This window comes from Melanerpes formicivorus, unplaced genomic scaffold, assembly GCF_026170545.1.
Source record: "Melanerpes formicivorus ecotype bairdi unplaced genomic scaffold, bMelFor1.0.p_v2 SCAF_54, whole genome shotgun sequence".
Taxonomy (NCBI): Eukaryota; Metazoa; Chordata; class Aves; order Piciformes; family Picidae; genus Melanerpes; species Melanerpes formicivorus.
In genome coordinates, this window is record NW_027142406.1 from 4,863,987 (window position 1) to 4,934,382 (window position 70,396).

A 70,396-nucleotide genomic window follows, 5' to 3' on the forward strand; every position below is an offset into this window, starting at 1 on the left:
TTCCTCATGAGGAGAGCCTGAGGGAGCTGAGGGCTCTGCAGCTTGGAGAGGAGGAGACTGAGAGGTGACCTCATTGCTGGTGATAAAGCTGTGCAGGGTGAGTGCCCAGAGGCTGGAGCCAGGCTCTGCTGGGGGATGCCCAATGCCAGAACAAGGGGCAGTGGTGGAAGCTGAGGCAGAGGAAGTGCCATGGAAAGAGGAGGAAGGATTTTTTCCCTGTGAGGGTGACAGAGCACTGGAAGAGGCTGCCCAGGGGGGTTGCGGAGTCTCCCTCTCTGGAGATATTCAGGACCCACCTGGATGTGTTGCTGTGTGATCTGCTCTAGGTGCTCCTGCTCTGGCAGGGGGGGTAGACGGGATGAGCTTTCAAGGTCCCTTCCAGCCCCTAACATTCTGTGATTCTGTGATTGTTTTCTTCCTGACTTTCAGATTCAGCTCTTGTTGGCTTTAATTCTTTTGTTTTTGATAGTAGAGAAAAGCCTGGCCTCACATTACATGAAGCAACACCAGCAGCATGATTGCTCTGATGAACAACGCAGGTGTCCTAAGGCGAGCTCAGGGAGGACGGAAACCTCCCGTGGAGCAGAGGGGCAAAAGCTCGGCTGATCTTGATTTTCAGTACGAGTACAGACCGTGAAAGCGGCGCCTCACGATCCTTCGGGCTTTTGGGGTGTCAAGCAGGAGGTGTCAGAAAGTTACCACAGGGCTAACTGGCTTGCGGCGGCCAAGCGTTCACAGCGACACCGCTTTTTGATCTTTCGATGTCGGCTCTTCCTATCATTGCGAAGCAGAATTCACCAAGCGTTGGGCTGTTCGCCCACGAATAGGCAACGTGAGCTGGGTTTAGCCCGTCGTGAGGCAGGTTCGTTTTACCCCACTGATGATGTGCTGTTGCGATAGTAATCCTGCTCAGTACGAGAGGAGCCGCAGGGTCAGACCCCTGGTGCGGGCGCTCGGCTGAGGCGCCGCTGGCGCGAGGCTACCACCTGCGGGCGCGTGACTGAACGCCTCAGAGCCAGAGTCCCGCCTAACGCAGCCACACCGCGGTGGGCTCGCGACAGCCGGCCGGCCCGCCCCGCGCGGGGAGGGGCAGGGCCTGGTGGGGAGCGCCGCGCGGGGCCGGAGACCGGAGGGGCGGGCAGATGGGACGCTGCTTCTCCCCCGTTTGGTGCCGCATGATCATGGGGCACCCGGAGCTACATCACTCGTAGACGGCCTGATTCTGGGTCAGGGTTTCACACGTAGCAGAGCAGCTCCCTCGCTGCGATCTATTGAGAATCAGCCCTCGACACAAGCTTTTAAGGCTGGGTGTTAGGAAGAAGTTCTTCCCAGCAAGAGAGATTGGCCATTGGGATGTGCTGCCCAGGGAGGTGGTGGAGTCACCATCACTGGAGGTGTTCAGGAAGAGCCTGGATGAGGCACTTAGTGCCGTGGTTTAGTTGATTAGATGGTGTTGGGTGATAGGTTGGCTCAGGGATCTCAAAGGTCTTTTCCAACCTGGTTAATTCTATTGTAAGATAGTCAGATGGATCTTAATAAAATGAAATGAAATGAAATGAAATGAAATTAATAAAATAAAATAAAATAAAATAAAATAAAATAAAATAAAATAAAATAAAACCCAGAGTCCTTTCTGAAATTCTCCTTGAACACTGACAAAAACCCCTTGCACCTCAAGATGTGGTTCTATTTTGGCTGCGTGTTACTGAAGAAACAAAGCTCCATACATATCCAAGATGATCTTGAAGAAAGCAATGACCCTGATGGAATGCAGTAGCTGCCACAGCTGTATTTCAGCATACAGTGGGACAATAAAATGATACATCATGGGAAGGTTTAAATCTCATGCTGTCTGGTGAAATTACTTCTTTTTTTCTGCTTCTTGGAGAGATTCAACTTGTCTTTTAAACACAGCATCAAGCCAGAGAATTCATTCATTCATTCACAGGCCTGTGAGAGTTTCAACAGAATGGAAAGAAGATTAGTAACAGGAATGAGGTTTAAGTAGCAGCTACAAATGCCTTAGGTTTGTCTAGAGCAACCATCTTGTCTAAAGCACCCTGTCAGGCTGTGCAGCCATCCAAGCAGATCTGGGTAGGCTGAGATCTGGGTGCAGGCAAACCTCATGTTCATTAAGGACAAATGCAGGGTCCTGCATCTGGGGAGGAATAACAGCAGGCACCAGGACAGGTTAGGGGCTGCCCTGCTGGAAAGCAGCTCCATGGAGAAAGGCCTTGGAGTGCTGCTGGACAGCAGGTTCTGTATGGGGCAGCAATGTGCCCTTGTGGCTAAGAGAGCCAATGGGACCCCAAGGTTCAGCAAGAGAAGTGTAGCCGGCAGGGCTAGGGAGGTTCTTCTTCCCCTCTGCTCTGCCCTGCTGAGACCACAGCTGCAATCCTGTGCCCAGTTTTGGGCTCCCCAGTTCAAGGTTGACAGAGACCTGCTGGAGAGAGTCTAAGGGAGAGCCAGGAGGATGCTTAGAGGACTTGAGCATCTCCCCTGTGAAGAGCGACTGAGAGCACTGGGATTGTTGAGTCTGGAGAAGAGAAGGCTGAGAGGGATCTGATCAATGCCTATCAATAGCTGAGGGCTGGGGGTCAAGTGGAGGGGGCCAAGCTCTTTTGGGTGATGCACAGCAATAAGCCAAGGAGCAATGGAGACAAACTTGAACACGGAAGGTTTCAGCTCAACATGAGGAGAAACTTCTTTACCATGAGGGTGGCAGAGCCCTGGAGCAGGCTGCCCAGAGAGGTTGTGGAGTCTCCTTCTCTGGAGACTTTCCAACCCCACCTGCCTGCATTCCTGTGTGGACTACCCTGGGTGACGCTGCTCTGGCAGGGGGTTTGGACTGGATGATCTCTGGAGGTCCCTTCCAACCTCTAATGTTCTGTGATACTATGACACTGTGATGCCTTATTTCAGATATCCAGTATTTAGAGCTTTTTCTAAAGCATATAGATCTTAACAGTCAGACTCACTTCAAACCAAGCCTCCCTCCTGCAATAACACCATATTGTCCTAACTAAAATTGTAGAGGAATGTCAACTATTTTCTTCAAATGGGATACAGAGGGGGGAAATAAAAGTACTCTGTGTCTGTGATGTACATGTATTCTATGCACTCTTGCATTACACATCTGTGTGTAGAGGTATACTGGAAGGCTCCACTCTACCACACTCCCTGTGTGAATGCAGTGAACTCATCTGGTCTCTCTCTTCTGTGATTTCCTATTTGGAAATGTGAATAACATTCCCATCCCACCGCATGGGATACTATGAGAGACTCTCTTGTGACCTTCCAGTATTGGAATGGGGCCTACAAGAAAGCTGGGGAGGGACTTTTTAGGGTGTCAGGGAGTGACAGGACTGGGGGGAATGGATCCAAGCTAGAAGAGGGGAGATTTAGATTAGATGTTAGGAAGAAGTTCTTCCCCATGAGAGTGGTGAGAGACTGACACAGGTTGCCCAGGGAGGTGGTAGAAGCCTCATCATAGTATCATAGTATCAGTCAGGGTTGGAAGGGACCACCCTGGAGGTTTTGAAGGCCAGGCTGGATGTGTCTGTGAGCAATCTGCTGTAGTGTGAGGTGTCCCTGGCCATGGCAGGGGGGTTGGAACTGGCTGATCCTTGAGGTCCCTTCCAACCCTAACAATTCTGTGATTCTGAGAGAAGCAGCAATAAACCACTTGGGGGGCACCTTGGTATTCTTTGGCATAGGGTCAGCTATCCATTCCTGCCCAGCCAGATCAAATTAATATGCAGATACTAACTCTGTGCAGTATCATTTCAGAATGTGATCCTCCCCAATTACAGCAAGAAAGGATTTGGTTTGGTTAGTAACAGGGTAGCAAGATTAAACCATAATGTTGTATGTCACTGATAGCAGCTCCAAAGATTTTCATAACATTTCTCAGAGAGAACAAGATGCATGTGTTTTCAGGTGAAACGTTAAAAGGAACAAAAAGAAGTCTCTGTGAGCAGAGGAATGCAAGCAGATGGAAAAACTGTTATGCAAATGCATGATTCATAGTTTTTCTAAGGAAATAATTTGACCAGAAAAAAATCTAAACCTGGAGCTTGGCCACAACACAGATGCATGCCAGAGGCCTGATCCTGACTTACTTCATTGGAATGTTGCTTAAAATTGCACAATGAATCTCATTATTTAGAGGTTTGTAAGGTCCCCATTCAGCTGCCTTGGCCACTTGACTGAAGTTATGGTGCCATCTACTGTAGCCCAGACAGAACAGAACATTTCCCTGTCCTGAGCTTGGTTTTCAGCTATTTTCCACTGTAGCTGGTCCAGAGGAGGGCCATGAAAATGATCCAGGGGTTGGAGGCCATGAAAATGATCCAGGGGTTGGAGACCATGAAAATGATCAGGGGGTTGGAGGCCATGAAAATGATCAGGGGTTGGAGGCCATGAAAATGATCCAGGGGTTGGAGGCCATGAAAATGATCTGGGGGTTGGAGGCCATGAAAATGATCAGGGGGTTGGAGGCCATGAAAATGATCCAGGGGTTGGAGGCCATGAAAATGATCCAGGGGTTGGAGACCAAGAATATGGTCAAGGGGTTGGAGGCCATGAAAATGATCTGGGGGTTGGAGGCCATGAAAATGATCAGGGGGTTGGAGGCCATGAAAATGATCCAGGGGTTGGAGGCCATGAAAATGATCAGGGGTTGGAGCACCTCTGCTGCAAGAATAGGCTGAGGGAGCTGGGGGTGCTCAGCCTGGAGAAGAGGAGGCTGTGGGGAGACCTAATTAGCAGCCTGTCAGTACCTGAAGGGGGCTACAGGAAGGATGGAGAGACACTGTTTGCAAAGGCCTGCAGGGACAGGATGAGGGACAATGGCTTCAAACTAGAGCAGAGCAGATTCAGATTGGATATCAGGAAGACGTTCTGCACCATGAGGGTGGTGGAACACTGAAACAGGTTGCCTAGGGAGGAGGCTGGGGGCTCCATCCCTGGAGATATTCAAGGTGAGGCTGGACAGGGCTCTGGGTAGCCTGATCTAGGTGAGGATGTCCCTGCTGACTGCAGGGAGGTCAGACTGGATGACCTTTGGAGGTCCCTTCCATCCTGGACATAGAATCAGATTCAATGAAAGGATGGGATGGTATTGGAAAGTTTAAATGGAAATGCTATTTGACACTACATACAACAGTACAAGGCCTAGCAAAACATATGAAGTACACAAAATCCATAGTCTGGGTTTAAGCTTCACTCAAATCTCCCTTTAAACCAGGCCAACAAACCCAAACCTTTATGCCAAAGCTTCACTCACATCTCCCTTTAAACCAGGACAACAAACCCAAACCTTCATGCCCCCTCCCTGCCAAGCCTCTCTACCCTCCATACCACACCACTGTGATGCAGAGCAAAGTTCAGCTTGGCAACTCCAGGCCTCAATTAAGTAGCTCTAGGCCTAACTGGCAGCATTGCCAAGGCTGCCACCAAGCCTCACTCCCCCACCAAGAGAGACAAGAGCCTGGGCATCCTTCCTGTGAGGAGAAAAGGGCAAAAAAAATGATTTTGCAGCCAGATTTATAGGGATGCAGGACTTATGGGTATGAAACACATCTTCAAGCTCACCTCAGCTCTGGGGGTTCTGCACTTTATGGTTCTTAAAGGCACCCCCAGTCTCAAACTGCCACACAGACCAAAAGTAATTATGTCCAGAAGTGTCCAGAGAAGGGCAACAAGGCTGGGGAGAGGCCTGGAGCACAGCCCTGTGAGGAGAGGCTGAGGGAGCTGGGCTTGCTTAGCCTGGAGAAGAGGAGGCTCAGGGGAGACCTTCTTGCCCTCTACAACTACCTGAAGGGAGGTTGTAGCCAGGTGGGGGTTGGTCTCTTCTCCCAGGCAGTCTCAAGCTGTGCCAGGGGAAGTTTAGGCTGGAGGTGAGGAGAAAGTTCTTCACAGAGAGAGTAATTTGCCACTGGAATGTGCTGCCCAGGGAGGTGGTGGAGTCACCATCCCTGGAGGTGTTCAAAAAAGGATTGGATGTGGCACTTGGAGCCATGGTTTAGTAGTCATGAGGTGTTGGGTGACAGGTTGGAGTTGATGATCTTTGAGGTCTTTTCCAACCTTATTGATTCTATGATTCTATTCTATGTTCCAGAGACCCTCTACACTGATGGAAATGTGTAGCTACAGCACATACCACTTTGAAGAAAAAGGAGCTGTTTCTCTATCAGGCTTTGGTTTTCTAAATGCAAGAAAACCTGATCCAGTTGGGGATGTCCCTGCTGACTGTGGAGAGGATGGACTGGATGCCCTTGGAGGTCCCTTCCATCCTGGACCATTCTCTGCTTCTATGAGCTCTTCACTCTGAAGGGTGAGTGTCTGCAGTCAATGATTTCTGTTCATACTCCAGACAACACCCCCTGGTTTACTGCACCTGCAGCCAAACAGCATTTCATACTGTCCTCAAAATGTCTGCATCAGCTCCTGACTAGGGTCAGGAGGATTCACACCCAAACTGCACCTGATGGCATCACTGAATACCACATTGGATACATGACTATACTGATGTGTGTCATAGATGGATGGGCTTGGTTCTTTTTTGCTCCTTACTTCATCAAACCAGTTTGCCCTTTCTGCTGATGCCTCAGACCACTTTGCAGCTGACAGTTGCAGTGCAAAGCCATTGGAGATTTGCTGCTGGTTAATTCCCTCCTCCCAGTGAGCTCCATTGTATGCCCTTCTCCTGTTTTTTTGCTTGTATTGTGAATGATTCCCCTGCTGGAATTTCTATTGAGCAAGGGAAAACAAACCTTCAAGACACACATGATATTGTAGTTCACTGAGAGGTCATCTTATATAAAGACTGGTGTGAGTCAGCTGTGCCCCAGATTGGGCTTCCTAAGGATTAAATTCTCTATCAGCCAGTTGAGTTTGACACTGGGCATGTTAGTAAGTTGCTGTGGAAACATTTTACTGCTTGGTTCCAGTATCTGAAGGGGGGTACAACAAAGCTGGGGAGGGACTTCTCAGAGTGTCAGGGAGTGATAGGACTGGGGGGATGGAGCAAAACTAGAAATGGGTAGATTCAGATTGGATGTTAGGAAGAAGTTGTTCCCCATGAGGGTGGTGAGAGACTGGCACAGGTTGCCCAGGGAGGTGGTGGAAGCCTCATGCCTGGAGGTGTTTGCAGCCAGGCTGGATGTGGCTGTGAGCAACCTGCTGTAGTGTGAGGTGTCCCTGCCCATGGCAGGGGGGTTGGAACTGGATGATCTTTGAGGTCCCATCCAACCCTGACAATTCTATGATTCTCTGAAGTCCTTTGTTCAACACATTTATAGCACACAGAGCTGACCAAAAATGGTTATTTTTTCACTGAGCATGGCTCCCCACCTTTAAGAGACTAAAAGGCAGGCTGAGGTGCTAAGCAAGGTTTCACAGCTGTTTGGAACTGGCATAAACCAGAACTGCCACTGAAGGAGGTCACCCTGCCCTTCCCTGTCCCTTGCATGTGCAGGCCACACCACCCCCATCTGCTCACACAAAGGCTCATGTGGCCTCATGTCAGCTTTATGGTGTTTACCAAGGTAATTTCAAGCCAGCCCACTGTTCTGATTCAGTTTGCCACAGTCCACACAGATTATGACTTTGTTGGTAACTACGAGAGTGCCAAGTGAAGCAGAGGGACTTACAGCTACTCTTTTTTACAGCTGGTGACCTCTGGGGTTTGGCTTCTTCTCCACAAAACACCTCATCTCTGAGAAGATTAGATTGGATGTTAGGAACAAGTTCTTTACTATCATGGTGGTGGAACACTGGAACAGGTTGCCCAGGCAGGTGGTTGAGGCCCCTTCCCTGGAGATATTCAAGGGGAGGCTGGACAGGGCTCTGGGCAACCTGATCTAGTTGGGGATGTCCCTGCTGACTGCAGAGGGGGTTGGACTGCATGACCTTTGGAGGTCCCTTCTGTCCCAGACTATTCTATGATCCTGTGATCCTATGATCTTCAGCCTTCAACAGATCACACATTGTGCTGTTGTAGGCCCAGGGCATAGTTAATCTTCTGTGGGGGTTTGGGGTTGGTTTGTTGGGTTTTTTTTTTCAGTTCAAAGAGTCTGAAAGAATGGGATGGCCTTGGTGCAGCTCACCAGGAGAGGTATTGCATGGCATGAAGCAGTGAATACATGTCCCATGCTCTATGATAACACAGGTAGTGTGAATGTTGCTAAGGATAGAGTGCATTGGGAGGACTGTGCAGGACAGAACGGGCAAAGTCACATCCATCTTGCCCAGTCAGATTGAACTGTATTGTGAACTTGCCCAGGGAGGAGAAGGAGGTGTTAGAGAAGAGCAACTCCCCTCCTTCTGGTGGCAATGCACACTTTGAGTGCCTGGCAGACACTTGTCTTGGAAGGACACTGTGAATCTCATAGCAATGATGTGTAATAAACCTATCCTAACGAAAGGGAATGGCATTTCAAGGAGTTCCAATCTGATGAGTTAGTTTTGGCATACAATAAAACATGGGTGAGCACTGCTGGGCTGTTGCTCAGAGAAGAAATGGGTAAGGGCTCTGGTCTGCTGCCCAGGACAGAGCAGCTGAGACAACCAGAGACCAGACCCAGTCCACAAAAGCTGTTGCAGGTCATCTCTAACTTCTGCAGGGGACAGCAATGTGCCCTTGTGGCCAAGAGAGCCAATGGGATCTTGGGGTGCAGCATGAAAAGTGTGGCCAGCAGGGCCAGGGAGGTTTTACTCACCCTCTGCCCTGCTGAGACCACACCTGCAATCCTGTCAAGTGGAGAGGGCCAAGCTCTTTTGGGTGGTGCACAGCAATAAGCCAAGGAGCAATGGAGACAAACTTGAACAGAGAAGGTTTCAGCTCAACATGAGGAGAAACTTCTTTCCAGTAAGGGTGCCAGAGCCCTGGAGCAGGCTGCCCAGAGAGGTTGTGGAGTCTCCTCTGGAGCCTTTCCAGCCCCACGAGGATGCATTCCTGTGTGGACTCCCCTGGGTGATGCTGCTCTGGCAGAGGGGTTGGACTGGATGATCTCTGGAGGTCCCTTCCAACCTCTAATGATCTGTGTGAAATGCTAGGATGGTAATAGTGAATCTGTACACACTCAACCTTGGGGCAGACAATACCATTTGGAGTGTGTGCCAGCAGACAGCAATGTTAATGCTCCTGCTGAAAGACATTAAAAGAAAAGGCAGAGATTATCTTCAGAGCCATTCATTTTTAGTTGCCATGGAAACAGCCATTAGAGCCATCTTATATCTGGCTGACAAACAGCAAGTTTTCTGATCCTGCTTTTCTGCTTTCTCTTCCTTTTCTTTCTTTCCTTTTTTTTTTTTTCCCTTTCATGCCTCATTTTTATTTCAATGCACAGTGCCTGGCAAAAACACAACTAGTACCTGAAACACAAATCTATTATTGTTCTCCATGCAATTAGAAACCTAGAATCAGAGAATCGTTAGGGTTGGAAGGGACCTCAAGGATCAGCCAGTTCCAACCCCCCTGTCATGGGCAGGGACACCTCACACTACAGCAGGTTGCCCACAGCGGCTGGAGAGCAGCCAGGCAGAGAGGGACGTGGGGGTACTGGTTGACAGCAGATGAACACGAGCCTGCAGTGTGCCCAGGTGGCCAAGAAGGCCAATGGCATCCTGGCCTGCATCAGGAACAGTGTGGCCAGCAGGAGCAGGGAGGTCATTGTGCCCTGTGCTCAGCACTGGTTAGGCCACACCTTGAGTCCTGTGTCCAGTTCTGGGCTCCTCAATTTACAAAGGATATTGAGACACTTGGAACATGTCCAGAGAAGAGCAACAAAGCTGGGGAGGGGTCTGGAGCACAGCCCTGTGAGGAGAGGCTGAGGGAGCTGGGGTTGCTTAGCCTGGAGAAGAGGAGGCTCAGGGGAGACCTTCTTGCTCCCTACAACTCCCTGAAGGGAGGTTGTAGCCAGGTGGGGGTTGGTCTCTTCTCCCAGGCAAGCAGCACCAGAACAAGAGGACACAGTCTCAGGCTGCACCAGGAGAGGTTTAGGCTGGAGGTGAGGAAGAAATTCTTCCCAGCAAGAGAGATTGGCCACTGGAATGTGCTGCCCAGGGAGGTGGTGGAGTCACCATCACTGAAGGTGGTTAAAAAGAGACTGGATGAGGCACTTGGTGCCATGGTTTAGCTGATGAGATGGTGTTGGGTGATAGGTTGGACTCAATGATCTTGAAGGTCTTTTCCAACCTGGTGAATTCTGTATTCTGTACCAACTCCAACTACTCCTGCTGTGTTTGGTACTCTAGATTCCACATTCTCCCCAGTTCAGCAGATGGAAATTTGAGCCCAAATGTCTCCTTTGACAAAAATAAACATCACTGTGTACCCACAAAATGTACAGAGAGAGAGGCTGTGACTATATTATCACATTGGCAAACTGCATCATGAAGTATTGGGAAAAGGAAAAACAATTATGAGTACTCTGTGGCTATTCTGTAACACAAAGTTAAACTGGGCTAAAAGTAATTCAGAATGAAAGCTTACACACCAGAAGTTCATTATTACACATGCAAATTATTTATTCCTAGAACACCCTTAAAATTCCTAAAGAGATTGCCTCACTGAGCATAAGGAATGCTTTTGTGCCACTATGCTGTCAGCAGCAAAACCATGTGCTGTGCACACACAGGAAGTTTAACTTCATGGAGTTCAATAAGGACAAGTGTAGGATCCTGCACCTGGAGAGGACTGACAGCAGGCACCAGGACAGGTTTGGGGCTGCCCTGCTGGAAAGCAGCTCCATGGAGAAAGGCCTTGGAGTGTTGCTGGACAGTTAAGTTCTGCAGGGGACAGCAATGTGCCTTTGTGGCCAAGAGAGCAAATGGGATCCCAGGGTGCAGCAAGAAAAGTGTGGCCAGCAGGGCTGGAGAGGTTCTGCTCCCACTCTGCTCTGCCCTGCTGAGACCACTCCTGCAATCCTGTGTCCAGTTCTGGGCTCCCCAGTTCAAGAGAGACAGAGACCTGCTGGAGAGAGGCCAAGGGAGAGGCAGGAGGATGCTTAGGGGACTTGAGCATCTCCCCTGTGAAGAGAGACTGAGAGCCCTGGGGCTGTTGAGTCTGGAGAAGAGAAGGCTGAGAGGGATCTGATCAATGTCTATCAATAGCTGAGGGCTGGGTGTCAAATGGAGGGGGCCAAGCTCTTTTGGGTGGTGCACAGCAATAAGCCAAGGAGCAATGGAGACAAACTTGAACAGGGAAGGCTCAAGAGCCCTGGAGCAGGCTGCCCAGAGAGGTTGTGGAGTCTCCTCTGGACACATTCAAAGCCCACCTGGATGCATTCCTGTGTGGACTACCCTGGGTGATCCTGCTTTTGTCAGCAGGTTTGGACTTGATGACCTCTAGAGGTCCCTTCCAACCTCTAATACACTGTGATACTGTGATGAAAATCACTGAAGCACTCCTTGAGAATGGCCTTGAAAACAACAGTCTTGCTGTATTACTTGGACAGTAAGTCTGCTTGTGTCAGCTCAGCAGAGCACACAGCTTTTATCTATTTGTATTCTGCTTATTTGCTTCCCTTTGCTGCCTTTAAATCTGAATCTGAATCTCTGCCCTGCAACTGCTGTGCACATATAATTGTGATTTATGGCATAGGCCATGGTTGATGGCTTCTCCTCTGGGTCACTCCATGGGACATACAGTGTGATTGCAATTATCTTCAAGAGCAACCCCCTGGGCTTATCTGTCCAGCCCCATCCCTCAGGCACTCTCAGGATGTTGGAAGGAAAATCTCTGAACAATTGTTCCTCTCTGCAGGCAGAAGGGCCCCCAGGAGAGCTGTAGATGAGACAGTGATCCCTGTTCAATGTTGCACTTCCGCAAAGCTGCAGCCCCTTCCCCTGCAGCTGCTCCTGTAGGCCAGGCACAGCCACAACTCAGAATCTTGGTGGTACCAAATGGGACACCTAACCCTTCTGCAGCAGTCCCAGCAGTGGGGTAGAGACTTGCCACAACACACAAAACACCATCCCAGCAGCAGGAGTGATGAGCTCCTGCAGGCCACTGGCATAGCCATATCTCTGAGCATCACTAACCCCTCACACAGACATCACTCCACAGAGCTGTGCAGAGGTGGACAAGGAGCAGTGTGAGACAGGATGACACACTGCTTGAATGGGACACACTGCTTGAATGGGACACACTGCTTTCCAGTTCCTGAATAGTTATAACACAGTACTGACAGATACTCTCTGGAACCAAACCTGAATGTTGTGGAGGAGGCTTCTCTTGTCTGAAAGCATGCCCCTAAATAGCTGAGCTTCAAAGAGACAAAGGCTGCAGAACAGTTGTCCCAGCCTGGGCTCCATGTGCTAGAGCAGGTGCAGTACAGGAATGGTAGTGATTTCTTTGTTTGTTTGTTTCAAATTCAAAGTGATTCCTGATCTCAAAAGTGAATAGAAATTTAAAAGGGGGAAGTAAAAGAACAAGATCCTATGTAATTACGTTATCCCAGACCTTAAACTCTTCAAACAAACATCTTAAAGTGATCTTGATAGAGCTATTCCTAGGTTTCCTTATATATATATATATATATATATAATATAGAATCATAGAAAAAGAAAGATATGTTTAATGCACTTATAGTTAGGATCAGAGAGTCACAGAATCACAGAAACATTCAGGTTGGAAAAGAGCCTCAGGGTCACCAGGGCCAACCCAGAACCCTACTCTGCAAGGCTCACCCCTAAACCACAGCCCCAAGCACCGCAGCCAAACCACCTGCAAACACAGCCAGGCTGGGGGACTCCACCACCTCCCTGGGCAGCACATTCCAATCCTTGACCACTCTTGCCCTGAAAAAAGGTGTCCTAATGTCCAGTCTGAACCTCCCCAGGGGCAGCTTGAGGCCATTCTCCCACAAAGAAATTGAAACACTTTCTGTGAGGGGAACAAGACATATGCTTGTGGACTAAACAGCAGGTGATCAAATGCTTTCCCTTTACTAGGGGTAAAGCTTTGCTTGACCTTCTTGTCGCAAACAGAGAAGGGCTGGTGGGAGATGTGGTGGTTGGAAGCTGTCTGGGATCCAGTGACCAGCACCAACCTCTCCACAACCTCCTTTGCAGGTAGCTGTAGAGAGCCAGGAGGTCTCCCCTCAGCCTCCTCTCTTTCCCACTAACCATCCCCAGCTCCTTCAGTTGCTCTTCATCAGATTTCTTCTCCTGGCCCTTCCCAGCTTCCTTGCCCTCCTCTGCCCTGGCTCCAGCACCTCCACATCTCTCTTGTCCTGAGGTGTCCAGAAGTGAACACAATATTCAAGCTGTGGCCTCACCAGAGCTGGGTACAAGTAGCTTTTCTGACAGCAGTGAGGTCTCCCCTCAGCCTCCTCTGTTTCAAACTAAACAGCCCCAGCCCCAGGATGTTTCAATACATTTAGAAGAGGAGATTAACTCCAAAAAGTAGACTAGTGATATCTTAAGGGTAGAAATGAATTGGAGGTGAGAGGTTTCTAAACAGAGAAAGTGAAGCTGTGATTTAAAGCTGAAAATTACATGTCATACTTCTGGAGGAAACTTGAGCATTCTGATTAACAGCACATACAGAAGTGGACTTGAAGAGCCTGACTGAATTTGTTATCACCTCCTGCACTATACTCTCCTCTAATACACTTTTTTTCCCTTGAAGGTTGGGATATCTGTGCTATTTGCAAATTACCTTCTGATCCCCTGCAGTTCTCAACCTGCCTCTGAACCACAGAAGGAAGAGCTGAATCAAAAGGGGAAAAAAAGGAAAAGGAACACTGTGTTCACATGCACAAATCCAGAATAATTGAATACCTACAAGAAGCCAACTCTGAGCAAGAGATGAGTAATATTAGCCATTCTTCTACAATAGCCCTGTCAGGAGGAGTATTTGTAGGCGCCCTTCAGAAGCAGTTCCACTTACTCAGAATCACAGAATTGTCAGGGTTGGAAGGGACCTCAAGGATCATCTAGTTCCAACCCCCCTGCTATGGGCAGGGACACTTTCTACTAGACCAGACTGCCCAGAGCCACATCCAGCCTGGCTGCAAACACCTCCAGGGATGAGGCTTCCACCACCTCCCTGGGCAACCTGTGTCAGTCTCTCACCACCCTCATGGGGAAGAACAACTTCCTAACATCCAATCTAAATCTCCCCTCCCCTAGTTTTGCTCCATTCCCCCCAGTCCTATCACTCCCTGACACCCTAAAAAGTCCCTCCCTAGTCTTCTTCTAGCCCCCTTCAGATACTGGAAGGCCACAATGAGGTCACCTGGGAGCCTTCTCTTCTCCAGACTGAACAGCCCCAACTCCTTCAGTCTGTCCTCACAGCAGAGCAGCTCCAGCCCTCTGACCATCCTTTCTCTGGACACATTCCAATCTGTACTGTGAAGTAATATTCCCCCTTTCCCAGGATGAGCTGTTGCTCCCTTTGTTTGGGAATGGGGCTTGACACCCCCCCCCCCCCCTTTACTTGTCAGCCTGCAGTTATGTTAGACTTAACAAATTTTGGCCTTTGAAAGCAGCACAGTCAAGGATTTGTGCTGATTTGCACCTTGTGTGGAACACAACATTATTTTTCTCAGTGCTTTTATAAACTGAGGCATTTCAGTGGAAAAAGACAATTTAGGGTATGCAGGCTTTGACCACTTAGATTACTCTGCTGGTTAGAAAAACAATACAAGAATGTGCACAGTGGCTCCAGGCAGCTTCTGTGACTAAAGAAACAAGACGTTTTCAATGCTGTTGAAATAACACAGCCATAACATAAGTTTATACAACACCACACACATGGCAGATCTCTGCTAAACTGAGGTCTAACTCTGTGTATTATCCCAATTCTGAATAGGAACCAGCAATGTGCCCAGGTGGCCAAGAAAGCCAATGGCATCCTGGCCTGGATCAGCAATGCTGTGTCCAGCAGGAGCAGGGAGGGGATTGTCCCCTGGCACTCAGCTCTGGGGAGGCCACAGCTTGAATACTGTGTTCACTTTTGACACCTCAGGACAAGAGAGATGTGGAGGTGCTGGAGCCAGGGCAGAGGAGGGCAAGGAAGCTGGGAAGGGCCTGGAGAAGAGATCTGATGAAGAGCAACTGAAGGAGCTGGGGATGGGTAGTGTGAAAGAGAGGAGGCTGAGGGGAGACCTCCTGGCTCTCTACAGCTACCTGAAAGGAGGTTGTGGAGAGGTTGGTGCTGGTCTCTTCTCACAGGTAATTAGTGACAGAACAAGAGGGAATGGCCTCAAGCTGCCACTGGGGAGGTTTAGGCTGGACAGTAGGAAAGCTTTTTTCAGGGCAAGAGTGGTCAGGCATTGGAATGTGCTGCCCAGGGAGGTGGTGGAGTCCCCAAGCCTGGCTGTGTTTGCAGGTGGTTTGGCTGTGGTGCTTGGGGCTGTGGTTTAGGGGTGAGCCTTGTAGAGTAGGGTTCTGGGTTGGCCTTGGTGATCCTGAGGCTCTTTTCCAAGCTGAATGTTTCTGTGATTCTGTGAATTCACACTGCATTGTTTCTTACCCTGTATCCCATTTTTCACTCTGTTGCCTACAGCACTACCCCATGAATGGTTTACTCTGATATGAAAATTAAGTCACAGAATCACAGAATACCTCCAATTGGAAGAGACATCAAAGCTCATCCAGTCCAACCCTCAACCCAGCACTGAAGGGTCAACACTAAACCATGTTCCTAAGCACCAGCTCTACACACTGCTTAAATGCCTCCAGGGATGGCGACTCCACCACAGCCCCGGGCAGCCCATTCCAAGGTTTGAGAACCTTCTCTGTGAAGAAATGAATACCTATACCATTCTCAGCCTCAATTCCTCACAGCAATTGCTAGCCTAAATAATATTTTTTACCAGAAAGATATTATTTTGCTGTGTTCCTGTAAGCAAAACCAGTTACTTTTAAAGAGCCTTACAGAACCACAGAGTGTTAGGGGTTGGAAGAGACCTCAAAATCTCATCCAGTCCAACCCCCCTGCCAGAGCAGGAGCACCTAGAGCAGGTCACACAGGAACACATCCAGGTGGGTCTTGAATATCTCCAGAGAGGGAGACTCCACAACCTCCCTGGGCAGCCTGCTCCAGTGTTCTGTCACCCTCACAGGGAAATAATTCTTCCTCATGTTTCCATGGAACTTCCTCTGCCTCAGCTTCCACCACTGCCCCTTGTGCTGGCATTGGGCATCACCCAGCAGAGCCTGGCTCCAGCCTCTGGGCACTCACCCTACACATCTTTATCAACATGAATGAGGTCACCTCAGAGTCTCCTCTTCTCCAAGCTAAAGAGTCCCAGCAGACTCCTCCTCTCATGAGCCTGCAGTGTGCCCAGGTGGCCAGGAGGGCCAATGGCATCCTGGCCTGCATTAAGAACAGCGTGGCCAGCAGGAGCAGGGAGGTCATTCTGCCCCTGTACACTGCAGTGGTTAGGCCACACCTTGAGTCCTGTGTCCAGTTCTGGGCTCCTCAGTTTAGGAAGGAGGTTAACTTCCTGGAAGGAGTCCAGAGAAGGGCAACGAAGTTAGTGAGGGGCTTGGAACACAGCCCTGTGAGGAGAGGCTGAGGGAGCTGGGGCTGCTTAGCCTGGAGAGGAGGAGACTCAGGGGTGACCTTATTGCTCTCTACAACTACCTGAAGGTGGGTTGTAAACAGGCAGAGGTTGTTCTCTTCTCCCAGGCAGCCAGCACCAGAACAAGAGGACACAGTCTCAGGCTGCGCCAGGGGAAGTTCAGGCTGGAGGTCAGGAGGAAGTTTTACACAGAGAGCGTGATTGCCCATTGGAATGGGCTGCCCGGGGAGGTGGTGGAGTCACCATCACTGGAGGTGTTCAGGAGGAGACTTGATGGGGTGCTTGGTGCCATGGGTTAGTTGATTAGGTGGTGTTGGATGATAGGTTGGACACGATGATCTTGAAGGTCTCTTCCAACCTGGTTTATTCTATTCTATTCTATTCTCTCTGTCTTGCTGCAGTAACATCCTAGTACAAAAGGCTCCAAGAGACCTTGTAGAGGAAACCATGGTAATCTCTTGTGGCCTAACACAACATGTGTCATAAGGCTCTTGGAGCACCAGCTGCTGCTTTTACATTCAAAATGAGGATTATAGTTGAATTTGCATTGTTAGGGCAGAAGAGATCAAAGGAACAGCAAATAGGCTCTTGTGGACACACAGAAAACAGAGACTTAACATACAGACCACTTTCTTACATAGAACTCCCAGTGCCCCTTTTTCCTCCTGCTTCTGGTATCAAGGGAGCTCCAGGTGTTGCTGTGAGATTAAAGAATATCCCATGGTGTGACACTGGTGTCACCAGCTCATCTGCCACCACTTTTTTCTCATGGAGAGCCAGGGGTCTGGAAAGTGTGCAATTATTTCACAAGTCACGGCTTTTGCTGTCCCAAGTAAACTGCATCAGGCCTCTCCTCTCACACCAAGCTGTGCCACCATTAATTCTTTCTCTGATGACCACATTTGCATTTCATCCCATGCTCTATCTCAGCTTTCTGAATATTGCCAGGTGAAGGCAACATATGGGCTAAATAATTTTGATGTGTGCAAATCATGAGACATGAACAGTTGTACCGGAGTGGATCAGCTCTTACCATGCTCCACGGTGAGGTAACAAACCACAGCACCACAGGACAACAGCACACTAGAGGTGGGAAGGGACCTCCAGAGATCATCCAGTCCAACGCCCCAGGAATGCATCCAAGTGGGTTTGGAAAGTCTCCAGAGAAGGAGACTCCACAACCTCTCTGGGCAGCCTGCTCCAGGGCTCTGGCACCCTCACTGTAAAGACATTTCTCCTCATGTTGAGCTGAAACCTTCCATATTTGAGTTTGTCCTTAGTCTCATTGCTGTGCACCACCCAAAAGAGCTTGGCCCTCTCCACTTGACACCCAGCCTTCAGCTATTGATAGACATTGATCAGATCCTCTCTCAACCTTCTCTTCTCCAGACTCAACAGCCCCAGGGCTCTCAGTCTCTCTTCACAGGGGAGATGCTCAAGTCCCCTAAGCATCTTCATGGCTCTCCCTTGGCCTCTCTCCAGCAAGTCTCTGTCTTTCTTGACCTGGGGAGCCCAGAACTGAACACAGGATTGCAGCTGTGGTCTCAGCAGGGCAGAGTAAAGGGGAAGAAGACCCTCCCTAGCCCTGCTGGCCACACTTTTCTTGCTGCACCCCAGGATCCCATTGGCTCTCTTGGCCACAAAGGCACATAGTTGTCTCCTGCAGAACTTGCTGTCCACCAGCACTCCAAAGTCTTTCTCTGTGGAGCTGCTCTCCAGCAGGGCAGCCCCCAACCTGTCCTGGAGATATTGCTGAGCAAGAAAAAATATGAAGATATATTTAGTGGGTCTACTCATTGAAGAATGAAAGCAGCAGAAAGTAAACAGAACAGCTTGCAGAATGTTTAGTCTCCTACACTGTTTACAGAGTTTGCTTAATGATAGGTATACATGGATAAAAATGATCCCAGCCTATTCTCTAAATGCCTGAGGACAGTAAATCCAGTGAAGTCAAACTATTTAGAAAGGCTCCAAAGTGAAGAAGCCCCTTGAGCATGAAATATAGCACCGGTGGAGGGGTGTCCAAGGGCTTCATTGATCATCCTTTATTATCTTCAAGAGCAAAGAAGAGGCAATGTCTTTTCTCCTCCACAGGCCCCCTGTGGGGTTCTCCAAGTGCTAGTGGCAATCTCTGAGGTGGTTTCTGAAGTGACTGTAATGACTTTTGCATTCATATTTCATTTCCTTGCCCTTTTAAACACCATTACAATCTATGCATAACTTCATTAAGATATTCAGATGCATATAAAACATTTAGGTGCACACAATCTGCAAATCCTCCTGTGAATTTTTGTCCTATCACTAGGATAGCTAAGGTTAAGTTTTCTCCATTTCAGAGGTCAGAAATGTTGTGCCACAGTGGTTTGTTGCTCTGAAGATTAGTCACCAGATCAATGAATCATTAGCAAATACATGAATTGCATTAGCTCCCAATACTTCAGCAGTACCTGCAGGCACCGTGGCAAATCCAGAAGTAAATTTTTCTTGCAAAACTGATGAATCATTTGTGACTTGTGCATCTGTAGAAGTGAAATTGTTCCTTTAAACTGTGTTCAAACATAGTATTATCTTGGAAAACAGCTCCATGGAGAAAGACCTTGGAGTCCCAGTGGACAGCAACTTTTCCATGGCACAGCATTGTGCCCTTGTGGCCAAGAGGTCCAATGGTATCCTGGGGTGTGCCAAGAAAAGCGTGTCCAGCAGGTCTAGGGAGGTTCCTCTTCCCCTCTACTCTGCCCTGCTCACACCACACCTCATGTTGAGGTGAAATCTTCTATGTTCAAGCTTGAACCTGTTGTTTCTTGTCTTCTTAGTGTGCACCACCAAAAAGAGTTTGGCCTCCTCCACTTGACCCCCAGCCCTCACATATTGATAGACATTGATCAGATCCCCTCTCAGCCTTCTCTTCTCCAGACTCAACAGCCCCAGGGCTCTCAGTCTCTCTTCACAGGGGAGATGCTAAAGTCCCCTAAGCATCCTCCCGGCTCTCCCTTGGACTCTCTCCGTCTCTCTTGAACTGGGGAGCCCAAAACTGGGCACAAGATTGCAGGTGTGGTGTCATCAGGGCGCAGTAGAGGGGGAGAAGACCCTCCCTAGTCCCTTGCTATTAAGCGATCTACGTGCTCTGACACGCCAGGGGAGCACTTTCCTCAGAGCTGAGGCTATGCAAGAAACACAAGCCCCCATCCCCCGAGGCGGACGGGCTCCAAACAGTCGCTTTGCAGCACACCCCCGTACGGTGACGGCCCAGCGCCGCCAGCCCCGCGAAGGTGCCGCTAGCCCGTGGCCTAACATGGCCGCACAGAGAGGAGCAGCAGCGCCGACGCCTTGGGGGCGGGAAGCGGCCCGGGCAGACGACGAGCAGCAGGCGCCGCGGGGCGGGGCGGCCCCGGCGGGGCGGGACGAGACGGGACACGGCAGCCCCCTCCCCGCCTCGGGTGGCCGCCACTTCTGCAGCCGCCGGAAGTCTCTCATCTTCGTACGGAAGTGACGATTCATGTCCCGCCCCCTCGCTCGCTCGCTCCCTCCCTCCCCCCTCCCGGCGGCGGCGGCGGCTCCGGAGCCGGGCGCGGCTGGCGGGGGCCCGAGGCACGGCCGGGCGGGATCATGGCGGACGGCGTGGATCACATTGACATCTACGCTGATGTGGGCGAGGAATTCAACCAGGTACGTGTGGCCGGCGGGCGCGGCGCAGCCCCTCCCCTCCTTTTCCTTGCCTCTCCGGCCTTCGCCGCCGCGCCGCCTGCAGGGCCCTCGGCGAGGCGGCCGCGCCGCTGCCGCCATTGTTCGGCCGCTGCGGCGCTGGGCTTTCCCGCCGCCGCTGCCGAGGGCGCGGATCTGCGCAAGGATGGGGCGGGAGCAGGCCGCGCCTCAGGTCCAGCCCGTCCCTGCCCACGGGTGCTCTCGGACCTGGCTTGGCGGGGAGCGGCGCGCCCCCCAGCCGCGGTCTCTGAGGGGAGGCTGCTGGCGGGCAGGGCGGGAGAGGCACCGCGCTGCGCCGCCAGCCGCTGCCTGCCTTCTCGAGCGTCCGCGCAGGAGCCACCTCGGATCCCTCTTCTGCCTCAGGTCGAAGGAGAGCGTAGGGGACGGGACCTTCCCGGATGCGATGGGGGGAGCAGCTTCTTCGCCGTGGTGGAGAGGAAATACTGCCATTGTTCGCGGATGAATAAAAAAGCCGCCGAGCGGCCACTCTTTGCAGTGGAGGCAGAACTCCAGTGTAGCTTTATTCTGTAGCACTAGAGAAACTCGCTGGGTTTTGTTGTTAAGTTTTTATTAGTTATCATTTCCCAGTGGAAAAAGCCACGCAGCTCTTCTTCAGAGGAGGAGTTTTGTTTTGATGAGGAAGTGTGGATGGAATAAACAGAACTTCCCTGGCTCACAAGCAGGCTTATTTTCTGGGTCTGTCTTTCCGCCCTCCCCGCCCCATATTTCCTAAAAAGCCTTGTGCCTGCTATCCTGCCGAAACTTGATGTTCCCATCAGTTTCGTGTGCCATCTGTCCCGTTTGTCACACGTAGATTTTCCAGGTTGTGTTGCCCCAGATTGCATTGTTCGTGCCCTAGAGCATAAATAATCAAGAACAACTGCACTTTCACACATTTCCTGGGTTTACTGAGTGGTGCCCAACTGTGTGCCTGCCTTACCCCTACAGAGAGCTGGGAAATAGGTAATGGATTATGAAAGTCACCGTTAATTTGGGTAGCAGCTTAAAACTTTCTCAGGAAAGTTTAATTCTTCAGATACTTACTGACAAAGTAATTCAGAATATTAGTAACCACGTAAAGGTTTGCAGCTGAAGAAAGCCATACCACAGAGCCGGTGGTGGAAAGGACCTGATAGCTCTTTAGCGTGCCTGCATGTGAGGATTTTCACTTACAGTTGGAAGACCTATTCTGTGAATTTAAATAGGGGTTTCTTTAATAGCATGCTATTGATTTAGTCAGTTCCAGGTAAAACACTGCTGGCAAATACATTTTCTTCAGAAAAAAACCCTTAATTTGAATCCAGTAATGTGGCCAGAAGCCCTCAGAGTAGAGCAATTTTGTGCTGTAAGTATAGTGCAGACAGATAGTCCCATCACTTCTGTTTTGGCAGTGATTTGTTGTACTGGCCTGCCCAGATTGTGGTTAATATTCCCTCCAGGCATAGTGCATGAAGTGTGATGCTACAGTTGAAGAGAGTCTTATGATGATTTGGGAGACCGTTTTGCTGTGTTCACTCCAGTTGCTGTCCCTGCTGGGGCTGTGCTTCTGTAGGCTGCTTCCTCAGTCTGTGAACCTTGCGAAATACAGGGCAGAAAAGTGAGAAAAGGCTAGTGCCCCATTTCCCTCAGCTTGGGAAGCTGTTGGGAGCATTTCTGGTTGTGTTTTTGTTGTTTCCCACCTCCACCCCCCCAATTTTATTATTTTTTTTTTTAATTGCTCTTTGTTCTTCTCCAAAGTTCATTTTTGTGACTTCAGTGTTGTCTCAGGACCTGCTTGGTTAGCTGTGTTACCTTAAAATACAAAGTTCTACTGGGAGAGATTGACACCTTTGCACTTGACTATTTCCTTCTGTCAGATATGAAAGAAGGCTTAGTTGTTACTGCCTGCAATATTACTTCTAATTTTGGTGGGTCCTCTAGAAGCTTCCATTCATGAACTGAGATGTTTCTGACTTGAAGCTGCCAGCTTAAGTTGTTTGAGATGGGACACGATTCTGCATACCTGTGGATAGCTGAAGATGCTGAGAAAATGCTGTAGAGAGAGAATGAGCTGCATTATTAATTTATGTAGTGGGCATTTTATGAAACATTATTGGTAAGGGAAAATTGCTCTATGTGTAAATCAATAAGCTATAGTTTCTTCATTGTGATGTGCTACATTAATTTGACTTAACATTAGTTTGAGTTGGACTACAAGAACTCTTGCCACTAGTTTTTCTGGCAGGAGGGACTGAAAAACACACTTGTGCAGCATTGTTGTTCTGGACACAGTATAACTTTATTGATACCTGAATTGGGGTAAAACTTGTTTGCATCAGCAGTAAATGGATCGTTTAGGATTTGGGGCTGAAGGGGCCTCCCTTAGCTGTTTTGCCCTGTTCTGGGCCTCAGGGTACTTCTGCTTGTGGGTTTCTGGGATTTTTATAGTGCTTTTTGGAGGGGAAGGAAGGGAGGGGATCTTCTGCTTGATTAACCTTAAATGATCCACAGGTTCTAAGTGTGAAATAAAGACCACAGAGCCACAGGTTTATGAGCTTGCTAAGATGGGTGGCCAGCTGAGAACTGTCTTGGGTTATATTTAGTGTTGCTTGAGTTGACTAACTCGATTTTATGTCAGATCTTTTTAGTGAAATTGTCTTTTCCATTCCATCTGGAGCTCATCAAAACTATGTCAGTGTTGCCTCTTGTTCATTCATTAACTTAATGTTCCTAATAATCATATTATTTGTCCTCAGGCTTACAGCTTTACTTAATTTGGCTCCCACTAGTTGTATTTATTTTTTTAAAGAGTGCTTTCTTTTTTTTTTTTTTGAAGACCTGGTTGAGGCATTTTCCACTTTGTTCTTCTAAACTGGCTTCCCCATCCAGGGGTATTTTGTACTTACTTAAAGACTTGTTCTGAAACATGTCTCGAATGTAGTACTGCTTGCATACATTGCTTGTGACCTTTTACTTTGACCATAGAATCAGAGAATTGTTAGGGTTGGAAGGGACCTCAAGGAGCATCCAGTTCCAACCCCTCTGCCGTGGGCAGGGACACCTCACACTAGATCAGATTGCCCAGAGCCACATCCAGCCTGGCCTTCAAAACCTCCAGGGATGAGGCTTCCACCACCTCCCTGGGCAACCTGTGCCAATGTCTCACCACCCTCATGGGGAAGTTTCCTCCTAACATCCAATCTTCATCTCCCCACTTCTAGTTTTGCTCCATTCCCCCCAGTCCTATCCCTCCCTGACACCCTCAAAAGTCCCTCTCCAGCTTTCTTGTAGCCCCCTTCAGATCCCGGAAGGCCACAGTTAGGTTTCCTTAGAGACTTCTCTTCTCCAGACTGAACAACCTCAACTCCCTCAGTCTGTCCTCATAGGAGAGCAGCTCCAGCCCTCTGCTCATCCTCGTGGCCCTTCTCTGGACATGTTCCAGCACCTCCAGATTCTTCCTACCATCTCCCTACACACATTGCAGCTCTTCCTCTTCGAGAAAAAAGAGAGATCGGTGCTTCACCTGAGGCCTGCATAATCTGTATGCAAATGGCTGAGGCTGGCCTTCTCTTGATGGCAGAATACTATAGGTCTAGAGGTGCTTTAGCAAATATTAGGGGGTGTTTTTATACAGAAATCCCTAGTGTATCATTGCCTGATCCTGGGATAACAAGAAGCCTGTGCACGAGAGGCCAGCTTGGGTCTGACTGAAGGTTGCCTGCAGCTTTGGCCATCAAACCATTACTTTTCTTCAGCCATAAAGATGTGACCACTGTGCATTGCCAAGTTCTCTGATGAGCTTTTTGTGTTTTGTTTGTTGCTTTTTTCCCCATATACTCATGATTAAACAGTAAACAACTGGTTTTGTTATGCACACACACACATATAAAAATCATTCTGACCAAGCAGAGTATACAAAACAATTTAATGTTTTAATGCTATGGAAGAAGTGCTTGCTTTGTTTATACTCTGATGAGTGTACTTGCAGAGTTGCATTGTATGGTCTGTCCAAACATGCCTGTGGTGTTCTAGCTTGATATTTAAATGATAACAAATTAGAAATGAAAGAGTTTTGACTCCTGTACTTGGTAGCTGGATAATAAAAGTGATCCAGTTGGATAAGCAACTGAGAGGCTAATTATCTTGAAACCTCTGTGGCTACAGATGCACGTTAGTGTCTTGATTTTGTGTCTACAACACAGAAAAATATTTCTTTGTGATAAATAATTGAAAGGTAGCATTTAATGGCTACATAAAAGATCATTAAGCCCAGCATTTATATCAGGAAGACGGTTGTCTCGTTATGGGAGGGGGTGGACACATTGTGCTGTAATAAATTTCTACTCAGAAGGGCACAGCTGTCCTGGTCATAAAAACCACAAGCTGGCAGACATGTATTTATTATAAATTGTATGCAGAATATCTTGTTGCATATGTATTCCTCAGTCCTGTTGAGCTGCTGAAAAGGGCCTGGGGAAGAGAAAACCTTGATATATTTGCAATTATCAAACTACAAAGGAAACTTGAGGCCACCTTCTCTGACACCTCTTAGCTTTGTTCCAATGCAGACAGCAATACTATGTTAAATTTATACTTTTGACTACTTGGGGATTTTCAGTTGCCTTATTTGACAGGGGAACAGATTGCTTCAATTTTAGTGATGTGCTAGTTGTAGAGCTTGGGAGTGTTCGGGCCTGTAGAGTAAATATGAATCTTAGTCTAACAAACTTGTCCACGGTGGTGAATGAATGTTTCTGCCACAGGCAGTGTGCTGTTTTAGAAACATCAAAGCCTGCTGTTTTGTTAAGGTTCCTGCCTGTGTTCAGGCAGCTAATTGAAACCAGAAAAGCTTTTGCTTATCTCTTTAACTTCAGGACCTTTTAAAAAGTGAGGATACTAATTGTGTCTTTAGAGTGTTTGGCCACACAATACTGTAAGTGGAATGGAAAATAAATGATAAAAGAGAAAAGCCAGAGCATTTTTTCTTGATTTCCCCCTCCAGAAATAAAAGGAAATTGTAAAATGAAATTTTATTTGAATCACTGAAATATTTATGTCTGTGTGTATTTAATATCCTTTTGGAGGCATAATTCAGTGTTTAACTCTTGAATTGAACAGAATTGAGTGGAAAAGGCAAATGAATCCTAGTCTAACAAATTTGCCCATAGTGGTGAATGTTTTCTGCCACAGTTCAGAAAAATTTTGCTTGAAGAAAATAAAAAAAGAAAAAGAGAAAAAGTTACTTCTAAACCAGAATAGAATAGTATTAGACTAGAATTGACCAGGTTGGAAGTGATCTTTGAGATCGAGTCCAACCTATCATCCAACACCATCTAATCAACTAAACCATGGCACCAAGAACCCCATCCAGTCTCTTCCTAAACACCTCCAGGGATGGTGACTCCACCACCTCCCTGGGCAGCACATTCCAATGGCCAATCTCTCTTTCCATGAAGAATTTCTTCCTCACATCCAGCCTAAACCTCCCCTGGTGCAGCTTGAGACTATATCCTCTTGTTCTGGTGCTGCTTGCCTGGGAGAAGATACCAACCCCCACCTAGCTACAGCCTCCCTTCAGGTAGGTGTAGACAGCAATAAGGTCTGCCCTGAGCCTCCTCTTCTCCAGGCTAAGCAACCCCAGCTCCCTCAGCCTCCCCTCATAGAGCTTGTCAGGATTTGTAAAGGGAGTGACCTCTGCAACTCAGAGGAGTACTGCTGCTAAGTTCCAGAAAGAAACAACAGTTTTAATTTATCCCTTCTGGACATGACCATGGCGTTCCATGTGTTTATGGTTTTCATGCTTCAGTATTGCAAAAAAACCCTGCAAACTGTAATTAAAACACAAAAGCTTGAGGAAGGGCCGAGTAGCTGAAAATCTAACAGCTACCCTGACATGAGTTTGAGGGCGTATCTTTTCGGTGCCCTTTTACTCACCCAGCACCACCTCACAGCACAGCATGTGGAATTTCAATCCTGGTTTTCCAGAGTGAATGTTGTAGTGTTTATGGCTGTGGTCTAGTTAAAACATGGACTTTGGAAGTGTGTTGCCACTCTTAGTTGTAGAGGAGGCCAGAATAACCATGCTGACTTTTTGCAGCGTGTCTGTGTGCAGGATTATGAGTGACTGTGGCTGAGCAGAAAAAAAATTTCTTTAGGGCCTTGAAGGTGTACTCTTACCAGAGGAAGTCAGAAGGGTTCAAAACCAATTCCTGGTAGAGGCAGAGCTTTTGTTGAAATAGCTAAGAGTGTATCACTTTCTATGTTCTTTTTCTTACTCTTCAGCACCTAGGGAGGAAGGGTGTGTTTAAGTAAGTTCCCATGGTAAACGTATGAAGGAAGAAGGACTGTTGGATGTTGTGCAACAGCCATCCAGACGCCTCTCTTCCATCTAGGCTTGCAGTTGCTGACTCAGATCATTCTTAATCATTTAACCACACACCTTGTTGACAGACTGCTAACCGAATGCATTCTGTGCTGGCTGCAGAACCAGCATGATGTAAGAGAATATTGTGGTGAACAGCATCAGGTTTTCCGTTGTGTCTTTATTGATTTTTTTTTTTAAAGTGAGGCACTGATGCTGTCAGACACTTTGGGCCCCTCAAAAGATTGCAGGCAGAATGTGCTACCCTGATAATTCTCTCCCTCCTTCGGTGGTGACCTGAAAGCCTGTGTGATGGAAACTTTGTCTGTTTCGGAGGAGTTTCTTGCCACTAGGGGAGAGCAACAAAGCTGTGGCTTGCTGCCTGCTTTGGGGTTTTGGTAATGCTGACCTCAGCCTTCTCAGAGAGATAAGTTGGTGTACATCTTCTGTACGACTGGTGGCTGCCTGTTTGGATCTGTCTACCAAGACTAAATTCTGCTTCCCTGAAATCATCATGCGTACACACGGATGACTGGAATTACTGCACATTGGGCAGAGGATTTCCTTAATTGCCTTGTCACATCATCCTTAATCTTGCTGTAAGATGTCATGTTTAGGCCTGTCCCAGGCAATTCTTTGAACCTACTTTCATTAACTATAATGATAGAAGGAATCAAAGAGAGATGGAGAACTAGACAGGCTAAGTGAAGATGTGAACCCCTTACTTAACTGACTCGTGATGAATTTAAGAGAGATCATTTTCCTGTTGAAGTTTAGGGTTTATTGGGACAGTGCAGTTTTACTGAAGATCAAATCTAAATAGGCTGACAATGCCAAACCTTGGCTAATCTGATTTGGTTTATTAATTTCCAGTTTTAGTGATACTTACTCATACTTAGCATTCATTATCATCTGCTGCATATTTTCATATTTTCAAGACAGCTCACCATCTGATGATGGTTGTGAATATATTTGGGTTTAATCAAGTTTGCTAGCTTTGCAGCTGCTTTTCTGTGGAACCCAGCTTCATTCTCTCTAGTCACCATATCTAGTACCTTAACTATTCTGTCTATGATGTTTGTGTGGGTTTCTGGATGTGGATTCCCAAGATAGTAGATGCTGAAATAGGTCTTGATGCCAAAACTTGGTGAGGCAGTTTCTGTTCTGGGTCAGGGTGGAGGAGTCATTGGCTCACAGATTTGTTTCAGATGGAAGAGGCTTCCAAGATAGTTGAGTCCAAACATGAACCTAACACCACCTTGGCCATTTAAACCATGCTTGGAAGTGCCTTGTCTGCACAGTTCTTGAACACCTCCAGGGGCCATGACTCCACCACCTCCCTGGGGAGCATATTCCAATACCTGCCGGTCTTTACTGAAAGAACTTTTTCCCAATACTCCATCTAAACCTGCCCTGGCACAGTTTCAGACTCTTTCTTCCCATCCTGATACTAAGGACAGGAGACTGACCCCCACCTCACCACAACCTTTCAGCTAGTCATAGAAAGCAATGAGGTGTCCTCTCAGCCTCCTCCACATTAAACAATCCTGGTTCTCTCAGCTGCTGCTCTAAGACTTAATCTCTAGACCCTTACCCAGCTTTGTTGCTATTCTCTGGACGTGCTCCAGTACCTCAACGTCCTTCTCGTAGTGAGGGGCCCAAAACTGAATGTGGTGTTTAAGGTGCAGCCTCACCAGTGCCAAGTACAGGAGCACAATCACTTGCCTACTTCTACTGCTCGCACTATTCCGATACAGACCAGAATGCTGGTGGCCTTCTTGGCCACCTGAGCACACTGCTAGCTCGTGTTCACATGGCTGTCAACCAGCATCCCCAGGTCCTTTTCTGGCTGGCAGCCTTCCAGCCACTCTGTCCGAAGCCTGTAGCATTTCCTGGGGTTGTTGCGACCCAAGTCCAGGACCCAGCACTTGGCTTTTTTTAAGCCTCATACAACTGACCTTGGCCCGTTGATCCAGCCTGGCCATATCCTCTGCAGAGCCTTCCTACCCTCAAGCAGATCAGCACTCCTGCTCAATTTAGTGTCACCTGGAAACTTAGTAAGGGTGCCCTCAATCCCTTATTCACATCCCTGATAAAGATATTAAAGAGACCTGGCCCAAATATTGAGCCCTGGGAAACACTGCTTGAGACTAGCCACCAACTGGATTAAATTCCATTTGCCACCACTCCTTGAGCCTGGCCATCCAGGCAGCTCTTAACCCAGTGAAGCATCCACCTATCCAAACTATAAGCAGCCAGTTTCTCCAGGAGAATGCTGTGGGAAATGGTGTCAAAGGCTTTACTGAAGTCCTGCTAAACAACATCCACAGCCTTTCCTTCATCCACTCAGCAGGTCACCTTGTTGTAGAAGGAGATCAGGTTTGTCAGGTAGGATGGGACCTGACCTTCATCAACCCCTGCTGACTGGGCCTGAGCACCTGCCTGGTTGCTCTGCACATGCTTCATAATTGCAATTAAGGTGACCCATTCCATGACCTTCCCTGGCACCACAGGCAGATTAACATATCTGTAGGGCCCTGGGTTCTCCTTCTGTCCCGTTTTGTGGATGGGTTTTGCCAATCTCCAGACAACTGGGACCTCCCCACTTTAGCCAGGACTGCTGGTAAATGATGGAACATGGCTTGGTGAGCAGTTTTGCCAGCTCCCTCAGCAGCCCAAGTCCAGGAACCCTCTGCATGCTTTTGAAGTGCCAACGTTTGTATGTGGCAAAGTATCCTGTAAAAGTTGATGCTGTAGAATAGTCCCTCTGTAGCCCATGAATAGATACATGAATACATAGAAGCCCATGGATTTATTGAGTTTAATGAAAGAGAATCCTGGCTCTTCTGTGCACCAGGAGGTAAAAATAAAGTGTGCAGCAGAAATCTGAAAGGTAGAATACTGTGTTTGTCAACAAGGCTCTTGAAGCTCCATCTGTTCACTCTACCAAGTGTTTTGATGGAAAAAAGATTTACTTGGAAATGGGTGCTAGCCTCTCCTTTTGCTCATGACTGCTCATGTCTGCTCCCTTCTGAGAGGAGGGCTTGTGGGAATCTTGTGTTTCTCTTGGTGTTACAAGGGCAAAAATATTTCAGAACAGTGGTCAGAGGTAGTTTTTGTGGATGTTGTGTTTTCCTCTCTATTTAGAATGTGTCCTAAGGTCATAAGAATTCCATGTGCTGCAGTGTGGATGAGGCTGGGGGCCGGTAGGCTTTCCAGCAGCGTGTGTGTTGGATCAGGCTTATCACGTCTGTGGAAGGCAGTGCCTGTCACAGCGTTTTGTTTTCCAGTGAGTTTGAAGTGTGTTTCGTGTTGAGTATAACCAAAAGTGTCTCTTGTGTTTTAGGAAGCTGAATATGGTGGGCATGATCAGATTGATTTGTATGATGATGTGATTTCTCCATCGGCGAATAATGGAGATGCCCCAGAAGATCGTGATTACATGGATTCCCTCCCACCATCTGTTGGGGATGACGTAGGTAAAGGAGCTGCACCAAATGTTGTCTATACATATACTGGAAAAAGAATTGCCTTGTACATTGGAAATCTTACTTGGGTAAGTATCTCACTGTGTAGGTGGATCCAGGAGTTTGAATTGTGAACGTCGGTCTTTGTAAATATTTTTGGCTTTAAAAATGGGTTTATAGGAAGTGGAATCTTAGAAGTGTCAGGGTTGGAAGGGACCTCAAGGAGCATCCAGTTCCAACCCCCCTGCCATGGGCAGGGACACCTCACACTACAGCAGGTTGCTCACAGCCACATCCAGCCTGGCCTTAAAAACTTCTAGGTGTGGGGCTTCTACCACCTCCCTGGGCAACCTGTGCCAGTGTCTCACCACCCTCATGGGGAAGAACTTCTTCCTAACATCCAATCTGAATCTACCCATTTCTAGTTCTGCTCCATTCCCCCCAGTCTTATCACTCCCTGACACCCTGAAATGTCCCTCCCCAGCCTTCTTGTAGGCCCCTTCAGGTACTGGAAGGCCACAATTAGGTCTCCTTGGAGCCTTCTCCAGACTTCAGTAGCCTCAACTATATATATATAGGCTCCCAAGCAAGGCAAGTGGGTTTGTTTTGTTTTCTTTTCTCTTACTGAAAGCTAGTAAGCCTGTTTGGAGCTGTCTTGATATCTGAAAAATTGAGCAAATATCCAGTAAATACCACCTTTAAAGTTTCCTCTGGTTTTAGTGTTTGAAAGGGCTATTTGTGCCACCATCTTCTTAGGCTTTTCAGAGGACTGGATGAAAGAGGAGAACAGATTGAAACTACCAAATACTTGATTCTTGAAGATACTTTAAGGGTACTGGAAAAAACCCAAAGGTTTAGTACACTCTTGCTGAAGTTTATAGTTTACAAAGGAACTGGAAGATTTTGTGGGATTTGCTTTGAATTAGCTTTCACCTTTTTCCCAGGGCACTGACTGTTGCAACAAAACTCTTTTCAGGTCCTTGCCTCCAGGCTTATTTCTCCTGCCCGCGGAGTAAACACATTTGGGATGACTGCTGTTGCCCTTAAGACAATTACTTTTGTTAGCATTAAATCATTTTAATTGCAGTTAAGCCAACAAAATGCAAGAGCTGGTTAATAGCTGAATTAACCAGAGTTTATATCTGTTTACCTGAAGTAAAAGTCTTTCAAGTCCATGCCTGAGAAGTCCTCATTCGAGTTAATTTTCCCCATCTGATTAATTTCTTACTAGTGCTAAACCTGGAAAATAATGCTTTGTGGGTGCTTAGATGTTCTTTTCATGACTTACTACACTATACTAATTTCAGGAGACAAGAAGTAAGTAAAGGGAGAAGTTGGCTTAATAGTTGTACCATTGGAAAAAAGAACTGTAGAATGCTTTGTGTGGGAAGGGACCTTAAAGATCATCCGGTGCCAGGTTCCTTGCCACAGGCAGGGACATACTCCGCTAGATCAGGATCTAGTGGAAGGGATCAGCATCACTTCTGTTGTCTGCAAATCCTATTTTTGTGCAAATAATACAGTTCACTAGTATGAATGGAGTCAGTGAAATGCATGTGAATTGGCTGAGCACAGCTAAGTCAAATGCTGGAGGACTTTAAAGCAGGTGCCCCAACCTGCAGCAGTTTGTATCCATGACTTACCACTTGAATTTGATCCTCAAAAGTTGCATTTATTTACCTGAGTGTTTCTATTCTGTTTGATTGCTGCTTAGCTCTCAGGGAAGTAAGTGGAGGTTTTAGGAGGAAACTTGATTTGAGAGAGATCAAATAAATAGCTCAGAGTTTTGAAGGCCTGCTTTGCACTTCCCATGTGTAATTTGAAGAGGTGATGGATTACAGAAGTAGGAAAATGCATGAGTGTTGGTATATTTGTGGTTCTTTAGATAGTGTTAAACTTTATATTGCAAGCAATAGGAAGTTAACAGCCAAGCACTTTTGGCTAAGTGGAAGCAGTTACTTCTAGCTGCAGTTTCTGTAGGAGCTTCCCTTTTGTCTGTAAATCCTGCTATTTTTGTGCAAACAATGCATAGCTCACTAGACTCTTGTTAGTCAACGCTCTCCTAAAGAGCACCTGGTTAATTGTGGTGTTTAAAACTGACTTTTGTGTGGGAGTAATGGAATAGGTAGGAGGAAAAAAAATGGTTAGTTCTGGGGAAAAAAAAATGGCAGTTCTGTAGAAAGTTCAGCTGAAGCCTTGTACTCAGAAAACAGTCTCACAGTATCACTAAAGTTGGAAGAGACCTCGAGGATCATCGAGTCCAAGCTGTCACCACAGACCTCATGACTAGACCATGGCACCAAGTGCCACGGCCCATCCCCTCTTGAACACCTCCAGGACGGTGACTCCACCATCTCCCTGGGCAGCACATTGAAATGATGAATGACCCTTTCAGTGAAGAACTTTCTCCTCACCTCGAGCCTAAACTGGTGCAGCTTGAGACTGTGACCCCTTGTTCTGGTGCTGGTTGCTTGGGAGAAGAGACCAACCCCTTCCTGGCTACAACCACCCTTCTGGTAGTTGTGGAGGGCAATGAGGTCACCCCTAAGCCTCCTCTTCTCCAGGCTAAACATTCCCAGCTCCCTCAGCCTCTCTTCACAGGGCTGTGCTTAAGGCCTCTCCCCAGCCTTGTTGCCCTTCTCTGGACACCTTCAAGTGTCTCGATGTCCTTCTTAAACTGAGGAGCCCAGAACTGGACACAGGACTCAAGGTGCGGCCTAACCAATGCAGAGTACAGGGGCACAATGACTTCCCTGCTCCTGCTGGCCACACTGCTCCTGATGCAGGCCAGGATGCCATTGGCCTTCTTGGCCACCTGGGCACACTGCTGCCTCATGTTTAGGCAGCTGTCAATCAGCACCCCCAGGTCCCTCTCTGTTTGGCAGCTCTCAGCCACTCCAACCCCAGCCTGTAGCTCTGCATGGGATTGCTGTGGCCAAAGTGCAGCACCCGGCACTTGGACTTGTTGAATGCCATCCCGTTGGACTCCGCCCATCACAGCAGATTTTTGCCGGCATTCTGTAGCTGGTATATTGTGTGGAGGAATTGATGCAATGTAGCACTTAGGGAAGTGTGTTCATTTCAAAAATGAGTTTTCTGAGAATTGTAAAATATATATGGACTGTTCTCCAGAAGTCAGAAAGCACTGACAGCCTGAATTAAGTATTTCTCTTGAACAATTGTACACCACAAAAAAAGCAGGGCATGGCAAACCTGTTTGCCTTTTTTCATGGTTTCTTTTATAGATAAACTTTCATAGTCTCTTAATACTTTTTTTTTTTTTTCCAGTGGACAACAGATGAAGACTTAACTGAAGCAGTTCATTCACTGGGGGTAAATGATATTTTGGAGATAAAATTTTTTGAAAATCGTGCTAATGGCCAGTCTAAAGGGTAAGAACTTTGTCCTTTTTTTCTGGAAAAGGAGTTTGAAAGGGTGGAAACGGGGCAAGAATTCTCAATTTTCCTAACTGTCAGTATGTGAACTGCTGATAGTCTTTGTTTATTGATCATAGAATTGTTAGGCTTGGAAGGGACCTCAAGGATCATTTAGGTCCAACCCCCCTGCCATGGGCAGGGACACCTCACACTACAGCAGGTTGCTCACAGCCACATCCAGCCTGGCCTTCAAACCTCCAGGGATGAGGCTTCCACCACCTCCCTGGGCAACCTGTGCCAGTCTCTCACCACCCTCATGGGGAACAACTTCTTCCTGACATCCAACCTGAATCTACTCATTTCTAATTTGTTCCATTCCCCCCAGTCCTGTCACTACTCAACACCCTAAAAAGTCCCTTCCCAGCTTTCTTGTAGCCCCCTTCAGATTCTGCAAGGCCACAATGAGGTCTCCTTGGAGCCTTCCCTTCTCCAAACTGAACAACCCCAACTCTCTCAGTCTGTCCTCATAGCAGAGCAGCTCCAGCCCTCTGCTCATCCTCGTGGCCTTTCTCTGGACACCTTCCAGCACCTCCAGATCCTTCCTGTAATAGAGGCTCCAGAACTGGACATATTGCGCCAGGTGGGGTCTCACCAGAGCAGAGGGGTGGAATTGCCTCCCTGGCCCTGCTGGCTGTGCTTCTCTTGATGCAGCCCAGGATGTGATTGGCTTTCTGGGCTGCAAGTGCTCACTGTTCCATGAAGCATCAAGATATCTAAGAAATGGGAAAACTCTAGTGTAACTTTTTTTTTCTTTACTGCTTCCTTTCAGATTTGCCCTTGTGGGTGTGGGATCAGAAGCATCCTCCAAAAAGCTGATGGATTTATTGCCTAAAAGAGAATTGCATGGGCAGAATCCTGTTGTGACTCCATGTAATAAACAGTTTCTGAGTCAGTTTGAAATGCAGTCAAGGAAAAGTAAGCATTTCTCATGTACTGTCTTGGTAAAATAGAAGTGTATTCTGAAAGTGATACTGCAGCTCTTCTCTCAGCATCTGGTAATTTCTGTGTGGTTTAGAATGGAAGTACTTCCAGGGAAGTGAATGAAGTTGCAGATAGCTCTCTTAGAAGAAAAAGAGAAATCCCTTAATGTACTGAAAATCCCTTGTTTTGCAAGGAGAGAGCACTCACTGGAAGAAGGTTGCAGCTTTGTGAAACTCTTGTCTTGCAGGTGGAGATGCTTTCTCAATTTTCTTGTCATTTGAAAAAAATAAATAAAACCCACCCAAACAATGAAACCCACAACAATACTGAGAAATTGAACATTTGTAGATAAATTGGACTGGGTTCTGATGTCTGGAGAGGTGGTGCCTACAGTAAAACAAGGAGGAGAGATTGTGGAGAGATTGTGTGTTGTGCTGTCCTCTGGCACCTTATCTTTTACTTCCCATTCCTAATGTGCAAATGTTGCTTTTATGGCCTTAGGCTGCACTAAAGGATGGGCTGGCAGTTTCCCCAGATGCTGTTGCATTAGTTTGGGGATATTGCCATATTTTACCAAAGCACTTTTCCTCCCCACTTACCTTTGGGTGTGGTTACCTGAGGAACAAGCTGATGCTCCTAAGATCATGCACTACATAAGTCTTTAGATGGAGAGTTGAAAAACTAACCTAGTTTGATGTAATTGTGTTTCTGTTTATTTTTTCCATGGCAGCCACACAGTCTGGCCAGATGTCTGGGGAAGGTAAAGCTGGTCCCCCTGGGGGAAGCTCAAGAGCAGCGTTTCCACCTAGTAATAGAGGGCGAGGTCGTTTTCCAGGTGCCATTCCAGGTGGAGACAGGTTCCCTGGACCAGCGGGGCCAGGAGGGCCACCACCACCTTTCCCAGGTGAACTAACTCATATGTGAAATGTTAATTTCATTGTGTTTTCTTGTATTAATGCACTTACTTGGGTAATTACGGAGATCAGTGATTATGAGTTCAGTGATTACGGAGTTCAGTGATGTGCTATAGTCGGTGTTCACAGCTGGACTGTAGGATTCAGCAGTATCTCTTTGTTGATATTCAAAGGGGAAATGGTACTTCCTGAATTTCATAGCAATCTAATAACAGTTTTTAGAGATGTTGTTTATGCCGTGTCAGTGGATGTATTTGTAAAGTGTTAAAAAATTAAGATCATGTTGGCAAGTAGACTTCAGTGCAGCGTGTGTCAGATTTCCTGATCTCCTATATGCGGGGGAGGACGCCTGTGTTGCACAGCATAAAGTAACTCTGTTCCTTACTGCCTTGCAAGCTTGCACATCATCAGAAATCCAGCTTTGGTTCGTGCTCACTGACAGGTCAATTAGTTGGCTCTTAGAATACCACAGATGTGAAGAGGAGGTGTTCATGTTTAGTCAGGTATATGCTAGAGGAGAAATCTCTCTTAACACTGAAATGCATTACAGTGAAATTCTAGTTTCAGCTTAAGTATGTTTTTAACAAACATTCAGTAGTAGATAGTCTCCTGACAGTCAAAGGGACATGGTCAAATTGAAAATCCATTAATGGGGTGCTGAAAGTAGGTTCAGGTATTTCATTTGCCTTCTCCCATACAGCTTTTCATGTGTGTATGATAAACGTAATCTATCTTACGCCTCATATGAAAGACTAGCTGCAGGAGTAAGTAGGATGCAGTGTTTTGAGGGTGGAGGGGAGGAGCTGGTAACAATAACAGTTGATAGAGTACTTGAGGGGGCTTGTCAGTTTTCAAGTTGATGTTGTTCTCTGTTAAAAATGTTCCCAGCTAGTAGACCCAAAGTGGGACCGTGCATGTCTTGTGTGAGTTGCAGATTGCTCTGGTTTTGGTTGTTTGGTTTTGTTTTTTTTGTTGTGGCTTCAAAGAATTTTATTTTTTTTTTTAAAAAGCAAGAAGTTGAATTATTTCACTGAGTGTTGTATTTAGTTGTATTTATTAACTCCTCTTATTTATGTTTTTTTCTTTAATTTTAGCTGGACAAACTCCCCCACGCCCACCTTTAGGTCCTCCTGGCCCGCCAGGCCCGCCGGGCCCTCCACCTCCTGGTCAGGTCCTCCCACCTCCATTAGCTGGACCTCCTAATCGTGGTGACCGTCCACCACCACCAGTTCTGTTTCCAGGACAGCCTTTTGGTCAGCCTCCACTTGGGCCACTTCCTCCAGGCCCTCCACCGCCAGTTCCAGGCTATGGACCACCACCAGGTCCTCCACCTCCTCAGCAGGGTCCACCTCCACCTCCGGGTCCATTTCCCCCTCGTCCACCTGGCCCTCTGGGGCCGCCCCTGACTCTTGCTCCCCCTCCACATCTCCCTGGGCCACCTCCAGGTGCTCCACCACCTGCACCACATGTGAATCCAGCTTTCTTCCCCCCACCTGCCAATAGTGGCATACCTACTTCAGACAGCCGTGGCCCACCTCCGACAGATCCATATGGTCGACCTCCACCATATGACAGAGGTGACTATGGGCCACCTGGAAGGTGAGTGCTTTTGGTGTCATGTGCTTGGTAGCAGATTTTACTCCGCTTGGAGGAAGGATTTGATTTTCCTTCTTAAAGCAGACGCTAGAAATAATGAAAAATAGGGCTGGAGGGGGATCCCAGCAGTCTTCTAATTGTCCCCTTTCACCCCTCTCAGTGAAACATCTCTCAGAAATGTTGTAGCAGTAAGAAAATCCCGAAGTGAAACCCCAGTAATGTCACTTTCCCTTTTCAGCTCTGAACTGTTTGTCTTTGCTGTTTGTATTTGGCAGTGTCACCATTCAGTGTGTTCTAAGTGAAAACTTGCATATAATTTCTTAAGCAGCAGCTTCTGGTTGTGCTTCTGTCTTAACTTGAAATTCTGACTTTGTACCTTTGTCATCCTGCTTTGCAATCTGTCTTGTTTAGAATGCTCTGGAATTCTCTGAATATGTGCATATGTTGAGTACAGTGCCATACCAAGCTCATACCATTCTCATCTTTCAGCAGCTCTGCTTGTCCCTTTTCCCTCCAGGATTCCATTCAAAGTTGAAGTCTTTTTCTCAAAAGCCAGGTGTTTAATTTTACTGCAAGACTTTTACCTGCCTTTCCTGTCAAGATGCTTCTGCTCCTTTGGTGCAACCTTGCTGTATTTGTAGCAGTGGCTTTTCCTGTGGTTAATCCTATCTGGGGCAGAGTTTGTTGAGTCTCTGACTTGTCGAGTTTCCCACACCTTGTTTGAAACACCTTTCCTGTTAATCTGCGCTTTCAAACCATCTCTGTCACGCTGCTGTTTCTTGGTTTTCACCATGTTGGTATTTGTCACAGAAAATGTTGGGATAAATTGTAAGAAAGACTCTTGCTGCATAGTTCCATTTGGATTTTTCAGCTGTCGTGTTACCGCTAGCGTGAGAGACGCTTCTCTTGCTTGAAATGTTTTCTGTAAAGATGCTTTGCTTTGATTCTCCTTTTCATCACAGATTTTAAGACGCCCCCACACTTCTGTACATAACTATGTTCATATAGAAGCTGTAGAAATTCAAGCATTTGGCCTAATTGCCTGAAATACAATGAAACAATAAGGTGTTGGTGTGGTTTCTGTTGGTTTTGTTTGTTTTTGTTTCTTTTGCTGGACAGAATCGAGATTGCAGTTTGTAGAATGTCTGGGGAGGGAAGGAGTGGGAATAGGACAGTACAACTTGCTGTCCAGTATTTTCATTATTATGTTAAAACTCTCATCCATAACTATTTAAATTGTCATTAATTATATACCATAGGCGTTTCACTGGAAATAACATGTCCATAAGAGAAAAATTACATATTCCATTCTATGGGAGGCACACGAAAAATAATACTCAAAACTCAGGGAGGTATGAATTTTTAGACATTTCCTCTTATGCTAAACTGGCTATAGGATCTTGTTCCACTTCTTGCAATTAAGAGGATAGCATTGCTTATTATTCTGCATTTTCTTTCTACCAGAAGAACTAACACTGTTGTAGAAATGTCGAGCAGTGGGCCAGTTGAACAGTCAACATTTGTCTCTAACACGTTGCTCCAAATTTGCTATATGATGCAAAGACTGGCTAACAGGACACTGCAAAACTTGTGGGAAAAGTGGTTGAGTTTTTTTTGTGTATGCATTAACTTCTTGTTACTTTGGAAACCCTATCTTAGGTAGCTGATATTGAAAATGATAAAAAAACCAAAAAGGGGTGTATGAGAATTCTGCTTGATTGCTTCCTCCTTACTGTGAACTGGTTTGGAGAGCAAATTGGAACAACTGGAACTTGACCAGAAATCAAATTTCAAAACAAAACAAAACAAAAAAAGCAAACCAAAATTAGCTGTGAAATGTTGAAGTATCATTCTGAAAACTGAGTGTTTGAAAGATGATAGACTGTATTTGCTGCTTTTCCTAAGTTACAGCATTCTGGTCTTAGTTAAGATCTGGGAAACAGGATCATATAGTTGTAATTCCAGTATTGTTATAACAATGATCTCTGATTGTGCTCAAAGTTGCATTGCCTCTGTTACATGTATTTCCACATGGATTCAGTTGGGATAATACCTACTTGCATACCTTCAGGGATTTAATGAAAAGTATATAAATGCTTGCACAGCACCATACTAAGTGCTGCTGAATCTTCAGAATAGATGGGATGAACAGGAATAAGTCTCTTTATACAGCAGTGACTTAACTGTTTTGGGGGTTTTTGTAACTGTGGTTGGTGTTGTTTTTTGGTTAGGTTTCAGCATTTTATACTGTAACGTGGTCCTTAAACCCCAAACCCAGATCCTGCTTTCTTTTCTGTTTGTCACTTTGCTTAAAGATGCAAACTTGGATTGTTAAAACTGCAATGATGCCTTAGGAAGTTTTTTCTTAACTTTTTAAACGCTAGTTTGTGGTTTTTTTCTTGCTTGCAGAGAAATGGATGCTGCAAGGACACCTCTGAGTGAAGCAGAGTTTGAAGAAATCATGAATAGAAATAGGGCCATCTCAAGCAGTGCCATTTCGAGAGCTGTATCAGATGCCAGTGCTGGTTAGTAAAACTCCATCAGTGTGTTAGCTCTTGAGTCTTGCACCTGGGAAGCAACAACTCCATGCACCAGTAGAGGCTGGGGAACGGACCTGCTGGAGAGCAGTGAAGTGGAGAGGGACCTGTGGGCCCTGGTGGGTGGAAGGATGACCATGAGCCAGCAATGTGCTCTTGTAGCCGAGAAGGCCAAGGCCATTCTGGGGTGGATTAGAAGGGCTGTGACCAGTCAAGAGAGGTTCTCTTCCCTCTCTACTCTGCCCTGCTGAGGCTGCATCTGGAATATTGTGTCCAGTTCTGGGCGCCTCAGTTCAAGAAAGGCAGTGAGCTGCTTGAGAGAGTCCAGCACAGAGCCATGAGGATGACTAGGGGAATGGAACATCTTCTGTATGAGAGGAGAGACTGAGAGCTGAGGGCTCTTTAGCTTAGAGAAGAGAAGACTGAGAGGTGACCTCATCAAAGCTTATAAATATGTAAAGGGTGTATCCTGAGAGGATGGAGTCAGGCTCTGCTGGGTGGTGTCCAATGACAGTACAGGGGGCAATGGGTGGTAATTGAGGCATAGGAAGTTTCATGCAAATATGAGGAAAAATGTTTCCCTGTGAGGGTGACAGAGCACTGCAGCAGGCTGCCCAGGGGGGTTGTGCTGTCTCCTTCTCTGGAGATATTCAAATCTGCCTGGATGTGTTCCTGTGTAATCTGGTGTAGGTGCTCCTGCTCTGGCAGTGGGGTTGGACTGGATGAGCTTTTGAGGGCCCTTCCAGCCCTTGAAATTATTTAACTCTGTGGATCTATCCACCTGAATGATTTCAAAGCCTTTCTATTAGGAAACTGGCAGCCTTAAAGCCTCTGTACAACCTATGACTGATTTTTGCACTGTGCTCCAGTCTTTGAGAATGCCTTCTGAGTGCTGATCTGAACAACATTCTAAAACTTGATTCTACAGTAAATTATCTGAGTGTCTGTTGAAGGGAAGGTACTCGAAATAGAAGCACTGTTGCAGATAAAAGTCTTTGTTTGTAGTGTGCATAGTTTTCTGACCATGATCTTCTGTCATTTTCAGGGGACTATGGCAGTGCTATAGAGACCTTGGTAACGGCAATTTCCTTAATTAAACAGTCCAAAGTATCTGCAGATGATCGCTGTAAAGTACTTATTAGCTCTCTTCAGGACTGCCTCCATGGAATTGAGTCCAAATCTTATGGGTCTGGATCCAGGTAAAACTTTCCTTTTCCATCTGCCTTTACTTAAAGGAAAGGGGTAACACATGGCTAGTTCACAGGGAAGAAACGAAATCTGTTAAGATGCTTAGTGATTTGCAGAGTTGCACAATAAATGTGTGAAAGAACCAAAGAGAGGTTTCCTGAGCTTAGCTGCCTTTTACTTAACTCTTTTTTTTCCAAAATTGGTCTGACTAGCTTACATTTAACTCTTAATTCTATTTAGTATTCTCTCCTGCATGGTACTCTTGTAATGTGTTAACTGCCAAGTGGAATTATCATATCTAGATGGAGATGTCCAGTGTCTAGCCTAAAAATTAAGGTTGAAGGTGTTGCAGGTTTTTATTTTGGTCAAAGGTAATTTTCTTTGCACTTTGCCACAATAGAAATAGAATTAACCAGGTTGGAAAAGACCTTCAAGATCATCAAGTCCAACCTATCACCCAATACCATCTCATCAACTAAATACACTTGAGTTAGGGGGAAAAAAGGTAGGGCAGAATGGTTTTGCCTCTGTTGTCATTTTCATACAATCTGGAAAATCAAGAGTTAGGTAGATACTCAAATTCATGGATTCTCCTACCTAGTACCAAGAAGATATTTGGTATTTCTTGCAAAACTGAAATAGTGCTACTTCCAGTGTTGGGACAAAGGCTGAGCCTCTAGTTCATCTGGGCACTGTAGCAGTGGACCTGAGTGTTAAAAACACAGAGGGCTGATTTTGGCACATGCTTTCAGTAGGCAACTTAGCAACTGTCATGTACTGATTGATTGAGGTGTGTTGCATTCCCCCAGCTGGTTTCAGCCACCTCTTCCTCTGTTCTGAGCATGTGTTTTCTGACTCTCCCTTGATGAATTAGAAACTGGATGCGCCTTACTCTTAGCCACTAAGAGCTCAGATTCGGGGACTTGAGCATCTCCCCTATGAAGAGAGACTGAGAGCCCTGGGGCTGTTTATTCTGCAGAAGAGAAGGCTGAGAGGGGATCTGATCAATGTCTGCCAATAGCTGAGGGCTGAGTGTCGAGTGGAGGGGGCCAATCTTTTTTTGGGTGGTTCATCGTAATAAGACAAAAAGCGATGGATGGACACCTGAACGGAGGGGGTTTCAGCTCAACATGAAGAGAAACTTCTTTGCAGTGAGGGTGCCAGAGCCCTGGAGCAGGCTGCCCAGAGAGGTTGTGGAGCCTCCTTCTCTGGAGACTTTTCAAACCCACCTGGATTCCTGTGTGGACTATCCTGGGTGATCCTGCTCTGGCAGGGGGGTTGGACCGGATGATCTCTGGAGGTCCCTTCCAACCTCTAACATACTGTGATGCCTTTTATACTAGCTGCCTTTCATGTTACATACACTTATATATTGGATGCTGGGAACAGGCTCTTTATCATGAAGGTGGTGGAACACTGGAACAGTTTGCTCAGGGAGATAGTTGAGGCCCCGTGCCTGGAGATACTCAAGATCAGGCTCAAAAAAGCTCTGAGCAACGTGATCTAATGGAGTATGTCCCTGCTGACTGCAGGGGGGTTGGACTTGGGTGATCTTTGGAGGTCCATTCCAACCCAAACTGTTCTGAGATTCTCTGTCTGCACCGGAGCAAGCAGATGTCTTTCGCATGCCCTGTTCTCATCCGAGGGGCTACTTGCAGTGGGGATACAAAGCCGACGTTCGGCCGGATGTTGCTGTGAGGAAAAATTTAATGAAGTAATTTCTTTTAGAAGACGTGAGAGATCCAGAGAGAGGGACCACAGCAGGTCACGAGAGAAAAGCAGACGCCACAAATCACGCAGCAGAGACCGCCACGATGACTATTACCGGGAAAGAAGCCGCGAGAGGGAGCGGCACCGGGACCGCGACCGGGATCGCGACAGGGAGCGAGACAGAGAGAGGGAATATCGCCACCGTTAAAGAAGGTGAGAGTTTGTTTTGTGTGTTTTAACTGACTTACTAAAGGGAACTGCCTCTAGATTGGGGGTCGGTTTACACCCTTAATGCCTGCGTTTCAATGGCCCCGCGGCACGTGCTGAATCACTCTCCTTGCAGCCTCTGACGTGCACGGTAGGTAAGTAACAACAGGTAACTGGTCCTGGAGGGGAGGGAGTTTGTGTGGTTATCTCCTGCAGTTTGCATGCTGCCTTTTTCACTTCAGGTACTATTAATGTGTGTGTGGTTTTTTTTTTTTTTAAATTAACTGCAATTAAACCAATTATTTAAAACAAACCAACCAAAACCAAAAAAAAAAGGGAAGGCAGTAAGCCAGACTGGTAAGTTCTGCTCTTTGTAATCTTAGAAGGTTGTATGCAATTGATGATTGTATTTCTTGCTTGTATTATAAAGAGCTGATTTTTGTATCTTAAACTGGGGTTCAGTATTTGTTCAGCCTTTCACAGGTCACGTGTGGGTTATATCAATTCAGAGAATGTGTGCGCACAGGGTTACTTTCCTTGCACAAGTACAGAGGTGCTTCTTTTGGTGTGTGGTTTTTTGTTGTTTGTTGGTTCTGTTGTTTTGGTTTTTTCTTCTTCTTTTTCTTTCCCCCCCCCTCCCCCCCCCCCCCAGTGAGTTTTATTCCTATTTAGGAAACACAGCCAGAGTTTGCTCTTTTGTTTTATGAAGTGTGACCTGTCAGTATCTTCTGCCTTCTAGCTACATTCAGGTGTTATCTTCAGCAAGATTTATGATCAGTTGCTCCCCACCACCCTAATTTTTTCATTCTCTCTCCCCTCTGACAGTCATTTTCTGAAGACTAGTCAACAAATGTATGACACAAAGATTGTTTCTTTTCTGATTGTTCACAAACTAACATGTTCTTTTATTTCATGTCTGCGGTCTTCTGCACAGCAAATGTCTAGATAGCTACAGAGCAGTGTGCCAAAAAATACTTGAATCTTTTTCTCTAGTATAGTGCTGAGAGCATTAAAACAGAGATGTTCATCACATGATATAATGTACTGTTCAGAGGTTTAAGAATTTAGGCTATCTATGATTCCATCTAATCAACAACTGGAAAACTCCCTACCTATTAGTTTCTCTGCAGTGGTCTTTTCCCTTTTTAGAAAAACTAGCCATTACATCGACACTAAAGTTGAAGCTTGTGGACTTGCCTCTCTGCCCAGCTTCCATTTCTTACATTTGCTCTCAGATGTAGTTCTCAGACTTGCCTGTGGTATTTATTCATGGAAGTTCATTTACAGCAGCTAAATAGAACACAGCTTTTTAGAAATCATGTACAATGTAGTATACTCCTAAATGAAAAATGTGAATTTTGTATTAATGTCAGGTTTTCAGGCAGGCCTTTGTGTCACTGACTCCTTCAGGAGAGACCAGATTTTGGTACTAATGCTCTAGCCTGTTGAGTATTGAGATGTTGTCTTCATGTACTAAGAGGGGACACATTTTAAAGCAGTAACAGATCTAGATAAGAGGAGTCAAAGGCTTAAGTAGGAATGTGAAACATACCAGCTGAAAAAGTTGGTCATAGTATATATCTGTTAATGCCATTCTTTGGTTGTGAGAAATGGATTGGTAGAAATCCTCCTGGAATTACATCAAACCAGCAACCACTGTTCTTAATTGTATAGTATCAGAGCATAAAAATGCAGATTGGATGCAGCTGCTTTCATTGAACTGAATTTTTCCCTTTTATCACAAATGAGTATTTGTGCTATTTCGCAAGTAGTTGTTACTAATGTAATAGGAGGCAACCATAGAGCCGAGTGATGGATGCGTTTACAGAGCCCAGTGAAGATGAACAAGCCATACTAAAACTTGTTAATGACATAGAATTTAAGATAGATTTATGCCAAAGGTTAAAAAAAATACAACTTTGTTTTTTGTATTTAGTGCTGTGTGTGTGTAGATAACAGAGTTTCTGTGCCAAGTACAGATTTCCTACCCTGTCACTCCAAGGAAACAAAGCAAAATAGCATTAGGCTGAAAGTTGTCATTTTTCAGAGCACAGCTTCAAAATGAGATTTATTTTCAGTCTTCAGCTCAGATGGGATTTATACATGCAACATCCTTCGACTTGGTGGGCTGGGACTACAGTTTCCTTTCAGAGGGGTTGCATTCTTAAGGTTCCCTTGTGAAAGAATAGGTCCTAAGAACCTGACTCAAAGGGCAAATTTGAGCATTCTGCTTGTAAATTGAACAAATTTGGTATTTTTTTGGTATTTTTTTTAAAGTTAAGTTGTAAACATTTTTGTCTTGTTGCTGTCTGAATGAAGAAGCTTTTATTGTAGTTCTGTTTTTATATATTGATACATAAGCACATATGGAAGAAATGCAGTTCTCTCCTGGTTTGTATGTTTCATTTTCACTAAGGTGTATGTTGCCATACATTTTTTTGGGGGGGTTTCATTCTTTACATTGAATGATATTCATAAATGGATTTTAAAGTCTCAATCTCTTAATAAACCTCAGCAGCACTGGAAAAGGGTTGCTCCCCGTAGTACTGTGTTTTGCCAGAGAACATGAAGCTGCCTCTGTGCCTGCACCCTGTGACTGGCACCCCTACTTCTCCTTATTGTGTATCTATAGTCATAACTGTGATTCTGTACTGGCATCTCCTTTTAAAAGTGCTACACATCTAGTTTAGAAGCATTTTAAAGGTCCATTGTGAAGAGGTTTTTTTGTATGCAGTGAAATGCAGTTTGTTCTGTAATACATTTATAGAGATGGGTTAAATTGGAATAAAAACTTACTAAATGTATTTATAACAATAATAAAACTCTTTAAGAAAAAAATAATAATCTAGATGTACCACAGCAGGTGTTTACACTTCTGTTTGTACACTTCATGGTGTAAAATGGAATTCTTGTGATATAAAATGGAATTCTTGCAAGATATTTTTTGTGCCTTCATTGGAGTAAGGCTTTGTGTATGTTGAAGAATTGCTGTCAACTGAATGTTTCCTTGAAACATCTTCCCTTTGCTTGTAGAAAGCCTCTAGATAAAAAGAGCAAACTAAACAAGGGGCTAACTGGTGTTAGTCATGACAACTAAGAATCCAAAAGAGTGATCTTTGAGAAGGATTAAGCTCAAAATTACTGTGTACAAACAGAACAGTAAGGTATATTCATCACCATGAGTCCTGGCTCTTTTTTTTTTTAGACAGATCCTTTTTTTTCCAGTTTAACTGATACACAAATGCTGTATTTCTAGCTGATAACATTGTCCCAGCCTTAATCTGTCTGAATTCCTATAACTACTGAATGTTAATTTTTTCATCTAATGTTTTTGTTACTGGGTTGATTATTTCCTATTTAAACTGGATTTGGACTGGATTGCAAAGACAAAAACCACAACATTGTAACAGTTGATGTGTATGTAGACTTTGTACTCCATATTTCATGGTTTTCCCTCTGATTTTTCTGCTCTCAAACCACTGTAAGCAAAGTAACTTAAAGTCTGAGGCTCTCCTGCTTCTTTAAAAACTGTCTCTGAAATAGCTTCAGCTTTGAAGTGATCTAAAAACTGACATGGTTGGAAATTTTACTGGTGTCAGTAGGAGGGGAAATGGCACTGAGAATTTAAGTAATAGTCATTATTTTTGCTTGTGTAAGTAGGAACCATCCTGTAACTGTGTGAGCAACAAATCAAACATCAAGTGAAGTATGAAATGAGCCTTTTAAGAAACCTTGTAAATTAACAGGAAAATGTCTATTTTTGTGAGTTATTTCAGTAATAAGCTTCTGGTGAATAGCAGAAAATCAAGTGAGTTGTGCTAGCATTGCTCAAGGCCTGGGTCTACGTACCTGTCCAGCATTATTTCACATCTTAGTAATAAGCTATTATAAATGTTGTTTACCTAACCTTTTGGTTTTAAAATGTGTGTTTTTTGAGGAAGCACATGTGTGGGGCTGCCACTATTCTACTGCTTGTAGAATTCATCAGAGAAACAGTGTTTTGTGCATTTGATTAAGTGTTTTGAGATCCACCATGGAGTGCAAGAGGCCAGCAGTGCCACTAACTAGTTCATGTGCTGCTCAAAGTTTGTTTCGTGGATACTCTGGTGCTATACAGAAACACATAGTTTGTTTCTTAATGTTCAGGAATTTCTCTCATTTTCTTGAGGGTCTTAAGGTGATTTGAAAAATGAACTGAAAATCTTACACTGTTGTTGATTTTCAAATGCATAACTCCCCGACGCTTTTTCCAGGAACGTGTTGCTGTTGTTTTTGTGTTCCCCACAATCTCTTTGTGAAATTGAGGAGTTTTGTCAAATCTGAGCTGTGTGAAAGTTCTCAAAACAAAACCCAAACCAACCAACCAAAAAAAACCAAAAAACAAACCCCAAACAACTTTAAGCCTTACAGCATTTTAAACAAAGAAATGCAAATGAAAGTGTGGCTTTGCTGCAGTGTTCTCCAAAGGATGAAGAAATTCCTTTTTCTCCTTTTGCTCATTGTGGTTTGAGAACTAAGATTTTAATTGTTTGGTTTTTTTTTAATAGAGAAATGAGAGAGGTATCTTCATTTTTATGTTTTCCTCTGGCAGCCTGATCTACCTTTTTTGTGTCTTCCTCATATTTTAATGTGCAAGGTAGCCGCCAATAATCCACACCACCTTAATCTGTAAACTAAAGGCTGAATTTTCTGAACACACCTCTGTTCATCGGTTATGCTTGGCCAATAGGCAGAGATAAGCTAGCAGAACAAAAGACATATAATGAATGAAATTAGTTTGGGAGTGTTTGTGGGTTGGTTTTTTTTTTTTTCCCATCCTGTGTAAAATCGTTTCTAAAATCAGGAAATTGTTTTGGTGTTCACCTTAAATGATACACCAAGATTGACCAAAGATGGCAGGTAAGTACGCCAGGGGTAGGCAGCAAATAGAGGAAGGTGCTAGTGGTGGTAAAATGGAGTCTGTCTGTACATGGGTGATGAACAGAATCAAGTATGTATCTCATCTTACATGCAGAAAGACAAATAGAGTCAAGCTTGAAATGGCTTCTTTCTCATTGTACTGTAGCTAAAGCATCACAGTGTTTGGAGGTTTGTGATGGTCTGGAATGTAGGTTAAGTTAAAACAAATTTTGACTTTTGAGCTGATGCCTTCTGTGAGATTTTTTTTGCTGTGTGTATTTCCTTTCTTTATGTATAGAATAAAGGAGAATTACCTGAAGTAATTCCTAGGAGCTATTTGGATATAATGACAAATGTGTATGATGCATTTTACTGAACTGTGAACCTATTGGGAGATTGAAATTCAATCTCTGAGAGTATCAGAAATGACACTACTCTGACAAAACTTGATGGGTGTGTGCACATTCAGCTTTAAACTCCTGTAGAATTTTGGCACTTGGGAAAGCTGCTTGAAGCTTTTATGTGCTTATTTGGGTAATTGGAATTCAAGGGGCAAAAAAATCAGAGTTGCTACTGCAAGATGCTTTTTATATCTATAAAAGAAAGCTGTTGGGTTTTTGCTGTAAGAGTCTGTGGGGAGGGAAAAAAAAAATGCTCAAGTTGCATCTTGCATAAACACAAAAAAGTTGTGTTTAACCACTCAAGTTCTGGGATTTTGTTTGTGAAATGGTCTGGCATGAAGTCCTAATCTTGGACCACAAAATAACTATTGAACACACAAGTCTGAAATTTGGGGGTTACTAGGAGAAACACTAAGAAACTGCTTGCTGTATGGTGATAAATTGTACAAACTTTAAGACATGCTTGGAACAGAGATAGCTTATGTGAGCTCCAGGCAGATGGAAAACAGCAGTGCCAAGAACTACCAACTAGAGATTTTTTTGGTTTTGTTTTGTTTGAAACAACTTCAAAATTTATACTTCAATATTCTACTTGCTTGTAGAATACTGAAAAGGCCTGAGCATGAAGGTATAATCCATACAGATTTATTTCTCCCTTTTGAAACCCCAAAGGTTTCCAATTTTGCCAAAGTTACAGTGGCAGAATACTTGGAAGCAAAATGCACACTGCTTTGGATTTTAGTTGGTCATGGGGTTTTGTTTTTTGACCTGAAGGTTCAGTGTGGTACTGACTGTCTTAAAGCCCTATAATGAAAAATCTAAGTCCAGTTTACCATGCCTTCTTTAAAAGGTCCTGTAGTTCATAAGTACCCTTACAAATCTAGCAAATTATTCCCAGGAACAGAAGCTTTCTTCTGCTACTATTATAAATGACATACATGGTGCTTTGGATCTGTTAACTGTCTCCATAGAAGTGATAAAGATCCATAATTCATGCCACAGCAATTGTATGATGAGAGCAGCAAATTCTGACATGCAGTCTCACAGCTGTCACATAGTTAAATATCTCTACTGGGGAAAGGAAAAAAAACCCAAGCAACCTGGGATTCTCCCCTGTCTGTTTGTGCTAACTTGGCTGGCAACTCTGAACACGGCTTGCAGAGGCAGCACTTTTTTTTCACTTGGCTACTAATTAAATTTCAAAGTACATAACACCAGTGGAAATTTTGGTCTCTGGGGAGGGAAGCTCCCCCAAAAGTAGTAACTGGCTGATAACAAAGTCTGCCAATGAGAAAAAGAAACTCCAGTCACTGCTTTGGATTTGAATCAGGTGATGGGCATACTCTGGTGTACAGAGTGTACATACTCTAGTGCACAGAGCCCACTTGCTGATATATTTTGTTTAAAAAAGGAAAAGTTAGTATCAGGAGTCACTTCTGAGCAAAGGGGAGAAGAAATGTGTCAGTTGTTCATGCAAAAATTGAGTACTTCTGGTTTTGCAACTGCTTTGAAATTACTGTGCTGGTAGAAGGATGTTTGACAGCTGTGTACTGGTACACGTTCATGAAATTGCTCCTCTAATGTCTTGGTTTTCAAATGAATAATTCAATGTGCTTTGGGTTTGGGTTTTTTTTCCTCTTTTTTTTTGAACAATCTGATTTTAAATTCTTTTGAAATTATTTGAATGTTGACATTGTAAATTATTAATGAAATGAAGATAGCTAATTGTTTTGTAATGGAATTCAACTGAAATCCAGTGTATGGAATTATACCATCCCCAAGTTATTTTGTGAACTCTTGCAGTAATTAACTCTGAATGATGTGGTTCCTTCATTTGCCAAAATAGATGAGAGTAGGAAGTAGGGCTTGGATTTGTTTAGGTTTGGGTTTGTTGGGTTGGGGTTTTTTTTTCCCTCTAGTGCAAGTAGATGAGGAAAACTGCAAACCTCTGTTGTATATTTGAAAAGTGTGGGTTTAGATGTGAAGCCCATCCTGCTTGCCACTAGCCTGAAAATGATGAAGTACTGGTATCGGGTTCGGTGCACTTTTAAATGACACTGAGCTGTGAGCCATCTGCTTCATTATACATTCAGTGCCTTACTTTAAATGTCAAACCAGCTTAAAACTTCTGTAAGTGGGCAGGTAAAAAAATGTAACAATCTAGCTTTGGTAAAATTAACCTTACCTGCTTGTTCCTTTGCTCTTGCAAAGTGCGTAGTTTAGGGCCTGTGCTATACCGAGTGTTTCCATCAGTCACAGGAACAGTGGCTGTCGCTTCCTTTATCATTTGATACTTAACTGTGAATTTTGATACTCTTTCAACTGCATTGTACAACAGCATTAGTTTGATTTTTTTTGATTTGTTTTTTTCTTTTAACTGTTGTATTAGAACATAGTTTGATGCACAAACAAGTAGCTACTGCTGCTGGGCATTTTGTGTTAGCTTTACATTATGGTGAAGTAGGTGCACGACTTGTGTATGTATAGATAAGCCAACAATTTTCTGTGTATTATGGGGACTAGCAAAATCTACATCACAAATTTTGACACATTACAGCTGAAGGAAGAGGAACAGCGTGCAAGACAAGATTCTTCAAGGAAAAGATGCTTGTCCAGCAGTTTGCTTCATGTGAATGAACTGAGCCTGTAAGGATTCATGGATAAAATGAACAGGAATAGATCTGAATAAAGCAAATCTGCATACATGGTAACCAGTAGCTCTTTTACTTTTTTATGTTGCTTAACTGTTTTGTTTGAGGGAAACCTGTGTGATTTAAACCTTATAGCTTTTTGCAACTTTATTACTGGTTATATACATTTGGCAAGTATAATGTGCAAGCAATTGGAGAGAGAGAGGGGAAAAAAAGAAAGTCAAGTAAACGCTTGTTTTTATAGTAGTTTGTTCATGTTAAAATGTTCATATGATAATGTCTGTACACAGCACCACTGATGACAGTAGATGTAGTGTTGTAATAAACTGTTTAATGGGGCTGATGTGTAAAGCTGTTCAAGTTATTTGATGTTTACACCTCAGGGAAAGTCTTGTGTTCAGCAATATTTAAAGATAATGTTACAATGAGAACATTGATGCTGTCTTTAAAAAGAAAACAACAAACCATTGCAATAGGGGTTTTTTTTTTGCATATGCCTCAACCTGATCTTGCATCCAGTGAGTTAAACATGCTAATGTTGCTCTCACACATTCAATTTTGATATGGAAATAGGTGGTTACACAGAACCTTTTAATGCTCTTTTGCTTTCTAGCGGCGTCTAGGTGGCTTACAAACTTGCTAATTGACAGATAAAACTGTAAAAACTGCAGCTCTTTATGGTCTGTTGTTTGGAGGGGAGCTGGCCCCAAGTCTGTGATGGGGTTTTTTAGCACCCTGAAAATTTTATCCCTCATACAGCCTTGATTGACACTACAGTTAATATAATCTTAAACTGCCCATAATAAGGGGTGGAAAGGTTAGGTTTAGAAACCAAACCCAAACCCTGCAGTTGTTTACAGTTTTATTGTGCTTGTGTGTGTTCCCTCTCCACCCCCTTTTCCCGTTCCCCCCCTCCCCCCACCCCCCCAAGGCTGTAGCAGTCTGTACATAGTTGTATATTAGAAATGTGCCAGAAGAAATCAGATGTTTCCATTTTTTTCAGACTTTGTAGCTTTGGTGTTTTCTTACTGCTTCTGGGTTTATTCACACATGCATTTAAAAAGAGAAGGTACCCTTGTATGGCCTTGTGCAGTGACGGGCAGCGCTCAAATGTCCTGGCACTAACTGAAATCTCGTCAGATGAGGTTTTGTAAATTTACCTAAAAACAAATAACTCGAGCTCACAGTGAAAGCTGACCTCAAATTTCAGAATTGGGTTTGAATTTCATTTAAGAGTGACATGCAAGTCAAGAGAAAGCTCCGACAAGTTGGAAAACTTACTGCTTCCGACAGCCTTGCATGAAGGCTCACTTTGAGCCTGCTGTAAACTGTTACGTAAGAGATTGATTCTTGGGAGTTTTCACTGAACTGAAATAGCTGCACTTAATGTTTTAAGTTAAGTTTCAAGACCTCAGATGGCTTTAAGAGGCAAGGCTTGGACAACTCTTCTTTCCTTTTTTACCTTTTTCCTGATTTTGAAGCTTTTACAGCCGACCTGAAACGTTACCCCCGTTCAGGAAAGCACTTAAATCCCGTTGGGTTTTGCAGAGCATTTAAAGCATGTGCTTACATTCCATAGATTGCAAGGAATGTAAACATATACTCCAAGTACCTTACTTGCCTGTGTGAGTGATTTTTATGCTTTACTGACTCGGGACCAGTAGCCTGTGCGACTACACGAGTACTGCATCGGTCTGAAATGCTCTTAACGTTTCCGTCACCTACCACTCAGCCAGGTTAATGCTGTTGGACTTGGCTGAAGCTTCAGACTCCTTCCCCCTTTTGGTCTTTGCTTTGGTTTTCTTCTTTGCTTTGTTTGGGGTTTTCTTGGGGATGCTTTGGGGTTGGTTTTGGTTTTGCTTGGTTTGGGTTTTTGGGTTTTGCTTTGGGGTTTTTCTTAGTTATTTGCTTTGTTTGGGTTTTTTGTTGCTTTTTTGGCTTTGGGTTTTTTGTTGCTTTTTGGCTTTGGGTTATTTTGTTGGCTTTTTTGGCTTTGGGGTTTTTTGGGGTTTTTTTTGCTTTGGGTTTTTTTGTTGTTTTTTGCTTTGGGGGTTTTTTGTTGGTGCTTTTTGCTTTGTTAGGGTTTTTTGTTGGGTTTTTTGCTTTGGGGTTTTTTGTTGGGTTTTTTGCTTTGTTTTTTTGGCTTTGGGTTTTTTTTGTTGGGGTTTTTTGCTTTGTTGGGGGTTCTTTAGTGTTTTTTTGTTGGGGTTTTTTTGCTTTGGGCTTTTTTGTTGGGTTTTTTGCTTTGGGTTTTTTGTTTTTTTTTTTCTTTGGGTGGGGTTTGGATTTTTCCTTTGGGGTTTTTGGTTTGTTGCTTTGGGGTTTTGGGTTTTTTTTCCTCTCCTCCCCTCCCCCCTCTTTGTTTGGGGGTTTTGGGTTTTTTTTTCCCCTTTGTTGGTTTTTGGGGGGGGCTATTTTTTGCTTTGTTTGGGGTTTGTTTTTTTTGTTTTTGGTTTATTTCCTTTGGGGGATTTTTGGGGTGTTTTTGCTTTGTTTTTTTTTTGCTGGGGTGTTTTTGCTTTGGTGTTTTTGTTTGTTTGTTTGTTGGTTTGCCTTTTGTTTGGTTTGGTTTGTTTTTTCTTTGGGTTTGGCTTGTTTTGACCTTCCTTCCCCTCCCCCCCCCCCAAATTGTGTACCTCAGTTCCTCGTGCATGGGATCACTGGTGTTTATTGAACTATTTGCTACTGAGAAGCTCTTTGCCATGTTTGTTTGAATCCTGTTTGGAAGTGAAAACTGCCTTTTAAAAACCATTTTTGTAAACCTGAAAGTTGTATCAGACAAGTCATGACTCATTTCCTGCTTTTTGTGAATAGGTGGGGGTTACAAACAGTACTGTTGTAATATTATTATGGTGTAATTTTTTGTTTTCCCTTCACTTAAAACCATTGTTTACTGCTGTGTGTAATAAGTTTAAGGAAGAAATAACCTGCCTGTAGCTGTTACATGGGGAATAGCTAATACTGGAGAGGCAGCAGGTAAGTAATATTCCATTGCATAGATATATTAAACCTTAAAATAAACAAAAAAAAAGTAAATGTGCAAGCTTTTTATGCAGGAACTGATATTTTACTCCTCACTGAAATAGATTTAAGGAGGTTGTTTGCTCTTTTTTACACAGAGTGTAATTTCTCGCTGGCGTATACAGACTTCCATTGCTGGCAATGGAAATAGCAGGGAGGGAATAGCAGAGCTGAGCAATCGTTGTGACTTGAGAGATGAGGTCCCCATATGAAACCCCTTATTTCTGCCTGTTCTCCAAATATTTCATTTTGACTGATCAATGTACTGTGTTGCAGTTTAGATGATACTCTTGTTACTGTGAGTTTTATTTGTGAGATTTTTGGGGGTTTAATGAAACAAACAGAAATGTACAGAGAAAAAAAAAATCCAAAGACCCTGATAGACACCAAAAAAGAATTTGCCTCATGCACATCATGTATAACTGGATCTGTAGTAGAATTTTTACCAGGCTTTGGTTATTCAAATATTACTGGCACTTTCCTGTGCACACTCAGGAAGTAACAGTTTTGGTACCTTACTGGCTGGTGATGATGCCACGATGGTTACTGCTGTGCTCTTTGGTATTCATCCAAGTGTATTTCATCTGCCTTTGCTGATGAAATGACAAAACAAGTCTGTGAGGAAATACTTCATTTCTCTCAAGTCTTGATTTTTGTAAGTAGCTTTGAAAATAGTATCTTAAGCTTGTGTCCTTTATCATCCTGAAAGATACAACCAACAAGTCGGAGTGACTTACGGGTGGCAGCGCTTTAGCAACAGAAGTTGTTTTCCTGGAGGCTTGGTTAGGTTGGCTTTTGGTTGGATTTTTTTTTTTTTTTTTTGAAACAGAGGAATCTTTTATAAAGTGAAATTTCTACTGGACTGTGTGTTTTGACAGGTCAAAAATAGTTCTTCAGAAGAACACAGCATTTTGAAAGCTGTTCAGTCTTCGGTTTTTCTTTTTTCCTCCTTCCTTGTTTTTTTTTTTTGCTTTCTGTGCCAACAATTTCAGTTCTGGGTGCATTAAAAAATACATGCAGAACTTCCAATTTTTATTTACAGTGTGACTTGGAAGCTTGGTTTTGTGTGAAACAAAATGATCTCATTAAAATGAGGTGTTTGATTTTTTTTATTTGGCCTTTGGGGTTTTGTTTTTTTAAAGGAGCGAATGGTTTCTGGGTTTGTTCCTTTGGAAATTGGCAAGGTGCAGTTTTCCTAAGTGTGTTTTTCCCCTCCACCTGGTTGTTTAGTTGCATACCCAAACCCATGTAAATGTGTTCCTAGTTGTATGTGGATAACCAGAGATTCACATGTTGTATAGACTTGTCACCTGTGTTTCCAGTAAAAAAAAACCCACGGCATTCTTTATAGAAATACTTAGTTCCTGACTTCCTTCTCCACTTGCTCCCTGTGTACAGGTTAAACAGACTTTGCTCCTAGCTTTCTTTAAAGAATTTTGTACATGGCCTCTTAAAGTTGTCAGTGGTGGTTGGGTAAACACAGCCTTAAATTTCCTACCATGATGCTTATCAAGATGCTTTCAGTCATGTAGGTTCAAATATAAAACATGCATGTTTATGGCCAGCGCTCCAAAGAGATCCAGAACACTCGAGTTGCTTCTGCAGTGAAATAGAAACCCTTCAAGACCTTAGGGAAAGTGCAGGTCAGCATGCATACACTGAAAGAAAAGGGAATTCCTTCCAACAGAAGTGTTTAGACGTAGCAAAGTAGGAAGAGGAATTTGTTTAGGATTTAAATGAGGCTGTTAATTGAGCACACAGGTCCTGAAGATTGGAATGGTTGCAGCACACCAGTTAGCCATGATATTCATGCAGAAACACTGCTCCTTGCAGCTGTTTGTGATGCCTTGCAGTCAGTATTGCAGGCAGGCTCGGGGTGGGTTGGAGGTGTTGAGGTTTTTTTTGTGGTTTGTTGTTGTTCTCCCCCCAAAATTAAGATCTCACATGCCATGTACTTCAGATTCGGTTTCGCTTTAGAGGCTGAATTACTAAGGAGCAGTTTGGAGCGTGGAGCATCCTCACTTTGATGTTCTCATGGGATTTTTATATCTATTTTTTGCCCATGTTGGACAGAATACTGTAAAGCATCTCATTCTGTTTGTATACTGTGCACTTGTTTTAATTCTTCAGTCACTTCTGTGGCCCCAGTTTTTGCAGAGGCTTCTAGGTTCTGGTATGCCCTATGCCTATGCTTAAGCCTTTTAAAGCTTCCTTGGAAATCCACTAGTTTGCTCTTTTTCAGGACTTCCAGGAAACATTATACCTTTGCTCACAATGAAGTGGAGCATTTAAGCTGTTTCAGATTCTTACCCTATCCATTCATACCATGTAATGTGATTTTCTTACATGATTCAGTGCTGACCTTTTGGCATAATATTCAAGTAATAGACTTTGGCCTCACCTCTTGGATACTGTATTTTGTAACAGAAAAGATTTTAAACTGTGCATATTATTACTACTCTTACATTCCCTTGATCTTCAAGTGTTAAGAAAATGAGGAATATGTGTGCTTTTATAAATACAAAGTGATTGCAAATTCAGTTTCCTTACTACTGCAGGTGTCCCTTTTTTAAAAATAAAACACAAAAAGGCAAAAAAAAAAAAAAAAAGGAAGAGGGGAAAAAAAAAGGGAAGAGGAAAAAGGAAAAATAAAAGGAAGAGAGAAAAAAAGGGAAGAGGAAAATAAAAGGGGGAGGGGGAGGAAGAGGAAAAAAGGGGGGGGGGGAAGGATAAAAAGGAGGGAAAAGGAAAAGAGGTTAAAAAAAGGCAAGTGTTTTAAAGGTGAAATACATTCCTGTTTGGTAAACCTGCACGTTTTTATGATGATTACCAGCATTGCTGACTTTCTAAACAACAAGCTGTATTGTCTTCCTGTACCATTCCATGTTCCTGATTCCCGTTTTGCACAAGGTTGGGGCAGTAAACTCTTCAAGGGATGGGTTTGAAATACAGGCAGGGAGGCTTGTCTGGTTGGAATGCAGAATTGCAGTGCAAAAATGTAAGGGGTTCCTGTGTGAGCTGCCCTGGGTGATGCTGCTCTGGCAGGGGGGGTTGGACTGGGTGAGCTTTCCAGGTCCCTTCCAACCCCTTGACATTCTGTGACTCTGTGAAAGGGATGCCTGTCAGAGTGCCTGACTCCAGAGGGTTTTGTATACATAGTAAACAGTTTTCCTGATGCTGGCAGGCCAAAGAGCCTGTTGAATACTTGAGTTTCTGGAGACCTGTATTTCTCAACAAGGTAAGATTGGTATCATAGATGTGGATTGGAATACATTTTTCAGCAGAGGTACTCAGTTAATCTCTGCATGTAGGGATCATTTCATCTTTTTTTAGATGCTATACTTGAAATGCTACATAATTTTTAGCTTCCATGGGTTTCTTTTTTCAGCCTTTAGGAGACTGTTAAGCAATTTGCTGTCCAACTTTTGTGTTGGTCTTAAACTGCAATAGTAGTTTACCTTGTACTGAAGAAATAAAGACCATTTTTATATTAAAGAAACCCCTGTTGTCTGTCTTCATTTCAGCTTGCCTAATACCCCTGCAGTGCTCATTCTCAGAGTCTTTTCAGAACTTCAGGCCTAAGAAGAACACAGACCACAGCCTAAGTTTGATTGTTCTAGCTAGATTTCAGTGCAGTAATTATTTCTGAGTTCCCATCTGGCCTTTAAAGACACTTTTCAGAGTTTAAAACTGGTTGAAGTGCAGACTGCTTTTGCAAGGTAACTCTTTTTGTGTCAGTGGCCAATGTGAAATGCATCAGCAGAAGGTGAAACCCAAAAGCATGCTGCAGAGCAGTTTCACTCTCTTAAAACTAGATTTTTAGGAGGAAACATTAGCGTACTGCTGTTTGGAGCTGTAGGCTTGCTCTATAGGAGGCATTAAGACACTGATGGTTGTATTTTAATCTGGCTTCTTGAGCTGACATTTGGCAAATGTAAGCCATTGCAAAGCCTGTGCATGTAAACACAGCAGTGGTGGAACTGGTGTGGCAGTTTGAACTGATGTTAGCTCATCTCATGCAGAGAGTTAGTCATAGAATCATACAATATCAACCAGGTTGGAAAAGACCTCAGAGATCATCAAGTCCAAGCTATTACCTAATAATTAACACCTCCTGATAACTAAACCATGGCTCCGATTGCCACATCCAGTCCTTCCCTGAACACCTCTAGGGAAGGTGACTCCACCACCTCCCTGGGCAGCACATTCCAATGGCCAGTTACTCTTTCTGGGAAGAACTTTCTCCTCACCTCCAGCCTAAACTTCCCCTGGCACAGCTTGAGACTGTGGCCTCTTGTTCTGGTGCTGGATGCCTGCGAAAAGAAACCAACCCCCACCTGGCTTCAACCTCTCTTCAGGGAGTTGTAGACAGCAGAAGGTCTCCCCTGAGCCTCCTCTTCTCCAGGCTAAGCAACCCCAGCTCCCTCAGCCTCTCCTCACAGGGCTGTGCTCCAGACCTCTCCCCAGCCTTGCTGCCCTTCTCTGGACACCTTCAAGTGTCTAATGGTTTAAAACTAATTTTGGCACTGGAATTTCATGGAGAAATGTTTTTACTCTGCTGCTAAATCAGATCATCATGTTATGAAACAGACCCCTGCTTGTGTTACATACCAGAAGTCATTAGCATTGCTGTCCTGGTGGTGAGCTTCTCATAAGTCATATTTGTTGATGTTCATCGACTACAGCACAAGATGAACTGTGTCCCTTGTACCATCTTACACTGCTGTTGTTTGCTCCCATGTTTTGGTTTTTTTTTTATCTGAGAGATAAACAGAAAGCTGCTTTTCTTTTGGAAATTTGTTTCCCCTGATCTTCATAGCTTGAGAAATAAGTTTGAAATGCAGTCTCATTGGCTAGGAAAATCACAACATTCATGATTTTATTTAAGCCTGGTTTGTAAATGAATGAAGGGAGGGAAGTTGTACAGAGGAAACAATTGAAGATAATACAGAATCAACCATTTCGGAAAAGACCTCTGAGATCATCCAGTCCAACCTACCACCCAGCACCATCTAACTAAACCATGGCACCAAGGGCCTCATCCAGCTTCTTTTTAAATACTTCCAGGGATGGTGACTCCACCACCTCCCTGGGCAGCACATTCCAATGGCCAATCTCTCTTTCTATGAAGAACTTCTTCCTAACATCCACCCTAAACCTCCCCTGGCACAGCTTGAGACTGTGTCCTCTTGTTCTGGTGCTGCTTGCCTGGGAGAAGAGACCAACCCCCACCTGGCTACAACCTCCCTTCAGGGAGTTGTAGAGAGCAAGAAGGTCTCCCCTGAGCCTCCTCTTCTCCAGGCTAAGCAACCCCAGCTCCCTCAGCCTCTCCTCACAGGGCTGTGCTCCAGACCCCTCCCCAGCTTTGTTGCTCTTCTCTGGACACATTCAAGTCTCTCAATGTCCTTCTTAAACTGAGGAGCCCAGAACTGGACACAGGACTCAAGGCGCAGCCTAACTAGTGCTGAGCACAGGGCAGAATGACTTCCCTGCTCCTGCTGGCCACACTGTTCCTGATGCAGGCCAGGATGCCATTGGCCTTCTTGGCCCCCTGGGCACGCTGCTGGCTCATGTTCAGCCTACCATCAACCAGCACCCCCAGGTCCCTCTCTGCCTGGCTGCTCTCCATCCACTCTGTCCTCAGCCTGTAGCTCTGCATGGGGTTGTTGTGGCCAATGTGTAGAACCTGGCACTTGGATGTGTTAAAATTATGTGGAGGAATGAAAATGCTCATTAGAAAATCAACCTGAGCTGCTTTGGCCTAGTGCTCTAAACCTCTGTTAATGAAAACAACATTCACTTGCTCTGAACAGCTCAGACACTAGTTGTTTAAACTAACAAGCAAGAGGATAGCACAAGTAACTTTGCCATTGATTATTTACTGACTTAATGTCACAGTTAAGCCAAGTTTTCAACAAGAGGAGTCTTTGTTATTTCACTGACCACAAGTGAAGGTTCAGAGATGGGAGAAGCTTTGGGCTGTGGCTGGTTGGGTTTGGGGGGTTCTGGGCTTCCTTCTGAGTGGAAAGTGCAGGGAAAGATCAGTGCTAGCTTGGATTTTTAAACTGTCTTGTTGCAATTTTCCTCTAGGTTAGGGTGTTCAGCTCTTACCATTGCTGAATGGGAGAGAATTGTAAAGCACCCTGCCCCCTGAGCAGGAGGTGCAGATATAAACACAGCAAGGATTCGGCAGTACCTCGATGCATTTGTTGTGGAAGTGTTCAAGCATAGGGCGGCTAACCAGGATGCAGATCATCAAGGGATGGTTTGAAATGGTGCCAGAAGAATGAGGAAGGTAAGCACTCTGAGCAGGGCTGGGGTTCTTCATTCTACATGAGCAGTCTGGGGAAAATACCATATCTTGATTTGGAAACAAGGAAATAATTTGACTACACACATACTCAGAAAACTCTTCCTTGCTCAGTTCCACTTGCAGGAGCCTTGCCTTGAAAGGCTTAGACCTTGAGGTGAGATGGGAGGAGAGATCCTGCTGGAATTAATTCAGACTTCATCAGCAGATTATTGTCCTTGCTTGTTTGTCCAGTGCCTAGCAGTGTGGAAAGTGGTGTTTCATAGTTTCATAGTTTCATGCAGGGTTGGAAAGGACCACAAGGATCATCTAGTTCCAACCCCCCTGCCATGGGCAGGGACACCCCACACTAGATCAGCCTGGACAGAGCCTCATCCAGCCTGGGCTTAAACACCTCCAGGGACGGGGCCTTGACCACCTCCCTGGACAACCCATTCCAGGGCTTCACCACTCTCATGGTGAAGAACCTCCTCCTCACCTCCAGCCTCAATCTCCCCACCTCCAGCTTCATTCCATTCCCCCTACTCCTATCACTACCTGAGATCCTGAGAAGTCCTTCCCCAGCCTTCCTGTAGGCCCCCTTGTTGGAAGCCTCATCTCTGCCACCTCTTGCTGCAGGCCTCACTAAAGAGCTAATTCTTCCCATGTACTCTATGCACCCAAGGGGGGCGGGGTGGGGGGAAGCCAAAAGAGCCCACACCAGGATAAACCTGTTCCCAACCACCTTGTTCCTTGGCTGAGTAACATCACTGTGTGGCCCTTAACATTGGCTTGTAGTTTTTTGAAAGGAGAGGGACATGAAAGGTGGTTGGGAGGTTTATCAAAGAAGCCTAAAATACTCAGTTCTGAGAGCTATGTGTTCTCCTACCAGCTGCAGTTGAAAGAAAGATTTCTGGCCTCCAGGACTTGTTTCTGTGAGGTAGTAAAGGGGTTCTTGTGCAGATGTTCTGCTATAGGTTTTGCAGGCCAGGCAGTGGAACAGTGAAGTCCCCAGGATGTCTTTATGGAAAGAGAAGGTTTTCCCTCCTGCTGCTGCACCCAGTCCTGACCCAGCCTCCCTGAAGGCAGTATTGAACTTTTGTCCTCTTTGCAAAGCCGGCATCTTGCTTCATCTGCTGTCAATAGAGGAGTGCGACCGATGGGAGGGAGGCTTTGGGCTTTTGGACTTGTTGCTATGGAAATGAAAGGCATCTGAGCACCTGCTGGGAAGCAGACGCTGAGCTCAGGTTCAGAATGTTAGGGCTGTTCTCTGTCTCTTTATTCTCCCCTGCTTTGTCCTTCACACTGTTCCACAATATTGCAGCTGGTCCGGGGGAAATAGTAAGTTGCAAAAGAGCGGAGCGGCAGAAAGCAAAGCAGAGGCCAAAGTCAACAAAGCAAAGTCTGTTATGAAGCTGTGAAAAGTAAGTTTGTCCAGTGAAGGCTGAGGAAAGGAAGACAGAAAGCCAGCTTTCATACAAACATGGCAGGAAAGTCAGCTGCAGGCACTTCAATGTCTTTGTAGCCCTTACCCTAAAATGCTAGGCTATAACAGTGTCTGACATGCCAGGCAAGGAAACACTGATTTAACGACACTGCTTTTGCATTGGGATTTACCTGAGTCCTGTGAAAGGCTTATGCATCACCCTCTATGAAGTAGTCAGCTAAGAATGGATGGCAAGTTAATCTTGGCCTGAACCAGCTGGTAGCATAGCATACTTGGTACAGGAATGTAGTCTGCACATACACCATCTTGGACAGTGGGTTGGGCATACCATACAGCAATTAAAGCATGGCACTGCTTGACCAGTGTGCCCAGGTGGCCAGGAAAGGCAATGGCATCCTGGCTGGGATCACCAATGCTGTGTCCATCAGGAGCAGAGAGGGGATTGTCCCCTGGGACTCAGCTCTGTGCAGGCCAGTGCTGTGTCCAGTTTCGGGCACCTCAATCCAAGAGAGATGTGGAGGTGCTGGAGCCAGGGCAGAGGAGGGCAAGGAAGCTGGGAAGGGCCTGGAGAAGAAATCTGATGAAGAGAACTGAAGGAGCTGGGGATGGTTAGTGTGAAAGAGAGGAGGCTGAGGGGAGACCTCCTGGCTCTCTACAGCTCCCTGCAAGGAGGTTGTGGAGAGAGGTTGCTGCTGGTCTCTTCTCCCAGGTCATTAGTGACAGAAGAAGAGGGAATGGCCTCAAGCTGCCACTGGGGAGGTTTAGACTGGATATTGGGAAACTTTTTTTCAGGCAAGAGTGGTCAGGCATTGGAATGTGCTGCCCAGGGAGGTGGTGGAGTCCCCAGGCCTGGCTGTGTTTGCAGGTGGATTGGCTGTGGTGCTTGGGGCTGTGGTTTAGGGGTGAGCCTTGTAGAGTAGGGTTCTGGGTTGGCCTTGGTGATCCTGAGGCTCTTTCCCAACCTGAATGTTTCTGTGATTCTGATTTTAAGTTGTAAGAATAGAGAAAAGACTGCTGTCCCTCTTGATTATCTGGACCTCTTTTATCTGTCTCTTCTGAAGGACTGCTCTGCTTCCCACCAGCCTGAGTACCTGTAGCCTTGCAAACTTTTTGCCCTGTGCATAATTTGGAGCACAATTCATTTCTTCTCAAGTAGGGTTTCCCAGTTTGACAGAATTGATTCAGTCTAAACAACTGGCTTAAAATACACATGCATTAACTTTTTTGTCTTTCAAAGCCACTTGACTCCCCTTAGCAGTGGAGTTTACAGAGTATATTTTCTTTTTATTCTGTATATTAATGGCAAGTTTGGCCCCTGGGTGTTTGGTTGCATTTTTGACTCATTCAAAGCAATTCAGATCTGCACAAGGGGTGTAGAGGAGAAGGGCTGTGGTTAGTAGGTCCAGAGAGGTTCTCCTCCCTTTCTAGTCTGCACTGGTGGGGCTGCATCAGGAGTATTGTGTCCAGTTCTGGGCCCCTCAGGTCAAGAAGGACCTCAGGGAACTGCTTGAAAGAGTCCAGCACAGAGCCACAAAAATAGAGGGGAACATCTTCCTTATGAGGAGAGCCTGAGGGATCTGTGGATGGGAGGAGCCTGAGAGGTGAGTCCATTGAGTCCAACATCAGTAAATTTGCTGATGACACCAAGCTGGGGGCAGGAGTTGATCTGCTGGAGGGTAAAGAGGCTCTGCAGAGGGACCTTGACAGGCTGGACAGATGGGCAGAGGCCAACGGCATGAGATTGAACACATCCAAGTGCCAGGTTCTGCACATTGGCCACAGCAACCCCATGCAGTGCTACAGGCTGGGGTCAGAGTGGCTGAGAGCAGCCAGACAGAGAGGGACCTGGGGGTGCTGGTTGATGGTAGGCTGAACATGAGCCAGCAGTGTGCCCAGGCAGCCAGGACGGCCAGTGGCATCCTGGCCTGGATCAGGAAGAGTGTGGCCAGCAGGAGCAGGGAGGTGATTCTGCCCCTGGACACTGCACTGGTTAGGCCACACCTTGAGTCCTGTGTCCAGTTCTGGGCTCCTCAGTTTAGGAAGGAGGTTGACTTGCTGGAACAAGTCCAGAGAAGGGCAACAAAGCTGGGGAGGGGTTTGGAACACAGCCCTGTGAGGAGAGGCTGAGGGAGCTGGGGCTGCTTAGCCTGGAGAGGAGGAGACTCAGGGGTGACCTTACTGCTCTCTACAACTCCCTGAAGGGAGGTTGTAGACAGGCAGAGGTTGGTCTCTTCTCCCAGGCAGCCAGTACCAGAACAAGAGGACATAGTCTCAGGCTGCGCCAGGGGAGGTTTAGTCTGGATGTTAGGAAGAAGTTCTCTACAGAGAGAGTGATTGCCCATTGGAATGGGCTGCCTGGGGAGGTGGTGGAGTCACCATCATTGGAGGTGTTCAGGAGGAGACTTGATGGGGTGCTTGGTGCCATGGGTTAGTTGTTTAGGTGGTGTTGGATTGGTTGATGGGTTGGACACGATGATCTTGAAGGTCTCTTCCAACCTGGTTTGGTTTATTCTATTCTATTCTATTCTAAATAAAGGTGACCTCATTCACGTTTATCAATATGTGCAGGGTGAGTGCCCAGAGGCTGGAGCCAGGCTCTGCTGGGGGATACCCAATGCCAGCACAAGGGGCAGTGGTGGAAGCTGAGGCAGAGGAAGTGCCATGGAAACAGGAGGAAAATGTTTTCCCTGTGAGGGTGACAGAGCCCTGGAAGAGGCTGCCCAGGGGGGTTGTGGAGTCTCCTTCTCTGGAGATATTCAAGCCCTGCCTGGATGTGTTGCTGTGTGATCTGCTCTAGGTGCTCCTGCTCTGGCAGGGGGGTTGGACTGGATGAGCTTTCCAGGTCCCTTCCATCTCCTAACACACTGTGATTGTGTGAAAAGGGTCTCCTCCTGCCATCTAGTGGCTTGAAAAAGCCTCTCCATGCTTTGCTTCATTCATAGTCTGATTGTTGTGTAATTGCACTAATTGCTATGCCTGTGATGGCCACGCATTGATCATTTATCCCGCATTCCTCCTCATTGTGAGCTCTGAGCTCTGTCAGCTGAACAAGATGTGATAGTCCTCAGCCGCTCTTAATTGAAGAAGATGCTTCTTCCCCTTCACAAAATAAACTGTTTTGGGGGTTTTGTTGTGTTGGGGATTTTTTGTTGGGGTTTTTTTTCATCCTTGCCTTGAGACCTTATGAACTAAGTCCTTGTTTCTTGCCCTTCGCAGCATATTACTTTGAATGTTAAATTCTTGTGCATGTTTTCCTATACAATACTCTTGGAGTGGAAGAAATATTTCAATGCTTAAAAGCCCTTCTTTGACACTGAAAATCCTGGAAGCTCCTGTCTACACTGGCAGGGAAAATGTTTGCTGTTCTTGAAGGTAGGCCAATGGCATCTTGGCTTGTGTCAGGAATAGTGTGGCCAGCAGGACTAGGGATGGAATTCTGCCCTGTGCTGGGCACTGCTGAGGCCTCACCTGGAGCAGTGTGCAGCTCTGGGCCCTCCCTGCAAGAGAGATCTTGAGGTGCTGGAGCAGGTCCAGGAGAGAGCAACCAGCCTGGGGAAGGGACTGGAGGGAAAGTGCTGAGGAGAGGCTGAGCGAGCTGGGGGTGTTCAGCCTGGAGGAGGCTCAGGGGGGACCTTATCACTCTCTACAAGTTGTAGTGACGTGGGGTTCAGGCTCTTGTGCCAGGCAACTTGTGACAAGAGGAGAGGGCATGGCCTGAAGCTGTGCCAGGGGAGGTGGTGGAGTTGCTGTCCCTGGAGATGTTTAAGGCCAGATTGGATGTGGCACTCAGTGCCATGGTCTGGTTGGTGTGGCGGTGCTAGGTCATAGGCTGGGCTTGGTGATCTCAGAAGTCTATTAATACCAGCCTCTGTGATTCTGTGAATATAACTCCAAAGCCTGGCAGAAGATGGGGAGGTTCTTAAGTGGGACAGGCAGCATTTGCCTCTGAAAGAGCAGGGAGCTCTACAGAGTTGCTGTATTTCAGAGTGATTAAATTGATGCTTAAAGCTAATTTCTAGAGCTCACTGGTAACCCCTTTCCCTGTTTAGCAATCTTCTCTCTGACAGACAGGGCAGCTACCCTCTCCAACTCCTACACCCTGCAAATTGTGCTTCTCTTGTGGCTCTGCCTTGGATGTATTACAGCTCCAGACTGGTGGGTGGGAATGAAAACAAACCATTCATCCCAGACAGAATCCTTATTCATGGGTCAGGCTGGAAGGCACTTGGGCTTCCACCTCAACATTTAATTGGAGCTGCAGTTCTCCTTTTCTGAACCATTTAGCCCGGAATCTTTACAAGAGGTATGTCCACAGCCCCTGTTTTCTCAAAGACTCATAGTGTAAGGGTAAAGCAAATGGTGCATGGTGTGGGATGGCCACCAGAACCCTGCACAAGGAACTCTGAAATGTCTGGGTTGTGTGGTGGGTTCTTTTTCTCAATACCTAAAGTACTTTGAATGAAAAGTGTCAAAGGCAAATGTTTTATTAGCAGCATGAGTGTGATTAGCCCTTTTCACTACTAGAAAATCTGTATTTTGAGCTTCTCTAAGTATAAATTCTTTAAGGATAAGGATTAAAGCTATCTGCTGGCTGGCTTCCTTCTCAGCTGGAGTCCAGGACAGTCTCTTTTGGTGTTTCTTTCAAAGCATATTTCATAAAACCCATGATTTCCTTTTTTTCCCCCCTGTCATTTCTCAACTAATTTTGTGCCCTCCTAATTTTAAGGTATCCTCTGTTTCATTTATGTGTAGGTTTTTAAAGCAATTTTATGCCTTTTACTCAGAATTATTTTAGAAACCAAACTCAACAAGAGCAGAAAAGTATTGCTACCAAATTGAATTTGTCTGTTGAAACCACCAAGGGTAGCAAGGGAGGGTGAGCATAGAATCATAGAATCAGTAAGGTTGGAAAAGACCCTAAAGATCATCAAGTCCAACCTGTCACTCAGGACCTTAAGACTACTAAGCCATGGCACCAAGTGCCACATCCAGTCCCCAGTGGATGTTTGGAGTGATGTGCTGAAGAGCCTGCATTTCTGATTGCTACAGAGCAGAGGAACCAAAAGGGGGTGGGAGAAGGTGAAGAGAGGAAACTAGCACAGCAGAGCCTGTGGTTCAGAGGCTGTGTGCACTGCCCTAGTAATAGCAAGTCTTAGCTAATCCTTGTATTTTACTTCCTGCTCCTGGCTCTTCTAGGGAAGATCTATGAGAGGTGTGGGCTGGCAGCAGCTAGGAAGCATTTTGGACCAAATCACTTTTGCAAGCACAGCCTGGGAGTGTACATCCTGGGTGTCTGTGGGGTGGGCATTTCCATTTAGCAAGATTTGTTGAAGTGAGTGGGTTCATGTGAATGCTGGAGGTTAGGATCCCATCACATTAGTCAAGTCTCTGCTGGCACAGACTGCAGGTATTTTCTCCAGCTTTTCTCTTCACTGTCTCTTTCCCTGCTGCTTTTCCACAGTCTAACTGAGATATGGTCAGCAGGAAGCCTTTCTGGAGCAGCCCATCTCATCATACCTCCGCAGTTCCTAACTGCACTGCTTTTTACTGCTTTCTTACTCTGCCAGCTGATTGCCTGTGGTGGCTGCACAGCTGGAGTAAGGCAGGCAGATGAAGCTGTGGGGCAAGCATGAGTGGGAGTGCAGGGCAAAATAGGTGGCCACGCACTGCTATGGGACCTGGAGACAAGGAGTAGTGGCCACTGGCAACAGACTGATGTTAAATTCATTTCCTTCACAGGGAAGCACCACATGGGCTCTGATCCTGGGTCTGGGGAGCAATCCATGTGTTGGCCAGGGGATGGTTGCATTTCAAAGAAGAATCACTGTCCCAATCCTTCATCCTTCCTATTGCCCTGACACAGATGCATCAGCATGTCAGTAGGACAAAATAAGACAGGTTGGTCATAAGAAGGGAAAGACCAAGCCCTGAGCAAGGTAGATCACATCCATAGCTCTTCCCTTGTTACTGATGTAGTCACTCCATCACAGAAGGCCACGAGGTTGGCCAGGCAGGACTTGCCCTTGCTCAAGTCATGCTGGCAGTCTCAAATCACCTCCCTGTCCTCCATGCACACTTGATCCCATTGCCTGCGTCACCGATGAAGATATTAAATCAGCACTGGTCCCAGAGGGACACCACTTATCACTGGTCTCTATCAAGCTGTTGACCATGATGCTGTGGCTGTGACCATCCAACCAGTTCCTCCCCCTCGGAACGGCTCTGCAGCTGCAGCAGCAGTCGGGTGCCTCTCCCTTGTGTTTCAGGTTTATAGATAGCTGAGGGCTGGGGGTCAAGAGGGAGGGGACAGCCTCTGCTCACTTGTGCCCTGGGATAGGACAAGGGACAATGGATGGAAACTACAGCACAGGAGGTTCCACCTCAACGTGAGGAGGAACTTCAGAAAGAGAGATTGGCCATTGGGATGTGCTGCCCAGAGAGGTGGTGGAGTCACCATCCCCGGAGGTGTTTAGGGAGAGACTGGATGGGGTGCTTGGTGCCATGGTATGGTTGATGAGATGGTGTTGGGTGATAGGTTGGACTGGATGATCTCTGAGGTCTTTTCCAACCTGGTCTATTCTATTCCGTTCTGGTTCTGTTCTTCTCTTCGCTGTAATGGTCCCAGAGCCCTGGAGCAGGCTGCCCAGAGAGGTTGTGGAGTCTCCTTCTCTGGAGCCTTTCCAGCCCTGTCTGGATGTGTTCCTGGGTGACCTGTGCTGGATACTATGCTCCTGCCCTAGCAGGAGGTTGGACTGGAAGATCTTCGAAGGTCGCTTCCAACCCCTAACATCCTGGGATCCTGTGATGGTGCTGTGACGCTCCTATGCACCGCACAGAAGAGCAGCAGCTCCCCGGGGGATCGGCAGGTCCCAGCTGCGGCGCCCCGACGCTCTCCAAACCACAGAGCCACGGGGCTCCCCCTAGCGGCGGCGCTCGGCCCCGCCCCGGCCGCCGTGACGCCATGGCGCCGCCGGAAGCCGCGGGGGATGGCGGGCGCGGGCCGGCGGGGGCCACGCTCTGGGCTGCGGCGGGGCCGAGCCCGGCGGCCGCGGCGCGCAAGCTGAGGCCAGGCGGCGCGGCTGCGGGCGGCGCCCCCCCGGGGCAATATGTTCAAGAGAATGGCTGAGTTCGGGCCTGACTCCGGGGGCAGGGTGAAGGTGCGGAGCCGGCGGCGGCCCGGGAGGGAAGGCGGGGGGCGGGAGTTGCTTGGCGGGGCCTTTGCAGGCGCCAGTTTGATTGGGGCTGCAAAGAGTACCTCGGCAAGCGCCTGTGGAAGGCGGCGGGTGAGGCTTGCTGTGGGTTTTTCTTTAAGGGCGTTACCATTGTGAAGCCGATCGTGTACGGGAACGTGGCGCGGTACTTCGGGAAGAAAAGGGAAGAGGATGGCCACACGCACCAGTGGACGGTTTATGTCAAGCCCTACAGGAACGAGGTAAGGCTCACAGGGTGTCAGGGGCTGGAAGGGACCTCCGGAGATCTTCCAGTCCAACCCCTTGCCAGAGCAGGAGCATAGAACCCAGCACAGGGCACACAGGAACACATCCAGACAGGGCTGGAAAGGCTCCAGAGAAGGAGACTCCACAACCTCTCTGGGCAGCCTGTGCCAGTGCTCTGGGACCCTCACAGTGAAGAAGTTCTTCATCACGTTGAGGTGGAACCTATAGTTTCCATCTGCTGCCCCTTGTGCTATCCCAAGGCACAAGTGAGCAGAGGCTGTCCCTGTCCCTTCCTTCCTGACCCCCAGCCCTCAGCTATTGATAGACATTGATCAGATCCCTCTCAGCCTTCTCCTCCTCAGACTAACCACCCCAGGTCTCAGCCAGCGATGGGAAGGCTTTGCCGCTGGCATTAGGTATGGGAATGCAGCAGGGACAGAGCAGGAGGCACGGACAGTGCTGCCCCTTGCCCCAGGCTGTCAGCCCAGCAAAGTACTGAGACACTGAGTTAGGGTTTGAGGAAAGGGCAGAAGGATACTGGGGCAGAAGCAGAGGAAAGGGTGAGGGGATTCAAACAGGAAAAATAGGGAGGATGCTTTTCGCCTTAACATTTTCAGAGTGATCTTTCCAGACCAGGGCAAAACTGTAGAGAACTCAGGGGGACAAAACATTTCTCCTCTTAACATTTTCAGAGTGATCTTTCCAGACCAGGGCAGAACTGTAGAGAACTCAGGGGGACAAAACATTTCTCCTCTTAACATTTTCAGAGTGATCTTTCCAGACCAGGGCAGAACTGTAGAGAACTCAGGGGGACAAAACATTTCTCCTCTTAACGTTTTCAGAGTGATCTTTCCAGACCAGGGCAAAACTGTAGAGAACTCAGGGGGACAAAACATTGACAGACCTCTGCCAGCATTAATCCCTGGATTTATCATTTTGCTTTCTTGCAGTTTTTAGAGGTAGCTGTGTCAGAAGAAGCCATGTAGGGTGGATGAACAAACAGTTTTGGTGTGCTGTGTAAAATAATCAGCAGTCACAACCTTTCTGTTTCAGGATATGTCTGCCTACGTGAAAAAAATTCAGTTCAAGTTGCATGAAAGCTATGGCAATCCTTTAAGAGGTGGGTTGTGCCTTTGGGTATGTGTTGCTCAGAACTGGGATTTGGATTAGTTCCATGCAGGCTTTTATCACCTGCATTAACACCTCTGCTTCCTGCTGCAGTTGTTACCAAGCCACCCTACGAAATCACCGAGACGGGCTGGGGTGAATTTGAAATCATCATTAAGATATTCTTCATTGATCCAAATGAAAGACCTGTAAGTACACTGAACTTGTCACAAGAGTTCATTCATTTTAGTGGCCTCAAACTGTGCTGTAGGGATATTATTGCCATGGCAGTGATAAAGCTGCTTCTTGTAGGAAATCTCTTTAATGTGGCTACATGTTGCACCTTAGCTGGGCTACCCCCCCTGCCAGAGCAGGTTCATGGAATCCAGCACAGAAACCCATCCAGACAGGGCTGGAAAGGCTCCAGGGAAGGAGACTCCACAACCTCTCTGGGCAGCCTGTTCTAGTGCTCTGTGACCTTTACAGTCAAGAAGTTCTTCCTCATGTTGAGGTGGAACTTCCTGTGCTGTGGTTTCCATCCATTGCTCCTTGCCTATCCCAGGGCACAAGTGAGCAGAGGCTGTC

At 45.8% G+C, this 70,396-nt stretch overlaps 2 protein-coding genes across 6 annotated transcripts in view; both read left to right on the forward strand.

Moving 5' to 3' along the window:
• Nucleotides 1-20,064: 20,064 nt before the first annotated feature.
• On the forward strand, nt 20,065-50,711 carry CPSF6 (cleavage and polyadenylation specific factor 6). Of its 4 annotated transcripts, none has more exons than XM_068160970.1 (11): nt 20,065-20,207; nt 29,930-30,139; nt 33,339-33,442; nt 34,257-34,402; nt 35,139-35,312; nt 36,417-36,921; nt 38,178-38,270; nt 39,328-39,443; nt 40,501-40,654; nt 42,372-42,566; nt 50,418-50,711. In XM_068160970.1, the coding sequence occupies exons 1-10, from the start codon at nt 20,148-20,150 to the stop codon at nt 42,559-42,561; spliced, it is 1,752 nt and encodes a 583-aa protein (XP_068017071.1). In that variant the 5' UTR covers nt 20,065-20,147; the 3' UTR covers nt 42,562-42,566; nt 50,418-50,711. The 4 variants fall into 4 exon arrangements, with proteins under 4 accessions (XP_068017071.1, XP_068017073.1, XP_068017072.1 ...); XM_068160971.1 differs by having other exon boundaries at nt 20,066-20,207; nt 42,375-42,566; XM_068160972.1 differs by lacking the exon at nt 38,178-38,270.
• Nucleotides 50,712-68,250: 17,539 nt separating this feature from the next.
• Nucleotides 68,251-70,396, forward strand: part of YEATS4 (YEATS domain containing 4) — a 6,351-nt gene continuing 4,205 nt past the window's right edge. For both annotated transcript variants that reach the window (XM_068160974.1, XM_068160975.1), the window contains exons 1-4: nt 68,251-68,425; nt 68,581-68,700; nt 69,758-69,824; nt 69,926-70,020. In XM_068160974.1, coding sequence (XP_068017075.1) covers nt 68,375-68,425; nt 68,581-68,700; nt 69,758-69,824; nt 69,926-70,020 — 333 coding nt within the window. In that variant the 5' untranslated portion in view covers nt 68,251-68,374. The remainder of the gene's footprint in view (nt 68,426-68,580; nt 68,701-69,757; nt 69,825-69,925; nt 70,021-70,396) is intronic.

What these genes read in the sequence shown, in the direction of transcription:
- CPSF6 (XM_068160970.1), top strand. Translation starts at nt 20,148, where the DNA reads ATGGCGGACGGCGTGGATCACATTGACATCTACGCTGATGTGGGCGAG. An exon ending in GCTAATGGCCAGTCTAAAGG is followed by an intron (nt 33,443 to 34,256) that starts GTAAGAACTTTG and finishes GCTTCCTTTCAG; the next exon opens with ATTTGCCCTTGTGGGTGTGG. An exon ending in TGTATCAGATGCCAGTGCTG is followed by an intron (nt 39,444 to 40,500) that starts GTTAGTAAAACT and finishes TGTCATTTTCAG; the next exon opens with GGGACTATGGCAGTGCTATA.